The sequence below is a fragment of the Elephas maximus genome, chromosome 5 (genome assembly GCF_024166365.1).
Source record: "Elephas maximus indicus isolate mEleMax1 chromosome 5, mEleMax1 primary haplotype, whole genome shotgun sequence".
NCBI classification, from domain to species: Eukaryota; Metazoa; Chordata; class Mammalia; order Proboscidea; family Elephantidae; genus Elephas; species Elephas maximus.
The window spans coordinates 53864768-53936856 of NC_064823.1; the positions used below are offsets into that span (position 1 = coordinate 53864768).

At 38.0% G+C, this 72089-nt stretch overlaps 1 protein-coding gene across 1 annotated transcript; it reads left to right on the top strand.

The window, feature by feature from the left end:
* Positions 1–12660: 12660 nt before the first annotated feature.
* Positions 12661–35191, top strand: LOC126076950 (alcohol dehydrogenase E chain-like). Its single transcript, XM_049885674.1, has 9 exons — positions 12661–12687; positions 16227–16328; positions 17733–17871; positions 20262–20349; positions 20442–20661; positions 27668–27928; positions 31316–31451; positions 32548–32686; positions 35167–35191. The coding sequence occupies exons 1-9, from the start codon at positions 12670–12672 to the stop codon at positions 35189–35191; spliced, it is 1128 nt and encodes a 375-aa protein (XP_049741631.1). The 5' UTR covers positions 12661–12669.
* Positions 35192–72089: the final 36898 nt, after the last annotated feature.

The following is a 72089-nucleotide window of genomic DNA, read 5'->3' on the forward strand; positions in this document are numbered from 1 at the left end:
ATAATGTTAAGTCTCCCTATCCATGAGCAAGGTATGTTTTTCCACTTATGTAGGTCTCTTTTGGTTTCTTGCAGTAGTGACTTGTAGTTTTCTTTGTAGAGATCTTTTACATCTCTGGTAAGATTTATTCCTAAGTATTTTATCTTCTTGGGGGCTACTGTAAATGGTATTGATTTGGTGATTTCCTCTTTGATGTGCTTTTTGTTGGTGTAGAGGAATCCAACCGATTTTTGAATGTTTATCTTGTATTCTGATACTCTGATGAACTCTTCTATTAGTTTCAGTAGTTTTCTTGAGGATTCTTTTAGGTTTTCTATGTATAAGATCATGTTGTCTGCAAATAGAGATGCTTTTACTTCTTCCTTACCATCTGGATGCCCTTTATTTCTTTTTCTAGCCTAATTGCTCTGGCTAAGACATCCAGCACAATGTTGACTAAGAGTGGCGATAAAGGGCATCCTTATCTGGTTCTCGATCTTGAGGGGAATGCTTTCAGACTCTCTAGTAGTAGGAGGTTTTTAACATACCACTTTCCATGATGGACAGAACAACTAGAAATAAATGAAAAAAAAAAAAGAAGGTCTAAGTAACACAATCAACCATTGACCTCATTGACATAGAAAGAACACACAACTCAATGGCAGCACAGAACTTGTTCTTCTCCAACGTACATGGATCATTCTCCAGAATAGGCCATATTTTAGGCCACAAAGCAAGCCTCAGTAAATTCAAAAACATCAAAATAACAAGAAGCATCTTCTCTGATCGTAGTACTACAACAAAACAGATCAATAACAGAAAGAACAAAGAAAAAAATGAAATACATGGAAACTGAATTACACCTTACTTAAAAAGCATTGGGTAATAAAAGGAATTAAAAATAAAATTTAAATATTGTTAGAATCAAATTAGAATGAAAACACAACATATCAAAATTTTGCAACACAGTAAAAGCAGGGTTCAGAGGAGAATTTACAGCGAAAAATACACACATCAAAAAAAAAAAAAGAAAGAAAGAAAAGATCAAAGTTCATAGATTAACCCTGCAACTCAAACAAATAGAAAAGGTACAGCAAAAGAAGTCTGCACTGGCCAGAAAAAAGAAAATAATAAAGGTCAGAGGAGAAATAAATGAAATAGAAAACAAAAAATACAAAGAATAAGAGTAGACGTTGGTTCTGTGAAAGGATCAATAATATTGACAAATCAGTGGCCAAATAGACAAAGGAAAAAATTAGAAGATGCAAATAACCAAAATAAGAAATGAGACGTGACATCACAACAGAGCCAACTGGAATAAAAAGGATCATAACAAAATGTTATGAAGATATTCCAACAAAATTGAAAATCTAGAATAAATAGACAAATTTCTAGAAACACATTACTTCTTGTTGTTGTTGTTAGGTGCCCTTGAATCAGTTCTGACTCATAATGATCCTATGTACAACAGAGCGAAACACTGCCCAGTCCCGCGCCATCCTCACGATCATTGTTACTCTTGAGCCCCTTGCTGCAGCCACTGTGTCAATCCATCTCACCAAGAGTCTTCCTCTTTTTCGTTGACCCTCTTCTTTACCAAGCATGATGTCCTTCTCCAGGGGCTGATTCCTCCTGACAACATGTCCAAATTTATGTGAGATATACTCTCGCCGTCCTTGCCTCTAAGGAGCATTCTGGTTGTACTTCTTCCAAGACAGATTTGTTCGTTCTTTTAGCAGTTCATGATGTATTCAATATTCTTCTCCAACACCACAATTCAAAGGTGTCAATTCTTCTTCTGTCTTCCTTATTCAACTTCTAGATTTCACATGCATTTTAGGAGATTGAAAACACCATGGCTTTGGTTAGGCCTACCTAAGCTAACTCTGATAGAGTAGAAAATTTGAACAGGCCCATACAAAAGAAGAAATTGAAGAAGTCAGAAAAAAACTACCAACAAAAATAAAAAAGCCTCCACCCAGATGGCTTCACAGAAAAACTCTAACATTCAGAGGATAATTGACACCAATTCTATACAATCTATTTCTGAACATAGAAGAAAAAGAAACACTCCCTAATTCATTCTATGAAGCCAGCATAACCCTGATAAGAAAGACAGGGAAAAGCATCAATAAAAAAGAAAATTACAGACAAATATCCCTCATAAATATAGGTGCAAAAATTCTCAAGAAAATTCTAGTCAACAGAATTGAACAGAATATCAAAAAAAAAAAAAAAAAAAAAAAACCATCACGATCAAGTGGCATTCATACCAGGTATGCAAGGATGGGCCAACATTAGAAAATCAATCCATGTAGTTCACCACATTAATAAAACAAAGGAAAAAAAAACACATAATCATCTCAAGTGATGCAGAAAAGGCATTTGATAAAATCTACCACCCTTACTTGATAAAAAAAACTCTCAGCAAAATAAGATTAGAAGGAAAATTCCTCAACATAACTTAGGGCCCAGTGTATGCAAAACCAACAGACAACATTGTCCGCAATGGGGAAAGATTGAGAGCATTTCCCTTAAAAACTGGAATGAGACAATTATTCAACATTGTACTCGAAGTCCTAGCTAGAACAATAAAGCAAGAAAGGGAAATAAAGAGTATCCAAATTGGAAAGGAGGTAAAAGTACCCTTATCCACAAATCACATGATCCTATACAGAGAAATCCCAGAGACTCCACACAAAAGTTACTGCAATTAATAGAAGGATTCAGTGAAGTGGCAAGGTACAAGATCAACACACAAAAATCAGTCGGGTTCCTCTACACTAACAGGGAGGACTCTGAAAAGGAAATCAAGAAATCAATACCATTTACAATAGCCCCCAAAAGAATAGAATACCTAGGAATAATCCTCACCAGGAATGCAAAAGACTTATACAAGGAACACTGTAAAGCACTACTGCAAGAAACTTAAAGAAATGTACATAAATGGAAAAATATTCCATGCTCATAGATCAAAAGACTTAACACTGGAAAATGTCAATACAACCAAAAGTGATCTACAGATATAATGCAATCCAATTTCAAATCCCAACAACATTCTTTAATAAAATGGAAAAACTAATCTCCAACTTTATATAGAAAGGAAAGAGGCCCCAAACAGCCAAAGCAATATTGAAGAAGAACAAAGTAGGAGGTCTCACATGTCTGGATCTCAAAACTTTACAGCCACAGTAATCAAAACAACCTGGTACTAGTTCATTGACAGACACATAGACCAATGGAATACAATTGAGAACTCAGAAGTAAATCCATCCATCTACAAGCAGTTGATCATCAATAAATGGTCAAATTACATTCAATGGGGGAAGAAACAGTCTCTTTAACAAATTGTGCTGACAAAACTGGATATCCATAAACAGAAAAATTAATCAGAATCCATATCTCAAACCATGAATGAAAATAAACTTAAAATGGATCGTAGACCTAAATGTTAAAGCTAAAACTATAAAGTTCTGGGAAGATAACATAGCGTCAAACTATGGTGCCTAATTTTCTGCATAAATAGACTACCATACAAAAGTAAAAAGGCACAAGTGACAGATAACTGGGACCTCCTAAAAATCAATACTTATGCTCATCAAAAGACTTTACCAAGACAGTGAAAAGAGAACCTATAGACTGGGAAAAAATCTTTGGCAATGACTTATCTGATAAGGGTCTGTTCTCTAAAATATATAGAAAGTTGCAATAATTATACGTCAACAAGACAAACAATCCAATGAAAAAATGGGCAAAGTGCATGAACAGACACCTTACAAAAGTGGATATTCTGGCAGCCAACAAATACATGAAAATATGCTCAAAAACGTTAACCATTAAAAAAAAATCAAAACTATGATGAGATACTGTCTAACTGCTGCAAAAATGGCAATGAAAAAAAGAAAACAATAAATGCTGGTGAGGTTGTGGGGGAATTGGAACTCTTATATATTGCTGAGGTGTTGTAAAATTGTACGAGGACTATGGAAAACAGTATGGCACTTCTTCAAAAAACTAGAAATAAAAATAACTTATGATCCAGCAATCCTACTTCTAAGTATATATGTTAGAGTTATAAGACCAGTGACATGAATAGACATATGCACCTATGTTCATTGCAGCATTATTCACAACAGCAAATAGATGGAAACAACCTAAGTGCCCAACAATGGATGAATGGATAAACAAGTTGTGGCTCATACATACAATGGAATACAAGGCAACTATAAAGAATAATGACTCCGCAGTATATCTTATAACATGGATGCATCTGGAAGACATTATACTGAGTGAAATAAGTCAATCACAAAAAGACAACTATTGTATAGTCCCACTATCATAAAAAGTCAAGAATAGATATACACACAGAAAGCAAAGCTCTTTGAAAAAAAAGATAGATATACCAGGCATGGGAGGGCTAGGGAGGGGGAATCCCTTTCTAGATAGTAGACACTTGTTACTTTTGGCAATGAGAAAGGCGATCCTAAATATGGTTGAAGTCAGCACAATTTGACTAAGTTGTATAAAGACTCTAAGAAGTATATGAGAAAAAGGAACAATTTTGGTAAACACTATAACACATACAATTTTGCAACAACAATGAAAACAACCAAAAATATGTGTGTGGTTATGTAGGTCAATATGGATACATATATGTGCATAAAAAGGCATACGTGAGTAAATGCATGTGTATGTATATGTGTATCTGTAGGTATATGCTACACATATATCCACATATATAACAAACCAGAGGGGGAATAGTTAGTTATGGAGCTTCCTAGACATATCCAAACGGCTTGTGGGATTAGTTTACTGGGTTAAAAGGCTTGGGACCACACTCTTGAGAGAAAACTTAGTCAACTGGCATACCATAGTTCACAAAGAATGCTTCCTGCATCGTTTAATATTTTACCCATAGAGTCCTTCACTATTGAAACTTGAGGTTTGAATTTTTTCTTCAGTACTTTCAGCTTGAGAAACGCTGAGCATGTTCTTCCCTTTTGGTTTTCCATCTCCAGTTCTTTGCACATGTCATTATAATACTTTGTCTTCTTGAGACACCCTTTGAAATCTTCTGTTCAGTTCTTTTACTTCATCAATTCTTCCTTTTTCTTTAGCTGCTTGACGTTCAAGAGCAAGTTTCAGAGTCTCCTCCAACATCCATCTTGGTCTTTTCTTTCTTTCCTGTCTTTTCACTGACCTCTTGCTTTCTTCATGTATGATGTCCTTGATGTCATTCCACAACTTGTCTGGTCTTCGGTCACTAGTGTTCAATGCGTCAAATCTATTCTTCAGATGGTCTCTAGATTCAGGTGGGATATACTCAAGGTCATATTTTGGCTCTTATGGGCTTGCTCTGATTTTCTTCAGTTTCAGCTTGAACTTGTAGTTGAGCAATTGATGGTCTGTTCCACAGTCCGCCCCTGGCCTTGCTCTGACTGATGATATTGAGGTTTTCCATCATCTCTTTCCACAGATGTAGTCAATTTGATTTCCGTGTGTTCCATCTGGCAAGGTCCATGTGTATAGTCGCTGTTTATGTTGGTGAAAGAAGGTATTTGCAACGAAGAAGTCGTTAGTCTTGCAAAATCCTATCATTCGATCTCTGGCATTGTAAGGTCAGTAATTATGAATGCATCCTAATTTCATGTTTGATCAATTTCAGACTGCAGCAGCTGATAAGAATCTTCTATTTCTTCATCTTTGGCCCTAACAGTGGTGCAGAAATTTGAATAATAGTTGTATTAACTGGTCTTCCTCGTAGACGTATAGATGTTATCCTATCACTGACAGCGCCGTACTTCAGGATAGATCTTGAAACGTTCTTTTTGACGATGAATGCAGCACCGTTCCTCTTCGAGTTGTCATTCCCAGCACAGCAGACTATATATGATTGTTGAATTCAAAATGGCCAATACCAGTCCCTTTCAGCTTACTAATGCCTAGGATATCGATGTTTATGCATTCCATTTCATTTTTGACGATTTCCAATTTTCCTAGATTCATACTTCGTACATCCCAGGTTCCGATTATTAATGGATGTTTGCAGCTGTTTCTTCTGATTTTGAGTCATGCCACATCAGCAAATGAAGGTCCCGAAAGCTTAACTCCATCCACGTCATTAAGACCACTCTACTTTGAGGAGGCAGCTGTTCCCCAGTCAACTTCTGAGTGCCTTCCAACCTGGGGGGCTCATCTTTCAGCACCATATCACACAATGTTCCACTGCTATTCATAAGGTTCTCACTGGCTAAGGCCTTTCAGAAGTAGACTTCTCAGTTGTTCTTCCTAGTCTGTCTTAGTCTGAAAGCTCAGCTGAAACCTGTCCTCCGTGGGTGACCCTGCTGGTATCTGAATACCAGTGGCACAGCTTCCAGCATCACAGCAACATGCAAGCCCCCACAATACAACAAACTGACAGACAGACAAAAGAAAATTCAAGCCTCGGGTTGCAATAGTGAAGGATTCTATGGGGAAAATATTAAACGACACAGGAAGCATCGAAAGGAGATGGAAAGAATACAGAGTCATTATACAAAAAGAACTAGTTCAACCATTTCAAGAGGTGGCATATGATCAGGCACCGAGAGTACTGAAGAAGCCCAAGCCGCTCTGAAGGCATTGGCAAAACACAAGTCTCCAGGAATTGATGGAATATCAATTGAGATGTTTTAACAAACAGATGCAGCGCTGGAGGTGCTCACTCATCTATGCCAAGAAATATCAAAGACATCTTCCTGGCTAACTGACTGGAAGAGAACCATATTTATGCCTATCCGCAGGAAGGTGATCCAACCAAATGTGGAAGCTATAGAACAATATCATTAATATCAGGCCACTTTCAGAAGAGGAAGTGGAACCAGGGGTATCATTTCTGATGTCAGATGGATACTGGCTGAAAGCAGAGAATACCAGAGGGATGTTTGTCTGTGTTTTATTGACTATGCAAAGGCATTCGACTGTGTGGATCATAACAAACTATGGATAACATTGTGAAGAATGGGAATTCCAGGACACTTAATAGTGCTCATGAGGAGCCTTTACATAGGTCAAGAGGCAGTTGTTCGGACAGAACAAGGGGATACTGATTGGTTTAAAGTCAGGAAAGGTGTGCATCAGGGTTGTATTCTTTTACCAAACCTATTCAATCTGTATGCTGAGCAAATAATCTGAGAAGCTGGACTATATGAAGAAGAACAGAGCATCAGGATTAGAGAAAGACTCATTAACAACTTGCATTATGCAGATGACACCACCTTGCTTGCTGAAAATGAAAAGGACTTGAAACACTTATTAATGAAGATCAAAGACCACAGCCTTCAGTATGGATTACACCTCAACATTAAGAAAACAAAAACCCTCACAACTGGACCAGTGAGCAACATCATGAGAAATGGAGAAAAGATTGAAGTTGCCAAGCATTTCGTTTTAGTTGGATCCACAATCAACACCCATGGAAGCAGCAGTCAAGAAATCAAAAGACACATTGAATTGGGCAAATCGGATGAAAAGGCCTCTTTAAAGTGTTGAAAAGCAAAGATGTCACTTTGAAGACTAAGGTGTGTCTGATCCAAGCCATGGTATTTTCAATCACATCATATGCATGTGAAAGTTGGACAATGAATAAGGAAGACTGAAGAAGAATTGACGCTTTTGAATTGTGTTGGCGAAGAATATTGAATATACCATGGGTTGCCAAACAAACAAATCTGTCTCAGAAGAAGAACAATCAGAATGCTGCTTAGAAGCAAGGATGGCAAGAGTACATCTTACATACTTTGGACATGTTGTCAGGAGGGATCAGTCCCTGGAGAAGGACATCATGCTCGAAAAGGTAGAGAGGGTCAATGAAAAAGAGAAAGACCCTTGACAGATGGATTCACAGAGTAGCTGCAACGATGTGCTCACACATAGCCACAATTGTGAGGATGGTGCAAGACCTGTCAATGGTTCGTTCTATTGTACATAGTGTTGTTATTAGTCAGAATCAACTCAAAGGCAAAGTTTTTGTTTTGTTTATATATATGTATATATATGGGGCTGATTTGAGGAGTAAATCATATAGTAAATGAAAAGCACTTAGCACTGTGCTTGTTACCTACAAAATGGTACATAATTGTTAGCTGTTATTACTATCATTATTATTCCTTGGTTAAGAATTTGAACTCTGGGTAAAACCTCTAGTGACCCTGTAGGACAGAGGAGAACTGCTCTGTAGGGTTTCCAAGGAGCGGCTGGTGGATTTAAACTGCAGATCTTTTTGGTTAGCAGCTGAGCTCCTAACTACTGTGCCACCAGGGCTCCAGAATCTCGTAATCTCAGGCAATTTACCTAATCTCTCTTATCCTCAGTTTCCTTATCTATAAGGCGCAGCTAGTGGGTTCAAACCACTGAGTTTCTGAGCAGCAGCCAAACGCTTAACCTCTTTGCTCCCAGGGCTTCTGATATAAGTAAAGCATTTAATAAGCACTCAATAATTAAGTTAGCTATTATTAAATCATTAATGAAATTAACACTATGCTATGGATAATCACCATAGATTTTTTTTACCCTTAAACAACTGTTTTGAATTTTTAGATTGTACCTTTCCCTGGTACATAATTTTATACTGTCGAAATTGTGCAATTTAAGCCATTTTATATACTTTTAAAATTATTATACAGTATTTTTTGTGCTTCTCTATCAACTCAAAAATTATCACTGCCTGGCATTTCATCATAGTGATCAACAATTTCTCACTAAAACATTTGCTGAACATTCAGATTCTTTGAATTTGGCACTCACAGAGAAAACTGCCATAAACATCTCTAAAGCTGGCTTTGCCTGTATCTTCTCTGCAATTATTTCCCAGGACATTTTCATCCTGTGTCAGAGATGGGTTACCAAAATAGTTTCTAATCTGGAGAAAAAGAAGATAACTTTGACTCTCTGATCAGCTTGGGGTTCATTATCAACGTAAACTGTTAATACTTGATTTGTAGTGTTGGATTTGGGGAGATTAAACATAAAGCCTGAGCATGTTGAAGCCCTGGTGGTGTAGTGGTTGAGAGCTCCACTGCTAACCAAAAGGTCAGCACTTCAAACCATTAGCCACTCCTTGGAAATCCTATGGGGCATTTCTGCTCTGTTCTATAGGGTCACTATTAGTTGGAATCAACTCAGTGACAATGGGTTTGTTTGTTTTGAGCAAATGAAATTTTTCCCTATTATTAGCTCCCTCCTTATTCTGCCTCAACCCCACAATTTTTGAAAGATATTAGACTATTTGTGAATGCTTACATCTTTTTCCCTTCCAAATATCTGTTAGGTAAACACTAACCACACTGCTTTGCCAAGTCTTTTGGCCAGTAAAATGAGTGATTTGGACTGGGTGATTTCTGAGCCCTTGCCAGTTACAGCATTCTTTCTCAGGTTCTATAAAATGTGGGGGGCTGTCTTTGTGGAAAAAATAGCCAGCTGAATGTCTTACTCAAACTCTGTTCTGCCCCCGTCTTTTCTACAGTAATGGAAAGAGTATGAGCTTCCGAATCAGACAGATGTGGCTTGGAATGCTGCCATTACCACTTATTTAGCAGCTCCATGAGAGCATTGGAAATGGTGTGGCTCCCTACACCTGAATAACCTCAACCCTCTGGTTTTAACTCATTGCTTCATGGCTGGCCACATGACATAGTTCAATCCAATATTAACTTCTTCCTGTGAACTTTGAACTGAGTGACAGATAGATTCTAGTCAAAAGATAGAAGACTTGGGACCTAGGTTTAGTCAGAGAAAGAGAGAGTAAGAGAGTGAGCATGTACATGAACACTAGAGAAAGAGAAACAGAGAGACAGAGATGTGATAGCCAGTTAGTCCCTGATGTTTCAGTTGTTGTTCAAGGCATCTTTGGCCCTGTCACCATCCACTTCTTGCCCTTTGATAGCTTATACGGTCACCTGTTATATTCATACCATAAATCTCTTATTAACACTAGCCTGAGCACATTTTTGTTATTGAAACGAACATCCCTAAGAAAGAATATTAAGGGATCTATAATCTCTGATCTTCTCTTACCTCATCTATAAAATGGGCATAATAATGGTACCTTCCTTTCAGGGTTTCTGAGGATTACATGTGATAATATATGAGAAACTCCTAGTACAGTTCTGCAAACATGGTAGGTGATCAATAAATTGTGGCCATTTGATTCCTGCAAATGTATGCCTCATAAATAAGCCACCAGTTTATTAAGAATTCAAATTATTTCCAATACCCAATCATGCCCCATCACTCTATAAATATACCAGTCTAATGAGTTTTTCACATTGATTCAGACTAGAGAGCTTCCTTGATACCACCCAGGCCATCTGGCAAATAGTCAGATTCCCTCCCTTTGTGCCCCTCTCCAGAAGTAAGAGTGGGCAGGCAGAGAGAGTAGAGTGGTGCCATTCTCTAGAAGTGGTGCCCAGTCCATGCTGATAAGACCACAGTGAGAAAATGGAAGCCCTTCTTACCTCTGCTAGTGTGACTCTCTAAACAAACAAACAAAAAACGGTTACCATTGAGTCAACTCCAACTCATGGCGACTCCGCATGTGTCAGAGTAGAACTGTGTTCCAAAGGGTTTTCAATGGCTGATTTTTCAGAAGTAGATAACAAGGCCTTTCTCCCGAGGTACCTCTGGGTGGCCTCAAACCTTCAACATTTCATTTAGCAAACAAGAGCATTAACCGTTTGCACCATCCAGGGACTCCTCCAGCGCTATGTTAGACAACATTCTGTTGGGATTCAGGAAGTTTTCGTTGACTAATTTTCAGAAGAGCACCCAGTCTTTTTTCTGAAGTGTGGCTTTCTATACCTGCATAATTGAAGCTTGAGACAGACAACAGTGTTACCCCCTTGACAATTCCGGAGAAATACGCCCTTCATACTAACAGATCCATGTGGACATGTTGCACCTAATTATAAAATTGAATGCATTGTGGGTCAGAGGACCCTGAGTGTGAGCAGAAGACTTGAGATTTATTAAAATTCAAACTCCTGTTCTCTGTGACTTATCCACACGAATATTTTTCTCTATTTGCCAGAATGATCATTATTTAGTCTCTAACCAAAAGCCTGCTCTTTACAAAGCCTCCTCTGAGCCCTTTGATCAGAATGCCCTCCCTCTGATTAGGAACTACCCAGATAGGATGACTTGGGTGCCTGTGTGTCTTTATCCCCCACAGCTTGTGAACTTCCTTGTATGAACAATAATTGTAGCTAATATTATTGAGGGTTGTGTTATCCTAACTTGGTCCTATCCAGGCACCAAAATAAGTGGTTTACATGGACTATCTCCTTTATTCATCAAACTGCCCTTTGAGGTAGTACTGTTATTCATTTTACTTTGCAACTAAGGAAATAAGGCAAAGCATAGTTAAATAATGTGTTCAAGTCAACACAGCTAATAATCAATAGAGTCTGCCTGAGTCCAAAGGCCATGACATAACCACTGCCCCCTCCTGCCTGTTGGTACAAGTAGGGATCTTCTTTTATTCATTGTTGCCACCCCCACTGTACTGAGCACAGTGCCTGGTACAGGGAGGTGCTCAGTCGATGGTGATTGGTATTGAGTGGAGCAACAAGGCCAGGGACAGCAAGAGCCTTTGCTGTGACTGATTGGGTGTCTGACTTCTCTGCTATGAAGATAAGGAAAGTCTGGGTCCAACACCTTTCTCTGGCTCATAAGTCTCTCTACCCTACCTCCTTTATCCTGCTTCTTTCCTCCTCCTATCTACCTCTAACAAATAGATTGGAAAGTTGGAGCTTAGCAAAGACACTGGGAAAACAGAACTCTGTATGGTTTGTGTGGGATCGAGGGAAGAGAAACATGAAATCCAAGAGAAAGAGAGTGTCATGGATTGAATTGTGTCCCCCCAAAATCTGTGTCAACTTGGTTAGGCCATGATTCCCAGTATTATGTGGTTGTCCTCCATTTGGTGATTGTAATTTTATGTTGAGAGGATTAGGGTGGAATTGTAACGTCACCCTTACTCAGGCCACTTCCCTGATCCAAAGTAGAGGGAGTTTCCCTGAGGTGTGGCCTGTATCACCTTTCATCTCTCAAGTGATAAAAGGGAAGCAAGCAGAAAATTGGGGACCTCATACCCCCAAGAAAACAGCACTGGGAGCAGAGTGTGCCCTTTGGACCTGGGATCCCTGTGAATGAGAAGCTCCTCCACCAGGTGTCCTAGAGGAAGGACAAAGACCTTCCTCTAGAGCCGACAGAGAGAGAAAGCCTTCCCCTGGAGCTGATGCCCTGAATTTGGACTTCTAGACCATAAGAAAATAAATTTCTCTTTGTTAAACCCATCCACTTATGTTATAGCCGCACTAGATAACTAAGACAGAGAGGGATTAAAATTTACATACACGCAAATAACCTACTACCAAAATATATATACGGAAATATGAAACCTAATGAAATCAAGATGTTATCTGAAACTGGCATATTGCAAACAATGTCAGGTTTTGAACACTGGATCAGTACCCTTTACTTTCTGATTTGATTTGACCTAAGAACAAACTGATGGGTGTGGTTTAAAGATACAGATCACGTGTAGAATAGCGCATTACTTGGGCAAACACTGTATCTGCTTGTGCACTCCAGCAGGGGGCAAGTCAGCAAGAATTCATTGGTTTCCTGAGCTGCACAGAAGACAGAAACAAAATGAGCACAGCAGGAAAAGTAAGTAGTAAAAAATTTACTTTTGGAAATACAATCTTATAGTAAATAAAAAATACAGTATTTAATGAATAATTTAAAATTCATATCTAAATTAGAAATAAAATATACTGACATATAATATTCTATATGTGCTACATATGCAATGTATATTTAACTACAGTGGAAATAGGCAGTTCCTATATATCTGTAACACGAGGGCATGACATCTGTGTCTATTAAAGTCTTTCTTTCCTAAATAATTAAATAAATGCTCAGTAGGTACCAAAATCAAATCAAACTCATTGCTGTCAAGTTGATTCCCACTCATAGCCACCCTGTAAGATAGAGGAGAACTCCTCCACAGGGCTTTCAAGGAACAGCTGGTGTATGTGAACGCCAACCTTTTGGTTAGCAGCCCAGCTCTCAGCCACTGTACCACCAGGGCTCCTCAGTAGTTACAGTGATAGCTTATACTAAGCTAATCATAACTAGTTTGTAAATATAATGTTACAACTGTGCTTAACCAAGAAATTATATTTATATTAAAACCAAAAAAACCATAATTTAAATGTGTTATTCTTTGAAATCATATTCTTTTTATGAACATAGAAAAGTTTGGTCTGACAAAAGTTTTATGAGAGGAATTTGATTCTAAGGACTCTGAAAGATCCTTTGAACCTTACTATAAAATCTCTTACCAAAGGTATATTTATCTCAAAGCATAAGAACCATCAAGGTTAAGCAAACAATCATAAGTCAACATGCAAATTCTGACTATAAGGAGTCTATTATTGCATAATTCAAAAAATTCCCATAGCAATTCTACAGAACAGTATCTTCTCCATACAAAAGTCATCATAAACTTTATAGAAAGTTAATACTGATATTATTTTAATCACTTCTTAGCACTAGGCCTTCCATAGATTCATGCTTATTTGCTCAATGTGTTCACAGGTGCAGAGAAACGCATGCGGTCACTCAATATGATCAATTCATGTTTGTTATGTAATTGCAAAAGCCTGTGCACCTGATTCCATTGTATTTGTTGTGTTAGGAGTGCATCACATAGTATAATATCTTCATAGGAAAACTCGGTTTAAATATTCTGAGGTTTCTACAAAGACATTGTGACCCCACAGGCTTATATCAATAAGATTCTTTGGAAACCACATGAGTGGCCAGTGATCAGTTTTCTTATTACAATACTCTTTATTTTCCTTCATTATTGATTAGCACTTACAACAGAAGGTTACATTCCAAATATAAAATAGTGAGAAAAAGGAAAAATTGAATATACCAAAACTCAGCTTAAAAGATATAATAGAGTTCATAGAGCAACAGTAAACTAATCGTATTAATGAAAATAATAAATGCTGAAACAGACGATCAGTCCTCTTCCTGAGAAGCACTGTCAATAACTTTCAGCTTTGTGAAAACACTGTAGATATGTTTAGCCTTTCTGCACTTTATTTTCCTCAAATATTAAATGGGTATTAGTAATAATACCTGCCTCGTAAAGTGGTGAGAATTTAATTAATTTTGTAAATCACTTAGAATAGTGCCCGATATATAGGGAGAACTCAGTAAATACCAGTCACTGCTATTGTTATTGTCGTTGTTTTATTCACATTTTGTTAAGGTATTTGGATACCAAAGTGTAGTGAAAAAATAATCCTGGATTGATCTTAATTCTTTACACAGCCAACTTTGTGACTTGGGTAAAATTACTCAGTTAATGCGAGCCTCAATCTTTTCACCTGTAAAATAAGGTCAATAACCCAATAACACTAAGTTGGCAGCATACTTGTAAGGTGTAAAGATCACACACCACAGGCGACAATATGTCTGACACTTGATGCCAATTGCCATAGGGTCAATTTCAATTCATCGTGACCCCATGTGTGTTCAAGTAGAACTGTGCTCCTTAGGATTTTTAATGGCTGATTTTTTAAAAGTAGATTGCCACATTTTCCTTCCTAGGCACCTCTAGGTAGACTCAAACTACCAACCTTTCAGTTAGTGGCCAAGCATATTAACCATCTGTGCTACCCAGGAACTCCCTGCCACACGATAGTTGTGATGGTTAAGGTTGTATGTCAGCTTGGTTGGCTGGGTCATGATTCTCAGTAGTTTGGCAGTTATGTAATGATGTAGTTTGGCAATATGTAATGATGTACTTATCCTCCTTTTTGTGATATAATATAATCACCTCCATGATATGATCTGATGTGATCAGTCAATCAGTTGTAAGGGGGTGTGAACTACATCCAATATATGTGGATACCCTGGCAACGTTTACTGGCTTTTGCACTCTGGATCCTGCATCTGGCTCTTCATCACCTTACCTGTGGTTCTTAGGACTTGATTCACCAGCCTGCTGTATTGCCTGCCTATCTTGGGATTCATCAGCAGTCTGCTGTTTTACCTGCCAATCTTGGGTTTTTCAGCCCCTGTAGCCATGAGAGTCAGGAGAAACCTCCAGCCTGATGCCTGACCCATGGAATTTGCAGCAAGGAAGACAGGTTTTAAAGTACATTCTCAAACGCTGAAAATATGCACTTAACTTTTAATAACATCTCTAGATAAGCTGCCCCACCTAGAATTCCAAACTTTTGTTTATATATATATGTGTGTGTGTATAGACACATATACACACACATATATATATTCATGGATCCCTGGTGGCACAATGATTAAGAGCTTGGCTGCTAACCAAAAGGTCAGCAGTTCTAATTCATCAGCTGCTCTTTGGAAACCCTGTGGGGCAGCTCCACTCTGTCCTGTAGGGTCACTATGAATCGGAATTGACTAGACAGCAACGGGTTTGGTTTTAGTTTTTATATATATTCATATATGAGCATGTGTTTGTACATTTTACTCTTGAGCCTTAAACTCTGTACTTTTTGGCTCAAATCTAATCTGGAAGGAGTTCCTACACACAAATTGGACAACACAAAGCAAGGCTGCAAATGTATGGGGCAAACAGGACGCACACAAAAAGTGTGGGAAGAGAAACTCAAAGAAAGAGGAGAGCTGGCAAACAGAGAAAAGGAGAATCTGTCCTAGACAGAGAGGCAGGTGGGTACCTCTTATGGTAAAGTCAGATTGTTTTGGCTTAAACAAAGAATTGAGCAAGGGGGCAATAGATTTTATGTGAACAGACATAAGTTTTTTTCTGTCAACAAAATAATGATGACTTAGAAGTTCATGTACAAGCCAGAGTTTGTAGGTAAACAACAACCAATTTCAGGACAGCATTAGTAAATATCAGCCATAAACATCCTTAGAGAAAAACAGTAATGTAAGAATGGCCTAAAAGAAAATATTCAAATTTATCTCATCGTATTTTTATGGTTAATTCTGTCTCTCTTTCCTTATGTTACTAGTTCACATATTAAAAAAATTTTTTTTCTCTTTGCAGATCAGAGGTTTTCATTTCTATGGAGCAGTTGTTTGTACATACACGGGGCTGCATGTAGCACATACTGAGATGAAAAGACACAATCCCTGACTTCAAGAGTGGGGGGAAACTGTTATCATCTTTCTGTTCTATTTTCCAGATAATAAAATGCAAAGCAGCTGTGCTATGGGAGCTAAAAAAACCCTTTTCCATTGAGGAGGTGGAGGTTGCACCCCCCAAGGCCAGTGAAGTTCGAATTAAGGTGAAACATTTTTTTCACTTCCATTATATTTTGGTTTTAAGAATCTCAGAGAATAACAAACAATGGAAATAACCAAAGAGCCAGTAAGAGGAACTTTGTATATAAATACAGTCCTATATTGCTTAATGTCCACTATCCGTTCTGTGAAATAGGACATTTTGCCATCTGGACATTGTGGGGTTCCCAGGATCAGGAACAGCCCTGCCTGGCAGCTCTAGCTGCCGCCTGCCCACCTGACAAATCTGGAGAGCTGTATCCACTGGATACAGAAGGCCCTCCTTGTTGGGTGTGTGGCTTCAGGCTAGGAGGGGCTGCGCCTGAAGCCAGATAGGAACTTTACCCACGTCTAGATGCAAGGCAGGGGTTGCATGGGGGACGAGGATATGTGGCACGGAGAGGTGGCCACGGAGACTGAGCGGGGAGCAGGTGTGCGGCCGGGGAGCAGGTGTGCGGCCGCGAGGGCGCGGGTGGTGGTGGCAGCCCTGGCTGTCGCTGCCCTGTTGGTGTGGCTGCTTCCTGATCGTGTGCAGCCTTCACTGCTGACTACTAGATAGAGCAGGGAGCTCACAAGTGCCCCTGGCCCTGTTGGCACTGCCCCCCCACCCCCACCCCCAGGACCACTGGCAGGAGCACAGGAACTGAGGCAGGAACTGCCCTGCACCAGGAGTGAATGGCCTCAGGGCTGCTGTGTGGGTGACTGAAGGCAGGAGGATGAAGGTAGGAGGAGGAGGAGGCGAAAAACAAGGTGCTGCAGGGATTGGGGTGCACACTGTAGTCCCGCTGCTTGTTCACTATGGCGGTTTGGGGTCTTTAAAACAATCAAGGGGAAATAAACGAAAGGAGAGTTTCTTTCCCTCAAAAAAAAAAAAAAAACTTCCTGGGACCATGGACACACTTGTGTTCAGACGTTGCCAGGACCGTCGTTAACGGACCCATGACTACAATGTTAATCCAGACAATGAACTTACGTTTGTTGTCAAGGAAAGGTAAAAATGGCATATATTGTTAAATTTAAGAATTCACCAAATAGTAAATACCATATAATCCCAGTAAAATAAAAAAGAATGTGTGTTTGTACAGAAAAAAAAAAGTGAAAATATATATCGAGATTTTAAAATCAGTTAGAATTTAGGTGACTGTTTTCTTGCTTCTGAGGTTCTATTTCTACTTCTATAAAAAGCATGCATTCTTATATATTTCAAATTTACATGTTTCAAGAATGTGCTGGAACATTTAATGCAAGAAAGGAAATAATCCCAGGCATAAACTGAATCTTTTGTACTTGGGAAGAGCAGGGACTTAGCAAAACTCTTTAGAAACTCAATTTCTGAGAATTCTGAACGTTAAGTCCATCTGAGGGCCGTAATCTTTTACGAATTTAGTCATTCTCCCTTTACTCTGTAGATGGTGGCCACAGGAGTGTGTCGCACAGATGACCATATGATTAGTGGACAACTGGCCTCACCACTTCCTGTGATCTTAGGCCATGAGGCAGCCGGCATTGTGGAGAGCATTGGAGAAGAGGTGACTACAGTAAAACCAGGTACAGGATTCACACTCAGGGAATGTGTCTCACTTCAGGCCCTGCAAGAGCATCCAGCTTGAATGAGGAAACTAAGGCAATGAGAGATGAAGGACTTTGTGTAAGGTCACAGCAGCAGCAAAAAGCTAAGATGGGGCATGGACAGAGAACTTTCCTCTCTCCCTGCCTGGCTTCCTTCATGCATTCAGGCATATATGTCTTCAGGCACTTATGTATGCTCCCCTTCAACAATTATTTATTCGGTATGACTAGATGGCAGGCATCAGGTTAGATCCTGGAGATTCATGAGAATCGAAAGAGACGCATTGCCTAACATCATGGAGTTCATAAACTTACAACTTCCATTTTAGTATTCCTGAGCACTGCCTTCTGTCAGGACCCAAAACAAAACTACAAATGAGACTAGGAAAAAACATGTCTGTGTCCTGAGTCTCTAGATCAGTATATGGGAACTATTATTTGCTGAGTTTACAGGGTGGCGGCTGTGAGGGTAAGGCTGTATCAACATGGTCTCTCCTTTGGTGGCAAGTGGAGCCCATCCATTTCCTCTTCTAATATGGCCTCCCTTCTTGAACAAGGAACAAAGGAAACAGACCATATGAAAGGAACTGAAAGAGACCTATCCTGGGAGGAACAGTTAATGTGATTGACTGCTAACCAAAAGGTTGGAGGCCACTTAGAAATGCCTGGTGATCTACTTCCAAAAATCAGCCATTGAAAACTCTGCGTGGGGTTGCCATGAGTCAGAATCACCACCATGGCAACTGTTTCTTTCTTTCTTTTTCAATTTGGTTAATACCAGGCATCCTACACCAAACTGTTTTATTACCTTTAACCATAATAAACTATATCGGATTACAAACTGTTGCCTAATTTGTTTTATCCTAACTTTATTGTGTATTAATGTAGATAAATATTTTTAGAGATAAAGTGTGAATAAAAACCAAACGTACTGCCGTTGCATTGATTCCAATTCATAGCCACCCTATGGAACAGAGTAAAACTGCCCAATAAGATTTTCAAGGAGTGGCTGGTGAATTCAAACTGCTGACTTTTTGGTTAGCTGCTGAACTCTTAACCACTGAGCCACCAGGGCTCCACAAATTGAACACAATAGGAAATGTCCATGCTATCATTTTCACGTAAAGTTTATCAATTAAATGTGATGGTTAATCATTTTTTTCTTGATCTTGTGAAATAGGTTGCAAATGTGACTAAAAAAAAATTATGCTTAATTCTAAAAAATCACTTAGTAGATTCACCTGCCCCCCCACCCCCCTTACCAAACAGTTAACTGACCTGTGAACACAAAAAAGTAAATCCTGTGGTTTGAGTTTCAGCTCTTAGTATTTCCTTCAGTTAAGAAAAAAATAATGATGATAAAATGACGATCTTACTTTTCACCCTCGCTCCCTCCACTACAAGAGGAAAAATAGACAATTCATAAAGTAAGTAATTGGCTAGAAACATTTGAAAGTCAGTTCTTGTCTTACAAGAAAGTACCTGCCTCACTGCTGAGGAGTGAGGCTTTCCAAGGAATTCCTTGAATTCTCGTCTCATTCTTTTTAGTTTTTAGTTTTCCTTGAAAAAGAACAGAAAAGTAAATAAAATAAGAATTCACTTCAGAGTAAAGATAAGCATAGTGACTCTGAAAAGTCACGAAATTCTGTGGATAATGATTATCAAAATTATTATTTTTATTTTATTGTAGCTCAAACTATTGCAAAATGCCAGATCTCCGAAACATCTAGTGGAACTATGGCAGCCCACTTATGACTGAAATTTATATTTATACTTACTGTGAGACCATTTGAGATTTAATTAGTTAAGAATTAAATGACAGAGTGTGCTCATTTGGTTTGGTTTTTATTCACGCTTTATCTCTAAAAATATTTATTTACATTAATACACAATAAAGTTAGGATAAAACATTAGGCAATAGTTTGTAATCAATAAAATAAAACTATTAATACAGTGGAATTGATTAAAAGTCCATGGTGTTTCCCACATTTGCATTTCTTCTTTGGGAGTCTTCAGGCCCATATAAATCCAAAGGAAAGCAATGTTGACAGGCAATGACCACTGGCGTAGTGGTGATTGCACCCTATCTCTTGGGAGGCTTGGCGAAGAGAACCTGCTGCAGTCGAGTTGATTCCGACTCATAGCGACCCTATAGGGCAGAGTAGAACTGCCCCATAGAGTTTCCAAAGAGCGCCTGGTGGATTTGAACTGCTGACCTTTTGGTTAGCAGCCATACCACTTAACCACTATGCCACCAGGGTTTCCTTGGCAAAGATACATGCCTCTAATATATATGCCTAAGCTTGAAGTACTTGCTCCATTAATACTTGGGTAGAAATTTAAGAAGAATTTGTTTTATTCCCCTCCAGGTGATAAAGTCATCCTGCTCTTTCTTCCCCAGTGTGGAAAATGTGCCGTTTGTAATCACCCAGAAGGCAACATCTGCTTGAAAAATGAGTAGGTTTCTGGTACTGTTCTTGCACATCCAGTGAGTTTGCACATCCCTTATGCTCCTGGCTCATGCCTTATGTCTCTGTTACACTGTGCAGTGTGATTGTGCCTCGGGGGACCATGCAGGATGGCACCACTAGGTTCACCTGCAGAGGGAAGCCTGTCTACCACTTCTTCAATACCAGCAGCTTCTCTGAGTACTCCGTGGTAGATGAGACCTCAGTGGTCCAGATCGATCCAGCCTCACCTCTGGAGAAAGTCTGTCTCATCGGCTGTGCGTTTTCTACTGGTTATGGGTCAGCCGTCAATGTTGCCAAGGTAGGAATAACAATGGGTGATAAAACTAATTACGTTCAGACTGTCAGGAACCAGAAGGGAAACATTTTGTCACAGGAATCAGGGATCTTTCCTCACAGATTTTAGTAATCCTTTTCCGCTTGTTCCTATAATAACACTGATATACTTGGTAGAATTTGGGCTGTCAATTACGGGCAGAAAAATGGTCTCTGAAGAAATTGAGAGCATGTCCTAGAAAATTCACCTGCTTATCATAGATGAAAAAACTGTTAATAACTTTGTTAATAAAAAGTAAAATTTCCTTTTCCATAATTATTTTTCTCTATTTGATCATTTTGGAATTTTTTAATTTTAGAGCTGGGAGCTTATTTAATCTTTCATTCTACAAGTAAAGAGCACATACATGCATCAGACACAGTAGGTTCTACTAGGTTCTAAGGTGGCAAAGGTAATTGAAATGAAGGATTTGCCTTTGAGAACATCTAGTCCATGGATCCCGTACTCACAGAATTAGAATCGACAGTAAATTCCAAATTCTTAACTGATACACCTCCAAACCTACTGCCACAAACACATGCAGTCTGTGAACTCCCTGGAGGAAAGTAATGAAGCTTCAGTGGAGAATTTATTCTATCCTATTCAAGGATTTTACTGCTACATCTCCTTCCAGCCATGAAAACACACACAGCACACCACACCATACTACATGCCTCTTCCCTAAAGATTTGGAAACCAAAATCTAGTATACCTACTCCTCACTTATCAACTATCTCATTATCCAGTATTTCACATTTACAACAATATTTTTAAAAAAACTACTATTTTGAATATTAACAATGCACACCTGGAGGTAACGAACGCCAAGGTGGGAGGCGAGGGTAACGCTGGCTGTGATGGTTAAAGTTATGTATCAACTTGTCTGGGCCATGATTCTTACTGGTTTGACAGTTATGCAATTTGGCAGTTATGTAACGATGTGATCTGGAAGTTATGTAATGATATGATCTGGTAGTTATGTAATGAAATAATTTGGCAGTTCTTTAATGATGTAATCATCCTCCATTTGGTCATCTGATGTGGTTATCCTCCATTTTTGAATAATACCAAGTTTCACACAAGGACCTAGTCTTTGGAAACAATGTCATAAGTGAGGTGCATTATCTCTTTCCTTTAATAATTATATAAAAATGAGATTCATAGACATAAAGCTATTTGTTTTAAAACTCATTGTCTTAGTCATCTAGTCCTGCTATAACAGAAATACCTCAAGTGGATGGCTTCAACAAAGAAATTAATTTTCTCACAGTCTAGTAGGCTAAAAGTCCAAATTCAGGGTGTCACTCCAGGGGAAGGCTTTCTTTCTCTGTCAGCTCTTTATAGAAGGTCCTTGAGATGCATCATTCTTCCCTTGGCCTGGGAGCATCTCTCAACCTCAGGTCCAAAGGATGTGCTCTGCTCCCAGTACTGTTTTCTTGGTGATATGAAGTCCCCAACTCTTTGCTTTTTTCTGTTTCCTTTTATCTCTTGAGAGATAAAAGGTGGTACAGGCCACACCCCAGAGAAACTTCCTTTATATTAGATCAGGGATGTGATCTAGTAAGGATGTTACAATCCCACCTTAACCCTCTTTAACACAAAATTAAAATCACAGAATGGAGGACAACAACAGAATACTGGGAATCACGCCTAACCAAGTGAATACACACACTTTTGGGGGGACATAATTCAATCCATGACATTCATAGTTGGTTATCTTAGTACAGAGATTAGAATATCTTTCTGAAAACTTCTCCTGAACATTAAATCATTAATTCCAAGCATTTTTAAATAACAGTAGTATACCCTGTTCTAATTAGAGCAAGCCCACTACAGCCAAAGAACAACCCTGAGTATATTCCACCTGAATTTGGAGACCACGTGTCTTGGTTGTTCTAGTGCTGCTGTAACAGAAATACAACAAGTGGATGGCTTTAACAAAGACAAATTGATTTTCTCACAGCCTAGTCGGCTGGAAGTCCAAATTCAGGGTGTCAGCTCCAGGGGGAGCCTTTCTCTGTTGGCTCTAGAGGAAGGTCCTTCTTATCAATCTTCCCTTGGCCTAGGAGCTTCTTTATACAGGAACCTCAGGTCCAAAGCACACACCCTGCTCCTGGCACTGCTTTCTTGGTGGTATGATGTCCCCATGTCTCTCTGCTCACTTTCTTTTTTATATCTCAAAAGAGATTAGCTTAAGACACTATCTAACAGTGTAGACCTAATCAATATCCCAACCTAATCAATATAACTGCCACTAATCCATCTTATTACATCATAGTGATAGGATTTACAACACATAGGAAAGTCACATCAGATGACAAAATAGTATGTAATCATACAATACTGGGAATCATGACCTAGCCAAGTTGACAGATATTTTTTGGGGTCATGATTCAATCCATGACACCACCTAAAGAATAGATTTGACTCATCGAACACTAAAGACTGAAGACCAGACAAGTTATGGAATGACATCAAGGACATCATACATGGAGAAAGTAAAAGGTCATTAAAAAGATGGGAAAGAAAGAAGAGACCAAAATGGATGTCAGAAGAGACTCTGAAAGTTCTTTTGAATGTAGAGTAGCTAAAATGAAAGAAAATGATGAAGCAAAAGAGCTGAACAGAGTATTTCAAAGAGTAGCACAAGGAAACAAAGTGAAATATTATAAAGAAATGTGCAAAGACCTAGAGTTAGAAAACCAAAAGGGAAGAACACTCTCAGCATTTCTCTAGCTGAAAGAACTGAAGAAAAATTCAAACCTTGAGCTGCAATACTGAAGGGCTCTGTAGGGAAAATATTAAATGACAGAGGAAGCATCAAAAGAAGATGGAAGGAATACATGGAATCACTGTACCAATAAGAACTGGTTGATGTTCAACCGTTTCAGGAGGTATCATATGATCAAGAACCAATGATACTGAAGGAAGAAGTCAAACTGCACTGAAGGGAATGGTGAAAAACAAGGCTCCAGGAATTGATGAAATATCAATTGAGATGTTTCAAAAAAAAAGATGCAGCCCTGGAGGTGCTCACTCCTCTACGCCAAGTAATTTGGAAGAAAGCTCCCTGGCCAACTGATCAGAAGGGATTCATATTTGTGCTGATTCCAAAGAAAACTAATCCAACAGAATGTGGAATTATTGAACAATACCATTAATGTCACACTCAAGTAAAAATTTAGTGAAGATCATTCAAAAGCAGTTGCAGCAGCACATTGACAGGGAACTGCCAGAAATTCAATTCAAATGCAGAATGGGAAGTGGAATGATGTATATCATTGCTGATGTCAGACAGATCTTGGCTGAAAGCAGAGAATACCAGAAAGATGTTTACCTGTGTTTTATTGACTACGCAAAGGCATTTGACTGTGTGGATCATAACAAATTATGGGTAACGTGGTGAAGAATGAGAATTCTAGAACACTTAACTGTGCTTATGTGGAACCTATGCATAGACCAAGAGGCAGTCATTTGAATAGAACAAGGGGATACAGTGTGATTTAAAGTCAGGAAAGGAGTGTATCAGGGTTGTATCCTTTCACCATACTTATTCAAACCATGTGCTGAGAAAATAATCTGAGAAGCTGGACTATATAAAGAAAAAGGTGGCTTCAGGATTGGAGGAAGACTGATTAACAACCTACGATATACAGATGACATAATCTTGCTTGCTGAAAATGAAGAGTGCTTGAAGCACTTACTGATGAAGACCAAAGAATACAGCCTTCAGTATGGATTGCACCTCAATGTAAATAAAACAAAAATCCTCACAATTGGACCAATAAGCATCATGATAAACAGAGAAAAGATTGAAGTTGTCAAGGATTTCATTTTACTGGATCCACAATCAATATCCACAGAAGCAGCAGTCAAAAAATCAAAAGATGCATTGCATTGGGCAAATCTTCTGCAAAGACCTCTTTAAAGTCTTGAAAAGCAAATAAGTCACCTTGAAGACTAAGCTGCACCTGACCCAAGCCATGGTGTTTTCAATCACCTCATATATATTTGAAAGCTGGACAATAAATAAGGAAGAGCAAAGAAGAATTGATATCTTTGGTTTGTGGTGTTAGGGAAGAATATTGAATATACCTTGAACTGCCAAAAGAATGAACAAATCTCTCTTGGAAGAAGTATAACCAGAATGTGCCTTAGAAGCAACGATGGAGAGACTATGTCTTACATACTTTGAACACGTTATCAGGAGGGATCAGTCCCTGGAGAAGGACATCATCCTTGGTAAAGTAGAGTGTCAGTGAAAAAGAGGAAGACACTCAACAAGATGGATTGACACAGTGGCTGCAATGAGGGGCTCAAACACAGCAACAATTGTGAGGATGGTGCAGGACTGGGCAGTGTTTCATTCTGTTGTACGTAGGGTCACTATGAGTTGGAGCAGACTCAATGGCACCTAACGACAACAACAGGTTCCACCTGGCATGGTGTTTTCTTTCTTTTTTAAATTGTGCTTTAGATGAAGATTTACAGAGCAAAATTAGTTCCTTATTAAACAATTAATACACAAATTTTGTGACATTGGTTGCCAACCTTGTGTGAACACTCTCCCCTTTTCTTTCCCGGGTTCCCTGTTTCCATTCATCCAGTTTCCATGTCCCTTACTGCCTTCTCATATTTGCTTTTAGGCCGGTGTGCCCATTTAGGCTTGTATACATTATTGAACTACCAAGCACATTCCTCATGTGTTATTGATTGCCCTAATATTTATTTATTTATTGAACTTTAGATGAAGGTTTACAGAACAAACTAGTTTCTCATTAAACAGTTAGTGCACATATTGTTTTATAACATTGGTTAACAACCCCATGACCTGTCGATACTCTCCCCTCTTGACCTTGGGTTCTCTATTACCAGCTTTCCTGTCCCCTCCTGCCTCCTCATCCTTACCCCTGGGCTAGCGTGCCCCTTTAGTCTTGTTTTGTTTTATGGGCCTGTCTAATCTTTGGCTGAAGGGTGAACCTCGGAGTGACTTCACTACTGAGTTAAAAGGGTGTCTCGGAACCATACTCTCAGGGTTTCTCCAGTCTCTATCACCAGCAAGTCTGGTCTTCTATTTTTTGTGAATTTGAATTTTGTTCTATATATTTTTTTCTTTTTTTAATTTTTATTTTATTGTGCTTTAGATGAAGGTTTACAGAGCAAACTGGCTTCTCATTAAACCGTTAATACACACATTGTTTTGTGACATTGGTTGCCAATCCCATGATGTGTCAACACTCTTCCCTTCTCAACCCTGGATTCCCCATTAACTAGCTTTCCTGTCCCCTCCTGCCTTCTAGTCCTTGCCCCTGTGCTGGTGTGCCCATTTAGTCTTATTTTGTTTTATGCACCTGTCTAATCTTCGGCTGAAGGGTGAACCTCAGGAGCAACTTAAACACTGAATGAACAAAGCCCTACTGTTGGAATTTCTCCAGCCTCTGTCAGACCTGTAAGTCTGATCTTTTTTGTGATTAGAATTTTGTTCTACATTTTTCTTCCGCTCTGCCCGGGACCCTCTATTGTGATCCCTGTCAGAGCAGTCAGTGGTGGTAGCCAGGCACCGTCTAGTTGTCTGGGCTCAGTCTGGTGGAGGTTGCGGTAGTTGTGGTCCATTAGTCCTTTGAACTTATCTTTCCCTTGTATCTTTGGTTTTCTTCATTCTCCTTTGCTCCAGCTAGGATGCAACCAGTGGAGTATCTTAGATGGCCACTCAAAGACTTTTAAGATCGCAGAGGCCACTCACCACAGTCAGATGTAGAACATTTTCTTTATAAACTATGTTATGCCAAATGAGCTAGATGTCCTCCAACACCATGGTCTCCAGTACTCAGCCCAATAACGTGGTGCCTCAGGGATTTTGGATGTGTCTGTGAAGCTTCTATCACTTTGACTTAATCAAATTGTGCTGACTTCCCCAGAATTGTGTACGGTCTTACACGTCACCCAAGTTACCACTTATCTATTGTCTATTATCTATTGTCTTGTTAGTGTTTTTCCATCCTCATCCCTCCCCTCTCTTGTAAATACCAAAGACTGTTTCTTTCTGTGTGCAAACTTTTCATGAGTTTTTATGATAGTGGTCTCATACAGTATTGTCCTTTTGTGATTGACTTTATTCACTGAGCAAATGCTCTCCAGGTCCATCCATGTCGTGAGATGTTCCGCAGATTCATCGTTGTTCTTTATCATTGTGTAGCATCCCATTGTGTGTATGTACCACAGTTTGTTTATCCATTCATCTGTTGATGGCCACTTAGGTTGTTTCCATCTTTTTGCTATTGTGAGTTATGCTCCAATGAACATGGGTGTGCATATGTCTATTTGCGTGATGGCTCTTATTTCTCTAAGATGTATTCCTAGGAGTGGGTTTGCTGGATGGTATGGTATTTCTATTTCTAGCTTTTTAAAGAAGCACCATATTCTTTGTTGTACTATTGGTTTTACTATTTTGCAATCCCACCAGCAGTACATAAGAGTTCCAATCTCCCTGCAACCTCTCCAACATTTCTTATTTTCTGTTTTTTTGGTTCATGCCAGTAATGTGTGGGTGGATAGTATTTCACTGTAGTTTCAAATTGCATTTCTCTAATGGCTAGTGATCACAAGCATTTCCTCATGTGTCTGTTAGCTGCCTGAACATCTCCTTTGATGAAGCGTCTATTCATATCCTTCGCCCGTTTTTTAATTGAATTATTTGCCTTTTTGTTGTAAAGGTATTGGATTTTCCTATAGATTTTAGAGATTATTAGCACTGGGATTGTTTAAGGCTCCCCAGGTGAGCCAAATGTACAGCCAAGTTTGAAAACCACTGATCTAATTTACCGGTTCAATTTAAACATGAAGCGACTGAAGCAAAAAGAGGTTTGACAGCGGGTTGGACATGAGAGTCCAAGTAGGTCTTCATAATGGACAAAATCTGGCACTTTATACAGCTTAGAGTGTTCTGAACAATCATAATATTAATCCACGCTTCTGTTTTCTGAAAACACAGGTCACCAAGGGCTCTACCTGTGCTGTATTTGGTCTTGGAGGAGTTGGCCTGTGTGTAGTCATGGGCTGTAAAGCAGCTGGAGCAGCCAGGATCATTGCAGTGGATCCCAACAAATACAAATTTGCAAAGGCCCAAGAGGTGGGGGCTACTGAGTGCATCAGCCCACAGGACTTCAAGAAACCCATCCATGAAGTGGTGAAGGAAATGAGCGGTGGTGGTGTGGACTTTTCATTTGAAGTTGTTGGTCAGCATGACACCATAGTATGTACTATGACTTGTCTTGAGATATGTGCTTCTGCCATCTTGAGTCTCTTTTTAGGCAAAAGAACATAAACATTAATTACATATAATATTTTTTAAATTATGAATAACAGTTTTTCATCCCGTTTGTTACCTAACCCGGTTGCTGTTCAGTAGACTCAGCTGACTCATGGTAACCCCACATGTATCAAAGTAGAACTGTGCTCCATAGAGTTTTTGCTGTTCTCCAAGGGGTTTTCTCAGAAGTAGATCACTAAGCCTTTCTTCTGAGGTGCCTCTGTGTGGAATAGAATGTCAACCTATTTGTTAGCAGCTGAGTACTTAACCTTTTGCACCCACCCAGTGACTCTCTTTGATTGTTCTCTATGTTATTATGAGGAATTTTTCATTCCATCATCTAAATAAACCCGTCTCAAGTAATATTTTCCCTTTAGAAGATTTTAGTGAACCATTATAAATATATTTTATTTAAAAAGCCCCTTCAAACACAAGGAGATACAAATAATACAAATTCTGTTCTTAAATTGGGAAAATTTGATTTTTCACATATTCTTAACAAAAACAGTTTAACAATTTTTTATATGTTTTAATGAATCTGATTTTTTTCACATATCATACTTTGGTCAAAAGATACGATAAGCAATTTTAGGTCAAGCATCATTTTATTAATGAAAATAGGCCATAAAGAAAGTGATCGCTTTAATGTATCATTATGTTTCCTTACAGCAGAGATCATACTGCCTGGCACATAATAGATATGCAAATTCTATGTATTAAACTGAATCCTTTAAAAAATCAACAGATTTTACCACCAAAACGCTTGAAGGTATATATATCTCATAGCATTGTTTGTGGATTACATGAGATAATGCACGTAAAATACTCAGCAGAGAGCCACTGGCAAGCTGTAGTAACCTCTCAATAAATGTTAACTAGTGTTATGCCTGTTCCAAAGAAAGATGATCCAACTGAATGAGGCAATTATCAAACAATATCATTAATATCACACACAAGTAAAATTTTCCTGAAGATCATTCAAAAGTGGTTGCATCAGTACATCCACAGGGAACTGCCAGAAATGTAAGCCCAATTCAGAAGAGGATGTGGAACCGGGGATATTACTACAGATGTCAGATGGACCCTAGCTAAAAGCAGAAAATATCAGAAAGATGTTTACCTGTGTTTTATTGACTACAAAAAGGCATTCAGCTGTGTGGGTCATAACAAATTACGGATAACATTGCAAAGAATGGGAATTTCAGAAAACTTAATTGTGCTCATGAGGAACCTGTACATAGATCAAGAGGCAGTCATTCAAATGAAACAAGGGGATGCTGCATGGTTTAAAGTCATGAAAAGTGTGTATCAGGTTCTGTCCTTCACCATATTTATTCAATCTGTATGCTGAGTAAATAATCAGAGAAGCTGGACTATATGAAGGAGAACATGGCATCAAGATTGGAGGAAGACTCATTAACCATCTGTGATATGCAGATGACACAACCTTTCTTGTAGAAAGTAAAGAGGACTTGAAGAACTTACTGATGAAGATCAAAGACCACAGCCTTCCATATGGATTACTCCGCAACATAAAGAAAACAAAAATCCTAACAATAGGACCAATAAACAACATCATGATAAATGGAGAAAAAATTGAAGTTGTCGAGGATTTCGTTTTACTTGGATCCGCAATCAACACCCATGGAAGCAGCAGTCAAGAAATCAAAGAACACATTGCATTGGGCAAATCTGCTGTAAAAGATATCTTTAAAGTGCTAAAAAGCAAAGATGTCACTTTGAGGTCTAACGTACACCTGACCCAAGGTGTTTTCAGTCACCTCATATTCATGTTCAAGCTGGAAAATGAATAAAGAAGACTGAGGGAGAATTGACACCTTCAATGTGTTGTGTTGGCAAAGAATATTGAATATAACATGGACTGCCAAAAGAACAAACAAGTCTGTCCTGGAAGAAGTACAGACAGAATGTTTCTTAGACACGAGTATGATGAGACTTCGTCTCACATACTTTGGACATATTATCAGGATGGACCAGTCCCTGGAGAAGGATATCATGCTTGGTAAAGTGGAGAGTCATCAAAAAAGAGGAAGACTCTCAACAAGATGGATTGACACAGTGGCTGCAACAATGGTCTCAAGCATAACAATGATCATGAGGATAGGGCAGGACCAGGTAGTGTTTCTTTCTGTCGTACATAGGGTCACTATGATTCGAAACCAACTCAATGGCACTTAACAATAAAAACAGCATTATTGTTATAAAATATTATTTACAATCTTGAAGTGCTTCCATTGTCTTTGAAATGTGCATGATAATGCTTTTAAATAATTACAAACAACATCAACAGCAAAGAACCACATTTCCAGCTATATAGTACCTGACCGGAATTCTTTAGAACTCTGAAGAAGTTCTCAGACCAACAAGTCCCAATTGTTAAAATTCTCCAGTAAGTTCCAGCAGCATTAGTAATAGGGAACTGAGCCCTGACCATAATCCTCTTCGCACTCTTGACTTAGACAATATGACATAGACAACTGTGTCTTTTTTTAATTTTTTTCCCCCATTTTCTCATGTGGGACTGAATTGTTACTTTATCTGGTGATACCAAATGTCTGATAGTCTCGTGTTCTAAGGATGTCTTCACATTCCAGAAGCAAAGAACTAATTGTTATATATCCCTGGGGGATCCCAATACGTTTTCTTGCTACCAAGAAAAACCTGGTTAGAGGTGAAAAGCTTTAAGAGATGGTCTTCTGAGGTTCCAGAATAATAGGTGTAGTTTAAAGTAAAAACAATATACATTATAGGGAACTAAAAACAACATTTAAACATGTCTATTTCGATGGCACTAGAAATGTTAGAAATGAACAGTAGAATAAGGATCCATTAAAAAGGGAGAACATCAAGTGGATAAGAGACAACTTATGACAATGCAATCGACATTACATCATCTTCATCATCAAAATACCTAGTTCAAAGTACTGGGTTCAAAGTATCTGCTTAATAAATAAATGAAAAATTAGTTGTATAACTCATAGATTGCCTGGGAGTCATGAGATGATTTGAGGAACCAGAGTTTATATATGTCTGTAATGATGTTTGTCTCTTTATTATTTTTAAGGAAGAATTATGTACACACAAATTCATTCATCCATTCTCTCATTCAAAACATATTTTCTGGGCATTCCCTAAAGTCACAGCACTAACACAGACACAACAAGGAAGGAAGGAGCAAAGATATTGTCTCTTTCCTCCACACAGTCACAATCAAACTAAGCCAATATTATATGAACTCTTACTGTGGACCATGGGTGGAGATTATCAAACAATCCATTTTAACAATGTTAATTATTAATTGTATTCCAGGTGTCTGCCCTGTCATGCTGTCATAAGGCACATGGTGTAAGTGTCATTATAGGGGCACCTCCCAGTTCCGAAGACCTCAGAATAGACCCTATGTTGCTATTGACTGGACGCACCTGGAAAGGAGCAATTTTTGGTGGTATGTAGTTAGGCTTGAGTATCAAATTTTTATAATTTTGGGATTTGTTCCCTTTACACATGACAAGGCCAGATTTTGAAAAGCAATGTGGTTAAAAACAAATTAAAATCCCTGTTGTATTATACGCTCCAAATCAACTGTTGTTGTTGTTGTCAGGTGCCACTGAGTGCATTTCAACTCATAGCAGCCCCATGTGTGGAGTAGAATTGCTGCCATTGGTTTTCTAGGCTATGAGAGCAGATAACCAAGTCTTTCTTCCACAGAGCCACTGCACGGGTTCCAAAAACCAATCTTTCGATTAGCAGCTTAACAATTGTGCCATCAGGGCTCCTTTCCAAATCAACCAGATGTGGAAATAATGCAGTCAGAATACTCCCAGAAAGTCTTTCTGGTGCCCCCATAAACTTACAAGGACTTTTCAGCACCACCTCTTTTTATAACTGTGACTTCGTGACACTAAAATACCTACTACCAACCAAAGCACTTGGCCTTGAGTTGATTCCAACTCATGGTGACCCCATGTGTGTCAGAGCATAACTGTGCTCCACAAGGTTTTCAAAGTCTGACTTCAGACACAGATTACTTGGCCTTTCTTCCATGGCAACTCTGAGTGGACTCAAACTGCCGACCTTTGTTTAGCAGCCAGACATGTTAATTGTTTGCACCACATGCTAACTACTTGCACCAAGGTCTCCAAAATACCTAGTAAAACAAACCCATTGCTTTCGAGTAGATTCTGACTCATAGCAACGGACTCTATAGGACAGGGTAGAACTGTCCCATAGAGTTTCCAAGAAGAGGCTAAATTTGTTCCTTGACTTTGGGTATAATAACCAATCGTATAATTTTTCTGTGAAAGATCTAATAACCCATAGTTTATCTGGGGGGTGAGGAGAGTGGACAAAAAAAAAAAAATCAAACTACTACAAAAGCTATTGAAGCACATTATCTCTTATTAACCCAGTAATAGAAATAGCAGTCTGTGGAACGCAGCATGTTTTATACGCATTCATTTCAATTCTATTTAGAAAGTCTCCTTCATAATTCTCCTACCTCCTCCTGCCTGAATCTCACAGTGATGTTTTCTTCTTTCCAGGCTACAAAGGTAAAGATTCTGTCCCCAAACTTGTGGCTGATTTCATGGCTAAGAAGTTTCCATTGGATTCAATAATAACTCATGTTTTACCTTTTGAAAAAATAAATGAAGGGTTTGATCTTCTTCGCTCCGGAAAGAGGTAGAGTTTAAGGTTTTTTTGTCTTTTTTTTTTTTTTTTTTCATGGTAGGGGGTTGGCTACCAGACGGGGAAAAAAATTGCTCAAAGATTTGACGCATCTGTGAGAAGATGGAAGGATGAGAAAAACAATAAATGCCTTGGTTTTCCATTACCAGTTCAACCTTTGCAGGTAGAACATTTAAGATCTTACTGTGAAAAGCTATGAAACAGTTGCTTCACATTTCCTGTTCTGCTGAAATCACATTATGTTTGTTACAGTGAAGCTGAATGATTAGAGCCACTCAGGCTTCTTTACAGGAGAACACTCATCCTTGCAAGGAAAAAGAATCAGAGTCACCTGGTTATAATTTAGACAGGGAGCCACTGCAGCCTCTGCCTGGCGGACAATCAATGGCTGTGAATTTAAATTATATTCTGGACATCCCAAAGCTTTCATTATGGAATGAGGTGGAGATGAGTTGGTGTTGTTTTCTGTACAAAAACTGCTAGTTTTTCATTTCTTCTTGCAGTTTACAAAGAATTTTTCACAAACACAAATATTATTGTAAAGGGAAAGGGTACAAAATGCTATTATAAGTGTTTGACTCTTCCACTTCCTCCAAAGCTGAGGAAAAAAAGCCAATCCCATTTCCTCTTCCTCTAACATTTCACAACCACCTAATAAGAGCAGTTTTGTCATCTGCATGTATATGAGACACAACTAGTAATAGGAAGTTGTATTCAATTTCCACCTTCTAGTTCCAAAGTCCTTGCCTTTTCTGCTCCCTCACACTTCTTCTCATGAGGTTTCCAACTTTAAATAGTATCTCTTAGGCACCAACGCTTGCTTATCAAATAAACAAAATTAAAAATTGTAATGCTCAATATTGCCAAGGGTAAGGGAACATGGGCACTTTCATACATTGCTTATAGAAGTATTCATTGTTACATTCTTTATGGAAAATGGTAATTCATATAAGAAATATAAAAAACAAAATTTTGAAATCATTTGTCCCAGAATTTGTTTTTTTAATTTTATTGTACTTTAGGTGAAAGTTTACAGCTTAAGTAATTTGTACCAGTAATTTCATTCCTGGAAATTTAGTCTACAGAAATAATCAGATATGCAAACTCACATATATGTTTAAGTGTGTTTACCTATTATCTATAATATCACAAATTGGAAATAACCTGAAAGTCCAACATTAATGAAATAGTTAAATAAGTTCCAACCATATACTAGAAAACAATAAAGCCATTAAAGGAAACGCTTTCATTACATTGGGAATTCTCATGAAGTAATTTTAGGTTATAAAATAGAGAACACAAACTTGTATATACAATATGATCTCAAATTTTCAACAAGAACAGTAACAACTGTATGTATGTCTAGAAAAAAGTTGATGAAAATTCAGGAAAATATTAACAGGTTATAGAATTAAAGGTTGTTTTTATTTTTTACCCTGTCCTGCACTTTCTAGATTATCTGCGTATATTTATCTTACTATATATACATATACATTTAATTTTTAAAGTGGTATGTAGACCATCTTTTTCTAAAAGTATTTATCCATCAGAAGACGTTTTCTAGAAAGAGCATTAGTTCCAGTGTGAATGCTACATTTCTAATTTTCCCAAGAATGAATTCTCTTAGAATTCCACTTTATTATCTACTTCTAAGATTCCTTGGAAACTCTGGTGGCATAGTGGTTAAGTGCTATGGCTGCTAACCAAAAGGTCAGCAGTTAAAATCCACCACTCGCTCCTTGGAAACCCTATGGGGCAGTTCTACTCTGTCCTGTAGGGCTGCTGTGATTTGGAAACAACTCGATGACAATGGGTTTGGTTTGGTTTTAGTTCTAAGAATCTTTAAGCATCTCTGCATTAAATCTCTATTAAACTTTCAACATGGTCTTTATTAAATTATCAGTTCCTTCATGCAAGCCGTCTATCATCTTGTCATTTGTGCAACTTTGTGTTTGGGTTTGAATCCCAACACTCTATACTACATGTGTGACCTAGAGCAAGCTACATCTCTCTCTAAGTCTTGGCTTTTTTTTAATTTCTAAAAGGGAAATAATATTAGAACCTACCTCATAGTGTTATCTAGGTTGAGGTTTAAATGAGACGATGCATGGAAAGCAATTACAAAGTACATGGCAAATAAAAACATGGCAAATAGCAGGAACTTATTTTGTTACTACTCTTTGTTGTCTTATATTCATACTTATATCAGGTACTCAGACTCTCAAAAATTATTTCATGAGGATGCTAACTAATATCAAATGAAGTCTAAATAGAAACTATATTCAGACTCTGATGGTTGAGTTTAAGGTTTGAGGAAAACACGGGAACAAGGAAAAGATGAACTGCCCTTCCACTTGCCTTTACCTGAATGGATAGAGATGGGAATAGAGTGGTTGGGGGTTCCTTGGACTTTCAGGTGGAAGAGTGTGGAATAGCTAAATGTTAAAACAATATCTTTTGTTTTTCTATTTCAGTATTCGTACAATCCTGACATTTTGAAACAATACAGAATCCTTCGCTTGTAGATGCCTCGTGTTCCTCCCAGGCTTACATCATCTGCACCCGTTGCGGTAGAGTTGATTCTGACTCATAGCAACCATACAGAAAACATCTGAAGCACTGGCCAAAGGACACCATTAAATCTGGTTTTTGGTTGCTGCAGTCAATAAATTACACTTTCCATGTTTCCAAAAGAAACAAAAATTGATATGAAATCATTTTTCAAGCAAATCTTTAAATCCAAATATTACAGATTACATTATGTCCCCCCAAAAATGGCTAGGCCATGATTCCCAATATAGTGTCATTGTTCATGATTTTGTGATCTGATATGATTATGCTATGTGTTGTAAATTCGAGCCCTGGTGGCATAGTGGTTAAGAGCTCAGCTGCTAACCAAAAGGTCAGCAGTTCAAATCCACCAGCTGCTCCTTGGAAACCCTATGGGGCAGTTTTATTTTGTCCTGTAGGGTCACTGTGAGTTGGAACTGACTCAATAACACCTAACAATAACAATACGATGTTAATGAGGCAAGATTAAAAAAAAAAAAAAAATGTCGTCAAGTCAATTCTGACTCATAGCGACCCTATAGGACAGAGTAGAACTGCCCCATAGAGTTTCCAAGGAGGGCCTGGTGGTTTCGAACTGCTGACCTTTTGGTTAGCAGTTGTAGCACTTAACCATTACGCCACCAAGGTTTTTGAGGCAAGATTAGAGGCAGTTATATTAATGAGGTAGGACTGAATTTACAGGATTAGGTTGTATCTTGAGTCAACCTCTTTTGAGATATAAAAGAGAGAATCAAGCAGAGAGGATAGTGGCCTCATACCACAAAGAATGAAGGGCCAGGAGCAGAACATGTCCTTTGGAACCAGGGTCCCTGTGCTGAGAAGCACCTAGACCAGGGGAAGATTGATGACAAGGACCTTCCACCAGAGGCAGCAGAGAGAGAAAGCCTTTTCCTGGAGCTGGCACCCTGAATTCAGACTTCTAACTTCCTAAACTGTGAGAGAACAAATTTCTGTTTGTTAAAGCCATCCACTTGTGGTCTTTCTGTTATAGCAGCACTAGATATCTGTAAGACACCAAGTGAGAGCTAGATGCCATGTTGAGCAATCGCTGAGTAGTTGAGGCCAGTACACTTTCTCTCTTCATCAGTATACTGATGTGATCTTTCTCACTGATGAAAGGCATTTCCTGTAACTTCTTGCACTTTTTGTATCTTTGCTACCCTTAGTCGTTGAAGCCCACTGGAAGGAACCCTCGTTGTCGCCAACCCACACATGATGGGCTATTGTCCTTAAAGTTTTCTGCTTCTACTCTATTTCAACTTCGCATGTTTTCCTTTTTATGAAATGTACCAAAATCTTAGGATAAAAACTGCAGCAGAAGAAGAGATAGACTAGGATTTATAAGTGAAGAGGGTCCTGAAATTTTAAATCCAGGAATTTGTTAGTCACTCAAGGGAAATGCCATATATTTTCATAAAGCAAAAAGAATTGCTTTTTTAATTCCTTTTATTTTCTTTGTTTGCAGTGAATGAATAATTTTCCTTTTAAATAAAAGTAGATTTCATGATACACCTGAGGTAACTGTGTGGTTCAGGCACTAAATATGAAAACTGAACTATTCCTGGAATTTTTATTCATTAAAATGTTTTATTGGTTAAACTGTCTTAATGATAACAATGACTGAGAAATCAGGTGTTAAGTAATTAAGAAGTAATATAGTGACTGGAAGTATAGGATGAGAATGAAACAGTTGCCAACTCAGCATGGAAATGAGTTACTAAGAAAAGGCACACACATCCAAAGCACTATGTCGTCTAGATAGATATATACATATATACAGATGTACATACTTACAAGAATTATTTTCAATATGGAACTTTTCTAGTAACTAAAAACAAAAAACAAACCCCTTGCCATTGAGTTGATTCTGACTCATGACAACCCTGTGTGTTGCAGGGTAGAATTACTCCATCAGATTTTCTTGACTATAATCTTTACCCAAGGAGACAGCCAGGCTTTTCTTCAGAACTCTTTTAAATAGAATAAATTTGTTTTTTCGTTATACATTTGGACTTAAACACCTTCCCCTGAAAATGGAAACCCATTAACAAATGAATGACAAATCAACTCGCCTTAAATCAAGCCTGTAGCCCTGAAATTAGATTAATATTTTCAATATGTAAAAGCCTATTTTTTACTCATTTGCATTTTGAGCTTTATCTCCAAATTAATAATGAAAAATTTTACCCTATTTAAGTTGTAGCTATCCCCAAATGTGTTATTTGTTGCCATGTCTACTATCAATTTGATATTGTGGAAAGGACTCTGGACTTAGAGGAAAATGATCTACCACCTCCTAGGTGCCCTTCGGTAACTCACTCAAACTCTCCGAACCTGTTTCATCCTATGTTAAATTAAAAAAAAAAAAAAATTTAGTTTACCAATCCTTTACAACTTTATGAAGATTAAATAAGATGATGCTAGGGAATGACGAATACCAAGGACGCAAGGTAATTACGAGCCCAAGAGACAGAAGGGGCCACATAAACCAGAAACTACATTAGCATGAGGCCAGAAGAGCTAGATGGTGCCTGGGTACAACCCATGACTGCCCTGACAGGGAACCCCTGAGGGAGCAGGAGAGCAGTGGGATGCAGACCCCAAGTTTTCTTAAAAACACCAGACTTAATGGTCTAACTGAGACTAGAAGGACCCCAGTGGTCATGGCCCCCACACCTTCTGTTAGCCTAGGACAGGAACCATTCCCAAAGCCAGCTCTTCAGACAGGGATTGGACTGGACAATGGGATAGAAAAAGATACTGGTGAAGAATGAGCTTCTGGGATCAAGTAGACACTTGAGACTATGTTGGTATCTCCTATCTGGAGGGGAGATGAGAGGACAGAGGGAGTTAGAAACTGGCAAAATTGACATGAAAAGAGAGAGTGGAGGGAAGGAGCTGGCTATCTCATTAAAAAAAAAAAAATTAGGGGGAGAGAAATTAGGAGTATATAGCGAGGTGTATATAAATTTTTGTATGAGAGATTGACTTGATTTGTAAACTTTCACTTAAAGCACAATAAAAATTAAAAAAAAAAAACATGATGCTAGGGAAAGTAAGTTGTAAACTATGAAGTGCCATGTAAATATAGGACATTGTTTTGTTAAAATTGCTGAAGGAGATATTTAGGGTCATGGCAACCTTCAGAATGTCATTGAGATAATATCGTGGGGCACTGCCTATTGCTAGGTTCTTCATGACTTCTATATTGGAACTGACCATGTCAAATTCAGACAAAAGGGAAATTTTTGTAAATCCCACATCAGAATAATGGACACAAAATCCTGTGGTTGCAAGAGTCCTATATCCAGCTTCAGCCTTCCTTCTTCCCAGATCATGGGGCGTAGACAGAGTTCAGGACACAGGTGGGCACTGTCAGTATCCTTACAGAGTGGCATAGTCCTCCTGGCGGAGGGAGGGCAGAGAGGCCTTATGCACCCAGCACTGACTTTTTATTTACACTGATGTCGGTGGGGAAGGAGGCAGGCTGAAATCACTCAGTATGATGTTTTCAAAGTCCACCACATATGAAGGTGAGACTCCAGAGTGGCTGCTATCCAAATAGGCCTGTAATGGTGTACACAGTCAGGGTGTTCTGGTGGCTCTCAGCCATGAAAAGTTTGATTCTAGAATCAACAACTTCCATATCTGTTGGTATCCTGCCCCCTGCCCCAAAGAGTGTAACTCTGTGAATGTACATAGCATGCACTCACTTATAACTGGCAACAAAAAACTTAGTCAGAAGGAAGGAAATGTCCAGTTTGAACAGAAACAATTTCATCCTGATGCTTAACAAATAGTTCTTATGACAGTGATTAGTTCCTCAAAAGTAGTGCACAAAAATAAAAATACAGGTAAACTCAGGATTTATCCTTTTTACTTTACAATTGCATGTGGTTCTCTAGCATTAGAAAGTCAGCTGGTAGAATTATTAGAAAATTACTCAGAAGTTGAAGTAGGAATGAGGACACATTGTGTTTGATAATTACATATGAAAACACCTGACTATTCATTAGCAAATTATCATTGCACACATAACTTCTATCAGGTATTCTCTGAAAATGTTAAAACAACAGTTTTATTTAAGTCCATTAAATTTTATTTGTCTATCAATTGCCTCACAATATTAAGGAAGTGGGTCATTGCATAAAAATAGAAACCAGAATCGGTGGGACAAGGATAAACTAGAAGTAGACTGGGGGCTGTAACTGGGCCAAACATTATTTCAATGAGATTAGCAGTCACTTGGTTCACTGATTTCATTCACTTGAGACTCAGAGTCCAAAGGACCATCTGGATGGTGCTATGACAAACAGCAAGTCCAGAGGCTCCTTATTAACTCACAAAGCTAACTAGAGGGACAAAACTACCTAGTGTCCTTGTCCAGGCTTGCTTTTTCAGGTATTTGGCATATCAACAAATAGCTCTAAAGATTTATTATGAATGAAAGCAGGTAACAGATCACCAGAACATTTTTATATAAGTATTATATTTAAAGGCTATCACATACTCAGAAACCAATAATTTAACAATATTTTCAGAGGCATCCAATTGCCTTTAACCCGTTGAAAAACTCCTTGCCATGGAGTTGATTCTGACTCATAGCCACACTATAGGACAGAGTAGAACTCTCCCGAGGGCTTCCAAGGAGCACTTGGTAGATTCAAACTGCCAGCCTTTTGGTTAGCAGCTGTAGCTCTTAACCACTATGCCACCAGGGTTTCCAGTTGCTTTTAGGAAATGTAACTATAACTTCAAAACAAAAAGGATTTAAGTTCATCCAAAATTAAAATAATAGAGTTGTAAGTGACTCTATGGCAATGTTACCGCGTCACAGGATGGGTGGCAGGGAAAAGTTGGGAAATAACTTCAGGACTAAGTATTTCTTCTGAGCCTGAATTCAAGCCTCAGGGAATTGGAAGCCAAAGAAAAGCTGAAGTGAAGCAAATTCCTCCACTAGTGTAAGGAAATACTGAGCCATTTGGTTTTTTTATCTTTCCAACATTATGGAATTTGCTTTCGTCTTTACAACTATAATGAATAGCAGAAAGAGTTTCAAGCAGTCCTTAACGTTTTTTTTTTTTACATTTGTTACAGTCCTCTCCTTCAGGAACATTCCAAAACAGAGGCCATTCAAATCCTGGTTAACTTCTGAGTTTGAGAGAGGCTGAAGGCTCTCCGAGCTATCTGTATCTCCATCTCTCCAATAGTTCTGAGAAAAAAAGAAGGCAATGAAGAAGGAAGGGAAGGAGATAACAATTACATCCAAAATTAATATCTAAAGGAGAAGTCAGAAATAATTTACCTTAAATATGTATTTTGTGATTAAGTTGTTACCTACAATCAGATACTTATGCCTAAGGTAAATAATAAGTGAAACACTCAAAGAAAATGGGGGAGGGGCATACCACACAGAGGGCTCAGCATGAAAGAGCAGATTGTGTTTAGAGAATTACAAGTATTTAGTATTGTTGACCCATAAACATCACAATGGAGATGTCTGGGGTCTGGAAATAATGATCCCAGTATTCCATGGAAGAGTTTTAGATTTTATCTTCTGGGCGGTAGGCGTTCTATTACATTTTTTTGTGAGAAGATTGGAGGTATGATCAGATTGATACATTAGAAAACTGATTTCTTGCAGCACGAGGGAAGAGGGGATATTAGAGGTGAGAGAGAGAATGCAGAGACTTTAGCTAAGTCCAGGCTAGAGATCAGATAAAGAACCGATGATATTAAAGAAAGAAGTCCAAACTTCACTGAAGGCATTGGCTAAAAACAAGGTTCCAGGACTTGAAGGAATGCCAATTGTGATGTTTCCAAGAATGGATGCAACACTGGAAGTGTCTGTGGCAAGAAATTTGGAAGACAGATGCCTGGCCAACCGACTAGAAGAGATCCTTGTTTGTGTCCATTCCAAAGAAAGGTGATCCAACAGAAAGTGGAAATTATCAAACAACATCATTATTACTACACACAAGTAAAATTTTGCTGAAGATCACTCAGGAGTGGTTGTAGCAGTTCACCAATAGACAACTGCCAAAAATTCACACCAGATTCAGAAGAGGACATGGAACTAGGGATATCATTGCTGACATCAGATGAGTCTTGGCTGACAGCAAAAAATACCAGAAAGATGTTTGCTTGTGTTTTATTGACTATGAAAGGCATTTGACTGTGTGGATCATAACAAATTATGGGTAACACTGCAAAGAATGGGAATTGTAGAACACTTAATTGTAGTCATGAGGAACCTGTACATACATCAAGAGGTAGTCGTTCAAACAGATCAAGGGAATACTGCATGGTTTAAAATCAAGAAAGGTGTATGTTAGGCATGCATTCTTTCACCACACTTATTCAGCCTGTATACTGAGCAAATAATTCAAGAAGTTGGACTATATGAAGAATATTGGGCATCAGGATTAGAGGAAAACTCACTAACAACCTGAGTTATGTAGATCATACAACTTTTCTTGCTGAAAGTGAAGAGGACTTGAAGCTCTTACTGATGAAGATCAAAGACCACAGCCTTCAGTATGGATTACACCTTAACATAGAGAAAACAAAAATCCTTACAACTGGGCCAGTAAACAACATCATGATAAATGGAAAAAAGATTGAAGTTGTCAAGTGTTTCATTTCACTTGTATCCACAATCAATGCCCTTAGAAGCAACAGTCAAGAAATCAAACTAATTTCATTGGGCAAATTTGCTGCAAAAGACCTCTTTAAAGTGTTAAAAAGCAAAGATGTTACTTTGAGGACTAAGGTGTGCCTGATCTAAGCCAAGGTATTTTCAATAGCATCATATGCATGGGAAAATGAATAAGGAAGACCGAAGAACTGATGTCTTTGAATTATGGTGATGGTGAACAATATTGAAAATACCATGGACTGTCAAAAGAATGAACAAATCTATCTTGGAAGGAATACAGCCAGAATGATCCTTAGAAGTGAGGATGGTAAGGCTTTGTCTCACATAATTTGGACATGTTATCAGGAGGGGCCAATCCCTGGAGAAAGACATCATGCTTGGGAAAGTAAAGGGTCAGGCAACAAGAGGAGGACCCTTAATGAAATGGATTGACACAGTGGCTGCAATAATGGGCTCAGACATAGGAACAATTGTGAGGATGGCACAGGACCAGCCAGTGTTTTGTTGCACATGGGGTTGCTAAGAGTCGGGACCTGCTTGATGGCACCTATCAACAATAGCAGGCCAGAAAAAAATGGAGCCTGCTACAGGAAAAGGAGAGCATCAGATAAATGAGACATTCGTCTGATTTTGTAGGTGAATTGGCATCAAGACTGAGTGAGTGCAGGGCACAAGGAGAGGGAAGAGCAATGGAGACTGATTCCAGAGTGTCTGGCCTGACAGCTGGGTGTGAACAAACAGTATCAAGTTTTTGTGGTGAAGATGGTTGTAAGTTTGACATCAAACTTGACATGTTTGAAAGGCCTCTAGGATATTCAAATGAAGTTGTCTATACAAAGTCTGACACTAAGAAGTAAGCTCTGAGCTAAATACATAGATTTAAGAGTCAATTCCCATTTTGATAGCTCCCTACAGTGAAAATCCTTCTCTCCTAGTATTGTCTGGAGAAAAAAAAAAGAACTATAAGTGCGGAAGTGTGATTTAAGTTTTGCCAATCAAAACGCTCATGAGAGACCATGATCTAGAATTACATTTTGCCAGGAAGATGCAGGATCTGAAGCACTCATTCTGCCAGTGCAGATCACAGTGAGAACAGCAAGGTTCTGGAGGGAGTAGATATCTTTGTAGCTCCTTGATTTAGCAGCTCCCTGATCAATACAAAGGCACAGCTCCCTTGCCATGCCAGGTCCTAACATTCATTCCTGGAAGCTCAGCTTAGAGCATGTTTTCTCAACCCTGTCATTAATTCTGTGAGCTACGTATCCCTCAATAAAACCCTTATGTATAAACTAGCTTGAGTGGCTGCTGTTGTCAATATTGATGAACTTTGATCAGTACAAGGTGGTTGCTGAATCCATGGGCATAGATAATATTGCCCTAGAAGAGCATATAGGATGTTAGGATAAGAAATCAGGACGTAGATCCCTGAGGGACAATAATAGTTATGTTGTTGTTGTTACTGGTTGTGACTCATGGTGACCCCATGTGTTACACAGTAGAACTGCTCCATAGGGTTTTCTTGGCTGGAGACCCTTAGTGTCAGGCTTTGTTTCCTTTCCTGAAAACAAAAGCCACGAAGATTTAGCAAATGTGTCCATCTGGAAAATTAATACAGCAGTAATGGGTAGAATAGACTGAGACTGGATAAGTAAGCTGCTAGGAGAAAATTAGAATGGGACATTCGTGAAATAGAAGAGAGAGATGAGATCGCAAGAGACGAATACAAGAAACACCATCACAGAAAGATCAACAGGGTTGGAATCTTCAGTGAGAGAAGATTCGAAGATGACCACAGATCTTGAGGTAAAGGGAGAAGGGAAGACCAATAACCCCATTGACACATATACGACATCGAAATAATATGGTTTTTAAAAAGAAAATAAATAGCTATGTCTTAGAAACATGGATTTTTGAGATGACCAGAGGCATTCAAAAAATGCCCAGCAGACAGACACGAGACTTGAGGTCCGACGTGGCAGGGGAGATGGAGTGGTCATTCCAGAGAGAGGCAATAGTAGAAAATATGAAAATAAAAATGAATTGTGAGAACAGAGGACTGGTATATGTCCACTTCTTTAGACTGAAAGAAAAAAGGAAAGTTTTCTGTTCTATTACCTTGGATGCATTTCTAAATAATACATGCCCTAACTTTCATCTTCCTAATAAAACCAAGGAGTCCCTGAGTGACACAAAAGTTAATTGTTTGACCAAGAGCCAAAAGGTTGGTGGTTTGAACCCACTTAGAGAAGAGATGCCTCAGGAGTCAGGCCTGATGATCTGCTTCTGAAAGGTCACAGCCTTGAAAACCCTATGGCGCAGCTCTACTCTGTACATGAGGGGTCTCCAGGAGTTGGAATCGACTTAATGGCAACTAACAACAACCAAAACCAAAAACCAAACCCATTGCCACCTAGTCGATTCCAACTCTTAGTGACTCTATAGGACAGACAGAGCAGAACTGTCCCAAAGGGTTTCCGAGGCTGTAAATCTTTACAGAAGTAGACTGCCACATCTTTCTCCCAAGGAACGGCTGGTGAGTTTGAACCGCCAACCTATAAGTTAGCAGCTGAATGCTTAATCACTGAGCCATCAGGGTTCCTGCAACACGAACAACAGTAAAAAAAAAAAAATAGTTGTCCCCAAGTCAGTTCCAACTCATGGGGAACTATGTGTTGCAGAGTAGAACTGTACCCCATAGGGTTTTCAAGTCTGTGATCTTTTAAATGCAGATAGACTTGTCTTCCAAGGTACTTCTGGGCAGGTTAGAATCAGCAAGCTTTCAGTTAGTAGTTAACTGCTTAACTACTTGTGCCACCAAGACACTAGTCTGCCTAGTACATACTCTGAAATTTGAACACGAGCACCACTACCTAGCGTAATTCTCCCTGTTATGAGAAATAATTTGATTTCCTCAATACCTATCAAACAGACACAAGTTAAAATAAAAATGAGGCTCCATTTATGTTATTAAATCTGCAAAAATTAAGTATGTAAATATAATATCAAAGAGTGGTGATCTTGTAGTGAAATTGTTGCAGAGCCTTGGCAGTAGCAGATTTAGTTCTCCAGGTTCGATAATCAAAGAAAGGTGCCAAGACCATGACGTGTGGGATTTGGAATGCTGCTGAGCCATGAACCTGAATTACAAGCCACAAGAGCCTACATGCAGAAACAAGTTATTTAACCCATGAACAAGCCTTGTTGCCTCCCCAGGTCTACATTTCCATTCAGCCCTGCTGTTCTATACACAACATTAAAAATACAATCATTCTTGTGTAGTAACCAAAAACCTGTATTCACTACTAAACAGTTCCCCAATGGATAATTACTTTTCTTTCTCATTTGGTAAGTGAAGAAAAAGTAAAAATTATTATTATTATTATTTCTACTTTTAAAAGAATTAATAATTCACACATGAAAATCAGTTTTACATAAAGAATGGAAGGATAACATTGAAAGTGATTTGATTCCATATTATGAACTAGTCTACCATATGAGCAATTGGGAGGGAAGAAAAATGTTCCATGAAATAATGTCCCAGCCAGGGCCCAAATTAAATATTAAATGAGAAGTAAATCATTAAGAGTCTGAAAGAAGTCACTTAATATTTTCAGTTATTTTCTTGTATTTCCTGTATTAATACTTTGGTGCCTAGCTCTTATGAGTACACAATGTTTGCTTACAGAGTATAAAATTGTGTGACTTTCTGGGAGGAAGGACGTCTTGGTGATCCCTCAACTCTGGGAAAGAAAGAGGAGAGGTGGGAAGAGCCCCAACACTCCCCATTGGGACAAAAGCTCATGAGTCTAAAAATTTCCCCTTTTCCCTACTCAAGTATCCAGATTGGGGAAATGAAAAGAGCAGTTGTTATAGTGCCAATTCTTATTAACCTTTTGCATGGGAACCTCTGGCCCTAATTTATAGAGGACTTTTTAGAATTTCTTTGTTACTTTTTCAGAATTGTATAAATTGTCGGTTAAATCATCTACCTACAACTTCTTATTATAAATATTACATGTAGAAATAAATAAGGTTAGCAGTTATCCAGTATACAGGATTTTCTCATTGTTCAACCTTATTTCAGTTATTTTCCTTGTCTCATAATATTTTCTACTTAAACTAAATTTTTTATTTTGAACAGTTTTAACAATAATGCTCTGTTTTCAGTTTCCTTTATACCTCTTGTAGGTTTTACTCAAAGTGATATTTACATCTCTACTTCATTTTTTTTTTTACTTCACATTCTACATTCTCCTTCACATGATTCAGGAAGTTCCAAAAATTCTCTCTCCTCCCTCAAGCCTTTTCTTATTAATTGAAAGTGTTCCCTTTCTAAACAATATCTCCTTTGATTATACATAAAAGTTTCCTTGAAATTTGTAAAAACGTAGTTAAAAAATAAACACGGTTGCTGGCAACTAATAATTACATGAAAAATTTCTTCCCATGTACATCTGTTTGCTCTTGCTGTGTAACAAGCTACCACGAAATTAGCAGCTTAGAACAACATTCATTTATTATCTCACAGTTTCTGTAGGCCCAAAGTCTGAGCGTGGCTGAACTGTTTCTCTGCTCAGTGTCTCATAAGGCTGAAATCAGCGTTAGCTGGGCTATGATCCTTAGTGGAGCATGGGGTTCTCTTGCAGGCGCACATGGTGGTTGGCCAAATTCAGTTCCCTGTGATTGTAGGACTGATGCCCCTGTTCTTCTGCTGACTGTCATCCAGGGGCCAGTCTCAGCTCCTAGAAACTGACCGAAATTCTTTGCCATGTGGCCCCCTCCACATAACCTCTCATGATTTGAATCTCCTGACTTCCTATCTGCCTCCAGTTGACTAAGACAGAAGCTTATATAACGTAACAGAATCACGGGAGTGACGACCCATCACCATTTGCCATATAATGTAATCTAACCAAGGAAGTCGCTATCTCATATTCACAGGTTCTAACTACATTTAAGGAGTCCCTCGGTGGTGCAAACAGTCAAGTGCTCAGCTACTAACCAAAATGCTGGCAGTTCAAACCCAGCTAGAGGCCCCTCGGAAGGCAGGGCTGGTGATCTGCTTGCACTGCCAGTAGAAATAGGAATTGTTATAGATTTTTGACAAACTATTAACAACATTTATTAAGATTTTAAAATATACATGTCCTTTTCTCCAGCAATTCTACACTTGGAAATCAAGTCTATAGAAGTAAAAACACTTGTGTGTAAGACAGGGCTATTTACTCAGCCTTGTTAGTAGAAAAAAAACAAAAGCTTTAACTAGTCTGGTTGATAGAGATAGGAACTACACATCCCTATATTGGAATGTTCAGTGGATATTTCAAAGAAGGAATTACATCTTTAAAATCTGAAGGGATGAATATGATGCATATCTAAGTGTTAAAAACCAGGTACAGAGTAACTTGTATTGTGTGGTCCAATTTTTATAAAACACAAAGCAAAGTAAATAAAAATTCCCGTTTGTTAATACATAGATTTGTTTGAGAATGATAACAGGAAAAAAAAAAAAAAAAACAAGCCCATTACCTTTGATTCAGACTCATGGCGACACCAATTGTTACAGAGTAGAACTGAGCTTCATAGGATTTTCTTGGCTGTGATCTTTAAGAAAGCAGATCAAGACTCTGTTGGGTAGGTTTAAACCCCGAACCTTTAGGTTAATAATTGAGCACAAATCATTTGTGCCACCCAGGGACCTTTTATGAGCCTAAGAAAAGTGTAGAAATATACAAACAGGCTGCTTACCTCAGGTACCTGGGACTGAAGGAAACTGGCGAATTCAAGTTAACTTTTTAACTGTAACGGCTTTGTTCCACTTGTTAGAATGAGCTTTATTACTTCATTACCTAGTAAAGAAACCATAAAGAAAAGAAATACATAAGCTGCCAATCTTTATGTAATACGTGAGGTAACTTAAAGGTACTTTGATTCTTGTTTTCATTATTTAAAACATAAATAAACAACCCTCTCACCAAATAATTATCAAAATAAGGTAAACTATTCTAAGCTGTCTCTAAGATTTTGAGAAGATTTCCAAAAACTTTGTCCACGTTGTGGATTACTCATAGAAATGTTCCTTTTCTTTCTGGGTCACTTAAGAATGTGGGACTATTTAAGACAGATTATGAGGCTAGAAAGATGAAAGTTCTCAGTCCTTAAAACAAAATTTTTAGCGCTATTAAGCATGAGATTATTTTAATGGCTAATAGATTTTTGGTTTGTGTCTTAAGAGATTAATGTGAACAGGCTTTCTGGATTTACCTGGATAGCCTGGATTCTGCCTCTTTCTTCCAAGTGGCTTATGTTTGGCTCCTTCTTTCACTGGTTGGGCCCCGGAATGTTAGCAGTGGGGCATGTATCCTGCACACAGGAAACCAGAAATTCCTGCTCTGAAAAATCTGGCTATACCAAGAGAAAAGACTTAAACGTACTGGCATTGCAAATTCCCCAACAGTAAAGCCCACCAGATCTCTCTATGGTACATCAGCAAATCCCACTCCTGTGTCCAGACCTTTCATGCAGCTTGTTCCATTCTTTAACAGGAACAGACAACCAAGAATTCCTAGACAGTTGGGGTGATTCTATCATTCTAACATGAAAAACAGGACAAAGCAAATAAAAGGAAAAAGGAATAGAAAAAATCCATAAAAGGAAAAATTGTTAAATCTTAAAATAATCTGTTATTACCAACTTCAAAGAGACAAGCAGATAATGTACTCATAAATTAAGAACAAGTTGTTATAAAAAAATAAATATAGAACAAAAGAAAAAGCTCTTAGGAACTAAAAATTCTCATAACAGGAATGAAAATCCAATAGAAACATAAAGACCTCAGTAAATTTACCTCCCAGTGCATATTTTATTGGGAAGCTACCTGAGGAACAGACCCCAAATTGATAAATTAAATCAAGAAAGAGGAAGATATGGGATTTGGGAAGCTGAAGCTCTCACCCTGGAAAGAGTGAAGGGATTCACCAGGATGAGGTTGAGGATGCTCCCAGGATGGCAGGTATGTCCCAAATGAGCAAGTCAAAGACTCTAGGAGGATACGTGGCTGGTAATTCCAGAGACCGCATCAACTCTTGATTGAAAACATGCCGTGTCTCAAGCAACTTAAAGGAAAATAAAGTTGACTTGTTCTGGAAAACTGTGCTACAAAAGTCAAAAAGTAGCTTTAATGATGCCAAAGACAGTGATGAAATACCAGTATGTATAAAATGGAGATAGGGTACCTATACCTACCTCATAGAGTTATTGTGAGGTTTAAACGAGTTGATAAACATAAAGCACTTAGAAAAGTACCTGGTACATCATCACAGTGACAAAATATTATGTGTTTTTTATTACTACCACTACCCATTACCCATCTGTCAGCTTGTCCTATTGTGGTGGCTTCCATGTTGCTTTGATTCTGGGAGATATGCCGGTGGTATTTCAAATACTAGCAGGGTCACACATGGTAGACATGTTTCAGCAGATTTTCTAGACTAAGGCAGACTCGGAAAAAAAAGCCTGGTGATTTACTTCAAAAATTTAACCACTGAAAACCCTAAGGATCACAACGGAGTATATTGCCCTAGGTTGGAAGGCACTCAAAATACACAGTGACCACAACAATGGACACTTGTGAAGATGACACAGACCCAGGTAACATTTCATGCTGTTGTATGTGGGGTCACCAGGAATCAGAGTCAGCTTGACAGCAACTACCAACCACAAAAACTACCATTATTAATATTACTAGTAGTAGTAGTAGGAACTGAACTCCAGAGTCAGGCCTCCCGAAATCCTGACTCCATCCCTAGCTATGTTACCTCGGTAAATTTATGTAGACTCTCTAAGTTTTAGTGTCTTCATCTGTAAAATGTGCTGTGATGATACTTAACCACAGAAGTTAGTTCTTAGAATTGAATTAGAAGAGCCAATGCATGCAAAATAGCAAAGTAAGCACTGCATGAATGTTAGCTATCAATAGTAATAAGTTATGTTTCTCACAGAAAATAAAAATACTTTTTTAAATAAGACTCTTAAAAAAAATTGAAAATGAAAAACTCTTTAGCTCTTTTTTCTTTTTAGTTTCACTTTTTATATTGTTGCAGCCATGGAATCTGTCTTAGGCAGAGGTCCCTAGAGAATCAAAACCAATGAACCATCCACAGAAAGAGAGATTTATATCAAGGATATTGCTAATGCAGTTGTAGAGATTGGAAAGTCCCAAGTCCATTGGTCAGGCTGGAGGCTTCTCCTGACTCATGTAACTGTGGGGCTGGAGAAACCAAGATTGGCAGGCCAGGCAACAGGCCTCTGGCTCACAGGCTGTGGAGGCCAATGAATCCCAAGGTTGCCAGTTAAGCTGGAAAGCCCCTGGCTCACAGACTTCTGAGGGTGACAAATCCCAAAATCAGCAGATAAACTGCTAGATCAGGTCCCAAGAACCAGAGGTCAGATGAACAGGAGCCAACTTCAGGATCAAGAGACAGCAAAAGTCTGTGATCCTTGCCAGAAAGTCCACCTATATTGGATTCAGGCCACACCCTCAAGGAAACTACTTTTCAAACGATTGGCTACTCACAGCAGATCCCATCATGGAGGTGACCACATTATATCAGATGTCATCATGGAAGTGATTACATCATTATACGACTGCCAAACTACATCAGAACTGCCAGACCACTGAAAATCATGGCCCAGTCACATTGACATGCAACCTTGATTATCACATCCTCTCACCAGAAATTTCTAGTAGAGTTTGAGAGATTGAATACAAAGAACAACAGAAGGGAACAGGTTCCAAATGCCAGAGGAGGGGTGTTAGTGCTGCAGGGATGCCAAAAAGGGAAGAATAACTGTGAGATGGAGTTAAACCTCAGTCTCAAAGTTTGGTTGGATTATAATGTGCAGGAAAAAGAGAAGAAACATGGTGAGCCAGAGTTTGAGGAGTGGGCTTGTTTGGAGGATGATGGAGACAGAAGCTTTTAAAGAACATAGCATCTGTGTTGGAGAATAAGGAGGGGTAGGGAGATGAGAAGGCTAGAGTAAGATTATGAAGGGCTTTGAATGTCAAGCACATGATTCTGGACTTTCTTCCTTCCTTCATTCTTTTCCAGACTGGAAGCAACTTGCAAGCTTGAAATACCTTCCCTTTCCCTTCCCTCTCTGCTGGGTGAATGGTTCTCAGCTCTGATGCGACTCTCAAAGATCATATGATTAAAGCTTACCCACACAGCCCTTAACTAGTCATGAAATTGTTCCCTTGGCAATTCTAGAGAAATTTGTCGTTTATGTTTATTTATCTATGTTAACAAATTACATCTGATTAAATAGCTGAATTGCATCTGATTAAATAGCTGAGTTTTAAGACCTCCAAGTGTGGATAAAAAAAAAAAGAAAGAAAGGAAGGAAGAAAACTAAACTCTTATTCTCTAGAAACCATACATAAACTATTTACACTGAACAAAAGATAAAAGAAATACCCAAGTGAGGATTTTTTTTCTATTTTCCAAGATTGTTAAATGCCTGCTCCTCTACAAAGTCTCCTCTGAGTCCTTCACTCAGAATGTCTGCTCCCTGCCCCCTCTGCTTCCAAAGCACTATCTTTTACCTGGGGTGCAGTACTTCCCAGACAGGCTGATATATAAAAGACTTGGTTGCCTGTGTGTCTATTCCCCCTAAATATTGTGAAGAGAAAAGTGCTGGGTCAAACACCTTCCACTGGCTTGTAGCTCTCTCTACCCTACCTCATTTGTCCTGTCATCATTTTAGATCCTGGGGACACAGGACAAAAAGAGAGAGAGAGATAAAACCTTGCCACCTTGGAATGCGTAATCTAGTAATTCTCATTTTAGTATTCCTGAGCACTGCCTTCTGTCACGACCCAAAACAGAACTACAAATTGGACATGGAGTGGAGCACAAGTCTGTGTCCTGAGTCTCCTTACCAAAGAACTGGAGACTCTTTGCATAGTGGGAAATCTCTGGATCAGGGTTCAATGACCACAGATGAAGCAAAATTATCACTTCTTGGATGGACCATGGAGCCAGGAACAAATAGTTTCTTATTCTAGAGCATAGAGCAAGTCAAACAGATGAGAACCAAGGAAATGACAGCAAACATAGCAAAAGGCGTTTTGGGAGAACAATGTTGTTTCTATTTGCCTGTTTACCTTAGACAGGTGTGTCTGACCGTGTGAGAATGATTGATTATTGGATCCAGTAATGGAGATAAACAGTGAATATAATAGAAAATTTAATAAAAAATAATAGAAAATTTCTGTAGTGTCATTTCCACATAAAGTATATTTATTTATAAAATCGAAGGCCCAATCTATATTATTATCTTAGGGGAGAAGGAGCATAATAAATTAAAACTAAAACCCAAATGTAATAATGAAAATCACTTAAACCAGTAGCTTCAAACTCCCCTTTTAGCCTCTCAAATTTTTAACCGAACTGAAAAGAGAGGTGCTAATTTACACTTTACATCTTTTATTTCCTTTAGTTAGTGTTAGATGAATAATAAAGTTAGTACTTTGCTTTCCATCATATACCTTCTACCACACTTACAACAAAAGGAAAAAAACAAAAGAACTAGCTAACAAAATGCTTTGTTTCCTTTAAATTTTTTTTATTTATTTTTATTCTGAAATAATTTTAAAGTAATAGGAAATTGCAAAACTAGAAAAAAAGAGTCCCGTTTACCCTTCATTCTGCTCCTTCCAATGACTTCATTTTACATAGTTGTAGTATAGTATCAAAATCAGGAAATAGGCATTTGTACATTGGTACATTACTGTTAACTAGATCACAGGCTTTATTCAATTTTTACCATTTTTTTGAACCTATGTTTGTGCATGTTAAGTTCTGGCAATTTTATTCCATGTATTGATTCGTGTAACCACCACCACATTCAAGATACAGAGCTATTCCCTCACCACAAAAGAACTCCCTTATGTTACCTATCTTAGTTTTAGGTAGTGCTGCCCTAACAAAAATACCACAAATGAGGAGATTCTAAAGAAGAGAAATTTATAGTCTCACAGTTTTGGAGGCTAGAAGTCCAAATCAGGGTATCTGCTCTAGCGGAGAGTCCCTCCTTGTCAGTAGCTCTGGGTGTACTTCGCATTCCTTGGCTTGTAGATGGCTCTTTACCTGGCTTTTTCCTGCTGTGTGTGTCTGTTTTCCATTTTTATAAGAGACCATTCAGAAGGGATTAGATTGAGGACCCACCCTACTCTGGTATGATCTTATTAACATAACAAAAAAACACCCTATTTCCAAATGTGGTCATGTTTACAGATACGGGCATTAGGACTTCGACATAACTTTCTGAGGGACATATTCAATTCATAACACTACTGCTTTATATTTACACCCACCCATCACCTTTCCTGTCACCTGGCAACCACCGATCTCTTCTCCATCTCTCTAGTCTTCTCATTTTGAGAATGTTATGTAAATTGAATCATGTAGCGTTTAAACTTCTGGGATTGACATTTTTCACTAACCACAGTGCCCTTCAGGTCTATCCAGGAGGTTGTGTGTGTCAATAGTTCATGCCTTTTTATTGCTGAATAGTATTCCATGGCATGCAGGTGCCACAGTTTGTTCAACCATTCAGGGACCCATGAGGGACATTTGGGTTGTTTCCAGTATTTTGTTAACATTGAGAACACTGGTATGAACATTAATGTACAGGTTTCTGCATTAACATAGGTTTTCATTTCTCTGGGATAAATGTCTAAGAGTGTGTTTGCTGGATCATTTGGTAAGTGCATGATTAGTTTTATGAGAAATGGCCAAACTATTTTTCAGGGGGTGGGGGAATGATGGGCATGCACCATCAACAATGCCTGAGAGATTCAGTTTTTTCATATCCTGCAAACATTTAGTATTATCACTAGTTTTAGTTTTAGCTGTTCTAATGTGTATAGTGATACCTCATTGTGATTTTAATTGCGTTTCTCTAGTGGTTCATGCTGTTGAAATCCTCTTTGGTGAAATACCTGTTCATATCTTTTGTTTATTTCGTACTTGGATTATTCGTTTATTTACATTTCAGATTTAAGGGTTCTTTACATACTGTGCATATAAAGCCTTTGTTGGGTATGTGGTTTCCAGATATTTTCTCCCAATCTGTACTTTGTCTTTTCATCCTCTTAAAAAGTTCTATTGAAGACCAAAAGTTTTTAATGCTGATTAAGTCCAATTTAATAATTTTTTTCCTTTATGAGTCATGATTTGGTGCCATGCCTAATGTCTTAATCATCTAGTGCTGTCATAACAGAAATACCACAAGTGGTTGGCTTTAACAAAGAGAAATTTATTTTCTCACTGTCTAGTAGGTTACAAGCCCAAATTCAGGGTGTCAGATCCAGGGGAAGGCTTTCTCCTCTCTCTGTTAGCTCTGGAGCAAGGTCCTTGTCCTCAATTTTCCCCTGGTTGAGGAACTTCTTAGGCACAGGGACCCTATGTCCAAAGGGCATGCTTTGCTCCCACAGCTGCTTTCTTGGTGGAATGAGGTCACCAATTCTCAGCTTACTTCCTTTTCCTTTTATCTCTTGAGACATAAAAGGTGGTACAGGCTGCACCCCAGGGAAACATCCTTTACCTTGGATCAGGGAAGTGACCTGAGTAAGGGTGGTGTTACAATCCCACCCTAATCCTCTCAACATAAAATTACAATCACAAAATGGAGGACAGCCACACAATACTGGGAATCATGGCCTAACAAAGTTGATACACACATCTTTGGGAGACATAATTCAATCCATGACACCTAATAACACTTTGTTTTTCCCAAGGTCCTGGAAATTTTCTCTTATGTTTCCTTCTAAAAATTCCATAGTTTTACACTTTGCATTTAAACTCATGATCCGTGCTGAATTAATTTTTTATACATTTTGAGGTTTAAGTCAAGGTTTTGTTTTTTGTTTTTGTTTTTGTTTTTTTGCTTTTCTTTTTTTCTTATCAGTGTCCGATTGTTCCAGCAAGATTTGTTGAAAAAACTATCCTTTGTACATTGAATTGCTTTTTCACCTTTGTCATAAAAATCAATTGGGCATATTTGTGTGGGTCTATTTCTGGTTTCTCTATTCTGTTCTGCTGATCTGTAAATGCATTTTTAACATCATATAGAGCGATTCCTCCCACATTATTCTTCTTTTTCAAAATTGTTTTACCTATTCCAGCTGTTTTCCTTTCCATATACATTTTAGAATCAGCTTCTCTATTAAAAAAAAAATTCCTGATGTTTTGATAGGAATTCTGATAAACATAAATAAATTTGGGGAGAATTATTACCTTTACTATATTGTCTCAAAATTTTTGAAAGTCAGTTTTCATCCCTCAAGAAATGTATGCCCTAAACTCACTGATAACAATGAAGGCTTTCAGAGGAATTTCTTGCATTCCTTTCCTTGGCCCACTTTTTAATTTCTATGCATATAATAAAGTTTAGGGAGAAAAACAGTTTGCACATCAGTAAAACTAAGCATATTCTTTCCAAAAAGCCAGTAAATTCTGTTTATAGTAATAACCGAAATTCTCATTTCTATATAATCCAAATCAATACAAAATACCAGATTACCATAATACCTGTTAGATCTTTGGCATCCCACCTGCAGTTTAGAGTAGCTTAAAACTGATCCTGAAACATCTTGAGAATATTTAAAATTTATTTAATTAAAGATTAGATGAGATGACATTCGTTAAACCTTCAGTACAGATCATAAATAAGCACTCAGATTACAACTATTAATACAGATCAACAGTATACATTCATGTCTTTTTCTACATTAGCATTTCTTCTTTGGAAATGTTCAGGCCACAGATAAAACAGAACTGAAAATGGTGCTGGCAGACAATGACAATTGACTTGGTGGTAACTGAACACAAAGAAACATGTAACCAATTCATACATCATCAGCCTTAGTTCTAGACACAGTTTCAAATATTCTTTTCTACAGCAAAACCTGTTCCTGGATTTTTTTCTTTTAAAAAATCAGAGCTATTATCTGTTACTTAGGCTTCTTATTTAGGGTTATTGTATTTACTACTATAAGAAATCTGTTATTTCATCAACTAAGCAATAATTAATTGTCACAAATGAATTTTCTATTTCAATAGTTGTTTTCTTTATAAGAGCGTGAATTCATGTATTTAATTTTGTTCATTTAAAGTCAAAATAAGAATACATTCAGTACTAAATTGAACAAGTATGATTTTTCCCACATTTCTGCCCCCCTGCAAAGTAAAGTTTCAAGGATATTTATATATTTTAACTAATTCATATTTATTTTTGATATCACACTGTTATCCAAAAACAATAAGACGCAACTCATTAACAGAAAATGTTCTCTTCTGGACTGTAAGCTCCTTAATTCATTGTTACACATCCTCACAGTACTTGGCATGAAGAATTTAGTGGCACAAAATTTCCCTGATATCATGAAAGACAAGAAGAAATCTATCCAAGAAGCTCAATGAACCCCATATAGTATCAATCCCAAAAGAAAATCTCCAAGACATATTGTAATCAAACTTGCCAAAACCAAAGACAAAAATAGAATCTTGAGAGTGGCTAGAGACAACCGAAATGTCATCTACAAAGAATAATAAATAAGACTAAACTATGACTATTCAACAGGAACTGTGAAGACAAGAGGGCAATAGGATGACATGTATAAAGCCTTGAAGGAAAAAAACTGCCAGCAAAGAATTATAAACCCAGCAAAGCTGTCTCTCAAATACAATGGTGAAATTAGGTCATTTTCAGATAAACAGAAGATAAGGGAATTTGTAAAAAAAAAAAAAAAAAACCAAAATTACAAGAAATATTAAAGGGGGTCCTCCAACAATATCAAACAACAGTCCAAGACTATAACACAGGACAGATCAACCATTTGTCAACCCAGATGGGAAAGTCACAAAAAGAAATCAAAGTTAAAAGACTGAAAATAGGGAGAGAAGTCAATATGTAAACAACGACAGTGTCAAAACAAAAAAATAGGAAATAAACAGTGTAGTCATAGAACTTCTATTTGGAGAGGAAGTTGGGAGATATCAAGAAACAAAAGATCAGTTTAAACTTAGAAAAATAAAGGTAAACTCTAAGGTAACTACAAAGGAAGCTAACAACCCTATCCATCAAAATGAAAAAGAAGAAAAACATAAAGAATCAGCAAACACAACATCAATAATGAAAGAGATGAAAAGATAATATATAAAGAAAAATGACTCAGCACTGAAAATTAAATGGAACAAAAAACTTTCAATACCAAAACAAACATATATATATACACACACATGCATACATCACAATGACAGCAGGAAACTCATACATATCAATAATTACACTGAGTGAAAATGGGCTAAATGCACCAATAAAGAGACAGATAGTGGCAGAATGGACTAAAAACACTATCCATTTACATGCTGCCTATAAGAGACACACCTTAGACTCAAAACTGAACAACACTAAAACCCAAAGAATGGAAAAAAAATATGTATCAAGCAAACAACAACCAAAAAAGAGCAGGAGTGGCCATATTAATCTCTGACAAAATAGATTTTAAAACAAAATCCCCCTTGAGGGATAAAGAAGGACACTATATAATGTTTAAAGAGTCAATATACCAGGAGGATATAGCCATGATAAATATATATGCGCCCAATGACAGGGCTCCAAAATACATGAAACAAATTCTAACAGTATTGAAAACAGAAAAAGACAGCTCCGCAATAAGAGTAGGAGACTTCAACACTCCACTTTCAGTGAGGAACAGAGCATTAGAGAGAAACTCATAAAAGGTATGGAAGATCTAAATGCCATAATCAATCAACTTGATGTCGTAGACATATACAGAACATTCCACCCAATAGCAGCCAATTCTTTTCCAATGCAGGTGGAACATTTTTCAGAATAGGCCACATTTTAGGCCAAAAAGGAAGCATTCACAAAATTTAAAACATCAAAATATTACAAAGCATCTTCTTTGACCATAATGCCATAAAAGCAGAAATCAAAAACAAAACAGAAAGGAAAAAAAAAATCAAAGAAATGAAAGCTGAACAACACCTTGCTTAAAAGCTACCGAGTTAAGAAGAAATCAAGAACAGAATAAAGAAATTCATAGACTCAAATTAGAATGAAAACACATCTTAGCAGAACCTTTGCGGCACAGAAAAAGCAATGCTAAGAGGACAATTTATAGAAATAAATGCCCACGTCCAAAAAGAAGAAAGGGTTAAAATGAATACATTAACTCTACAATGCAAACGAATAGAATGAGAACAGCAAAAGAAGCCCTCAGTCATCAGAAGAAAAGAAATAATAAAGATCAGAGCAGAAATAAATGAAATAGAGAATAGAAAAGCAAGTGAAAGAATCAAAAAGACCAAAAGTTGGCTCTTTGAAAAGATGAACAAAATGGAAAAACCATTGGCCAAACTAAAAAGAAGGAAATAACTAGAATAAGAGACAAGATGGGTGATATCACAGCACACCCAATTAAATAAAAAGGATCATAATATCATACCATGAAATATCCTACTCCAACAAATCTGAAGACCTAGATGAAAAGGGCAAATTTCTGGAAACATACTATCTACCTAAACTAACAAACTGAGATAGGAAAACTAAACAAACCCATAAGAAAAGAAGAAACTGAAGAGGTAATAGAAAAAAAAAAAATTCCCAGCAAAAAAATGCCCTGCCTTGATGGCTTCACTGCAGAATTCTACCAAAGGTTCAGGCAAGAGTTCACACCAGTACTACTAAAGGTATTTCACAGCACGGAAAAAGAAGGAATACTCCCAAGCTCATTCTTTGAAGCTATCATAACCCTGATACCAAAACCAGGTAAAGACACCACAAAAAAAGAAAATTACAGGCCAATATCCCTCATGAATATAGAGGCAAATATCCTCAACAAAATCCTAGTCAATAGAATTCAACAGCATATCAAAAAAAAAAAAATTCATCATGACCAAGTGGGATTTATATCAGGTATGCAGGGATGGTTCAACATTAAAAAGGTATTCAATATAATCCACCTCATAAGAAAAAAGATAAGAATCACATGATCTTATCAACTGATGCAGCAAAGGCATTTGGAAAAGGCCAATACCCATGCATGATAAAACCTCTCAACAAAATAGGAATGGAAGGGAAATTCCTCAATATAATAAAAGGCATTTATACAAAGCCAACAGCCAAAATCATTCTAAATGGAAGGAGACTGAAAGCATTCCCCTCAAAAATGTGAACCAGACAAGGATGTCCTTTATCACCCCTCTTATTCAACATTGTGCTGGAGGATCCTAGCCAGAGCAGTAAGACAAAAAGTAAATAAAATAAAGGGCATCCAAATTGGTAAGGAAGAAGTAAAAATATCCCTATTTGCAGATGATATGACCTTTTACACAGAAAACCCCAAAGAATACCACTAGAAATAATAGAAGACTTCAGTAAAATATAAGAGTACAAGATAAACATACAAAAATCAGTTGGATTCCTCTACACCAATAAAAAGCGGTTCAAAAACAAATCACCAAATCAATACCAACGACAATAGCCCCTAAGAAAATAAAGTACTTAGGAATAAATCTAACCAGAAATGTAAAAAACCTATACAAAAAAAAACTACAAAACAGTACTGCAAGAAACCAAAGAGACATACCTAAGTGGAAAAACATACTGTAATCATGGATGGAAAGACTCAACAATGTGAAAATGCCAATTCTAGCCAAAGCGATCTACGCATATAATGCAGCCCCGATCCAAATTTCAACATCATTTTTTAATGAGATGGAGAAACAAACCACCAACTTCACATGGAAAGAGAAGAGGCCCCGGATAAGTAAACCATTACTGAAGAAGCAGGACAAAGTGGGAGGCCTCACACTACCTGATTTTAGAACCTATCATACTTCCACAGTAGTCAAAACAGCCTGGTACTGGTACAACAACAGATACATAGACCAACGGAACAGAATTGAGAACTGACACATATGAGCACCTGATATTTGACAAAGGCCTAAAGTCCAATAAATGGGGAAAGGGCAGTCTCTTTAACAAGTGGTGCTGGTATAACTGGGTATCAGCCTGTAAAAAAAAAAAATGAAACAGAGCTCATATTTTACACCATACACAAAACTAACTCAAAATGCATCAAAGACCTATATATAAAATCAAAATAGATAAAGATCATGGAAGAAAAAATATGGACAATGCTAACAGCCCAAATACATGGCACAAATAGTATACAAACCATAACTGACAATAACAAAGAGCAGAGAAGAAACTGGATAACTGCAAGCTCCTAAAAATCAAACACTTAATGCTCACTAAAAGACTTCACCAAAAGAAAAACAGGAGAGGACACAAATAAACAAAATAAGACATGAAATGAGGGACCTTACAATAGACCCAACCAAAATAAAAAGCATCATGAAAGAATATTATGAAAAACTATACTCCAACAAATCTGAAAACCTAGAGGAAGTGGACAAATTTCTAGAAACACACTACCTACCCAAACTAACACAGAATGATTTTCAAAATCTGAACAGTTCAGACCATAACAAGAGAAGAGATTGAAAAGGTAAAAAAAAAAAAAAGCCCTGGCCCAGAAGGCTTCACTGCACAATTCTACCAAACATTCAGAGAAGAGCTTATGCCAGCAGGACTCAAACTATTTCAGAACATAGAAAAAGGAAGTGATAGCTCTGAATTCATTCTATGAAGCCAGCATAACCCTGATACCAAAACCAGGCAAAAACACTACAAAAAAAGAAAATTACAGACCAATATTTATCAGGAATATAGATGCAAAAATTCTCAACAAAATTCTAGCCAATAGAATTCAGCATCATTTCAGAAAAACAATACATCATGACCAACCAGCATTCATACCAGGTATGCAAGTGTGGTTCAACATTAGGAAATCAATCAATGTAATCCACCACATAAATAAAAGGAAAGAAAAGAATCACATGATCATCTCAGTCAATGCAGAAAAGGCATTTCACAAACTCCAACACCCATTTCTGATTTAAAAAAAAAAAAAAACTCAATAAAATAGGTAGAGAAGGGAAATTTCTGTCAACATACTAAAGGGCATCTATGCAAAACCAACGGCCATCATCATTCTTAATGGAAAGAGGCTGAAAACATTCCCCTTGAGAACAGGAACAAGACAAGGATTCCCTTTATCATCACTCCTATTTAACATTCCGCTGGAAGCCATAGCTATAGCAATAAGGCAAGAAAAAGAAATAAAGGGCATCCAAATTGGTAAAGAAGTTAAACTGTTCCTATTTGTGGATAATATGATATTATACATAGAAAACTCAAAAGACTCCATGAGAAAACTACTGGAACATAAAGGAAAATTAAGCAGAGTTGCATGATACAAGATAAACTTTCAAAAATCTGTTTGATTCCTATACACCAATAAAGAGAACAATGAAAAGAAAATCATGAAAACAACACCATTTATAATAGCTCCTAAAAAAAAAAAAAAAAAAAAAAAACTTAGGAATAAATCTAACCAGGGATGTAAAATTCCTATACAAAGAAAACTACAAAGTACTACTTCAAGAAACCAAAAGAGACTTACATAAATGGAAAAACATAACATGCTCATGGATAGATAGACTTAACATGGTGAAAACAACAATTCCACCCAAAGCGATTTACAAATACAACGCAATCTCGATCCAAATACCAACAACATTCTTTAAAGATATGGAAAAACCTATCATTAACTTTATATGGAAAGGGAAGAAGCCCCGCATAAGTAAAGCACTACTGAAAAAGAATAAAATAGGAGGACTTATACTACCTGACCTCAGAACCTACTATACAGCTATGGTAGTCAAAACAGCCCTGTACTGGTACCACAACAGATACATTGACCAGTGGAACTGAATTGAGAACCTAGATGTAAATCCATCCACCTATAGTCACCTGATCTTCAACAAGAGCCCAAAGACCATCAAGTGGGGAAAAGAGTTTTTTTAACAAATGGTGCTGGCAAAACTTGATGTCCATCACAAAAAAAAAATGAAATAGGATCCACACCTCACACCATATACAAAAACTAATTCAAAATGGATCAAATACCTAAATATAAAGCCAAAAACTATGAAGTTCATAGAAGAAAAGATAGAATCAACGCTGGAAGCCCTAATATACGGCATTAACAGGATACAAACCACAACCAACAACACACAAGCTCCAGAAGATAACCTAGATAACTGGGATCTTCTAAAAATTAAACACTTATGCTCATCAAAAGACTTCACCAAAACAGTAAAAAGAGAACCTACAGACATAGGTCTAATCTCTAAAATCTACAAGAAAATCCAACACCTCTACAACAAAAACACAAATTCAATTAAAAAATGGGCAAAGGAAATAAGAGACACTTCACCAAAGAAGACATTCAAGAGGCTGTAAACACATGAGGAAATGCTTGCCATCATCAGCCATTAGAGAAATGCAAATCAAACCACAATGAGATACCATCTCACCCCAGCATTACTGATAAGAATAAAAAAACAGGAAATAAATATTGGAGAGGCTGTGGGGATATCGGAACTCTTATGCACTGTTGGTGGGAATGCAAAATGATACAACCGTTTTGGATAACAATATGGTGCTTCCTTAGAAAGCTAGAAATAGACATACCATATGATCCAGCAATCTCGCTTCTAGGAATATACCCTAGAGAAATAAGAGACATCACACGAATATACATATGTACACCCATGTTCATTGCAGCATTGTTCACAATAGCAAAAAGATGGAAACAACCTAGATGCCCATAAACAGATGAATGGATAAACAGTGGTGCACACACACAATGGAGTATTATGCAATGATAAAGAACAACAGTCAATCTGTGAAGCATCTCATAACATGGATGAACCTGGAGAGCATTATGCTGAGTGAAATAAGTCAATCACAAAAGGACAAATATTGTATGCAACCACTACTGTAAAAATCATGAAAAAGTTCACATACAAAAAGAAACAATTTTTGATGGTTACGAGGGAGGGAAGGGGTAGGGATGGAAAAACACTAAATAGACAGTAGATAAGTGGTAACTTTGGTGAAGGGTAAGACAGTACACAATACTGGGGAAGTCAGCACAGCTTGTACAAAGCAAGGTCATGGACGCTCCATAGACACATCTAAACTCCCTGAAGAACCAAATTGCTGGGCTTAGGACTGTGGGGACCATGGTCTCCGGGAACATCTAGCTCAATAAGCATAACTTAGTTTATAAAGAAAATGTTCTACTTTCTACTTTAATGAGTAGCATCTGGGACTTCAAAGCCTGTGAGTGGCCATCTAGGATACTCCACTGGTCTCACCCCTTCAGGAGCAAGGAAGAATGAAAAAAATTAAGACACAAGGTAAAGATTAGTCAAAAGGACTAATGAACCACATCTACCACAGCCTCCACCAGGCTGCGTCAAGTACAACTAGATGGTACCCAGCTACCACCACTGACTGCTCTGACAGGGACCACAACAGAGGATCCCGGACAGAGCTAGAGAAAAACGTAGAACAAAATTTCAACTCAAAAAGGAAGACCAGACTTGCGGCCTGAGAGAGACTGGAGAAAACCTGAGGGTATGGCCCCCGGATATCCTTTCAGTTCAGTACTGAAATCACTTCTGAGTTTCACCCTTCAGCCAAAGATTGGACAGGCCGATAAAACAAAATGAGATTGAAGGGGGACACCAGCTCAGGGGAAAGGACTAGAAGGCAGGAGGGAACAGGAAGTTGGTAATAGGGAACCCAAGGTTGAGAAGGGAGAGTGTTGTCCTGGGGTTGTCAACCAATGTCATAAAACAATATGAGTACTCCCTGTTTAATGAGAAACTAGTTTGTTCCGTAAACCTTCATCTAAAGTACAAAGAAAGAAAGAAAACTTCACCAAAAGGGTAAAAAGAGAATCTACAGAAGGGGAAAAAAAATGTTGGCTACTACACATCCAATCAGGGTCTAATCTCTAAGATCTTCAAGATACTGCGACACCTCAACAACAGAAAGACAAACCAATTAAAAATGGGCAAAGGATATGAACACTTTTACAAAAGAAAACATTCAAGGAGCTAACAGACATGTGAGGAAATGCTCTATATCACTACCATTAAAAAAAACCCACTCAGAGAAATACAAACCAAAACTACGTTGAGATACCATCTCATCCCAACAAGGCTGGCACTAATCCAAAAAACACAAAATAACAATGTTGGAGGGGTTGTAGAGAGATGGGAGCTCTTTTTTTTTTCTTTTAATATATTGAGCTTTAAGTGAAAATTTACAAACCAAGTCAGTCTCTCACACAAAAAATTTATACACACCTTGCTATGTAACCGTAGCTGCTCTCCCCCTAATGCGACAGTACACTCCTCCTCTCCACCCTGTATTCCCTGTGTCCATTCAACCAGATCCCATCACCTTCAGCCTTCTCATCTTGCCTCCAGACAGGAGCTACCCACATAGTCTCATTTGTCTACTTCAGCCAGGAAGCTCACTCCTTACCAGTATCATTTTCTGTCTTATAGACCAGTCCAATCCCTGTCTGAAGAGTTGGCTTCAGGAATGGTTTCAGTCCTTGGGCTGACAGAGGGCTTAGGGACAATGACCTCTGGGGTCCCTCCAGCCTCAGCAAGACCGTTAAGTCCAGACTTTTTAGAAGAATTTGAACTCTGCATCCCACTATTCTCCTGCTCCATCAGGGATTCTCTGTTGTATTCCCTGTCAGGGCAGTCTTCGGTGGTAGCTGGGCACCATAAGTTCTTCCAGTCTTGGGCTGATGTAGTCTCTGGTTTATGTGGCCCTTTCTGTCTCTTGGGCTCACATTTACCTTGCGTCTTTGGTGTTCTTCATTCTCCTTTGTTCCAGGTGGGTTGACACCAATTGATGCATCTTAGATGGCCGCTTGCTAGCATTGAAGACCCCAGACACCACTCACCAAAGTGGGATGCAGAACACTTTCTTAATACATTTTGTTATGCCAGTTGACCTAGATGTCCCCTGAAACCATGGTTCCCCTGCTACTCTGGTCTTTGAAGCATTTGTCTGTATTCAGAAAACTGCTTTTGGTTTAGTCCTGTTGTGCTGACCTCCCCTGTATTGTGTGTTGCCTTTCCCTTCACCTAAAATAGTTCTTCTCTACTATGTAATGAGTGAACACCCCTCTCCCACCCTCCCCAACTTCATAATAATCAAAGAATATTTTCTTCTGTGTTTGAACTTTTTCTTGAGTTCTTATTATAGTGGTCTCAGACAATATTTGCCCTTTTGCAACTGACTTATTTCACTCAGCATAATGCCTTCCAGATTCCTCCATGTAATGAGATGTTACATGGATTCATCGTTATTCTTTATCATTGCTTAGTATTCCATTGTGTGAATATACCATAATCTGTTTATCCATTCATCTGTTCATGGGCACACTGGTAGTTTTCATCTTTTTGCTATTGTAAACAGTGCTGCAATGAACATGGGTATGCACATATCTATTAGTGTGAAGGCTCTTACTTCTCTAGGATATATTCCAAGGAGCAGGAATTCTGGATCTTACGGTAGTTCTATTTCAAGTTTTTGAAGTAAGTGCCAAATCGATTTCCAAAGTGGTTGCACCATTTTACATTCCCCCCCAGCAGAGTGTAAGTGTTCTAGTCTTCCCACAACCTCTCCAACATTTATTATTTTGTGTTTTTTGAATAATGCCACCCTTGTTGGAATGAGATGGTATCTCATTGCAGTTTTGATTTGCATTTCCCTAATGGCTAATGATTGTGAGCATTTCCTTATGTATGTGTTATGTTAGCTACCTGAATGACTTCTTTGGTGAAGTGCTTTCATATCCTTTACCCATTTTTTAATTGGGTTATTTGTCTTTTTGTTTTTTGTAGTATCTTGTAGATTTTAGAGGTTAGACACCAATCGGATTTGTCATAGCCAAAAACTTTTTCCCAGTCCTTAGGTATTCTTTTCACTCTTTTGGTGAAGTCTTTGGATGTTTGATTTTTTGGAGCTCCCAGGTATCCAGTTTCTCTTCTGGTGTTTGTGCATTGTTAGTAATGTTTTCTATACTGTTTATGCCATGTATTAGGGCTCCTAGTATTGTCCCTAATTTTTCTTCCATGACGTTTATCGTTTTAGAGTTTATATCTAGGTCCTTGATCCATTTTGAGTTAGTTTTTTGCATGGTGTTAGGTATGGGTCATGTTTCATTTTTTTGCAGATGGATATCTAGTTCCGCCAGCATCATTGTTAAAGAGACTGTCTTTTCCCCTTTTAACAGACTTTGGGCCTTTGTCAAACATCAGCTGCTCATATGTGGATGGATTTATGTCTGGATTCTCAATTTTGTTCCATTGGTTTACGTATCTGTTGTTGTACCAGTACCAGGCTCTTTTGACTACTGTGGCGGTATAATAGGTTCTAAAATCAGGTACTGTGAGGCCTCCCACTTTGTTCTTCTTCAGTAATGCTTTACTTATCCAGGGCCTCTTCCCTTTCCATATGAAGTTGGTTATTTGTTTCTTCATCTTATTAATGAATGTCATTGCAATTTGGATCAGGATTGCATTATATCTATAGATGGCTTTGGGTAGAATAAACATTTTCACAATGTTGAGTCTTCCTATCCATTGGCAGGGTATGTTTTTCTACTTACATAAGTGTGTTTTGGTTTCTTGCAGTAGTGTCTTGTAGATTTCTTTGTATAGGTCTTTTGTCTCTGGTTGGATTTATTCATAAATATTTTATCTTCTTGGAGGCTGTTGTAAATGGTATTGATTTGGCGATTTCCTCTTCAATGTTCTCTTTGTTGGTGTAGAGGATTTCAACGGATTTTTATATGTTTATCTTGTATCTTGATACTCTGCTGAACTCTCCTATTAGTTTCAGTCGTTTCCTTGTGGATTCTTTAGGGTTTTCTGTATAAGAGATAATGTTTTTTGCCAATAGAGACACTTTTACTTCTTCCTTGCCTGTTAGGAAGCCCTTTGTCTAGCCTAATTGCTCTAGCTAGGACCTCCTGCACAACGTTGAATAAGAGAGGTAATAAAGGGCATCCTTTTCTGGTTCCTGTTCTCAAGGGGAGTGCTTTCAGATTCTCTCCATTTAGAATGATGTTGGCTGTTGGTTTTGTATAAACGCCCTTTATTATGTTGAGGTATTTCTCTTCTATCCCTCTTTTGCTGAGAGTTTCCTCATGAATGGGAATTGGATTTTGTCAAATGCCTTTTCAGCATCAATTTATAAGATCATGTGGTCCTTGTCTTTTGTTTTATTTATATGATGGATTACATTGATTGTTTTTCTAATGTTGAACCATCCCCTGCATACCTGGTATGAATCCCACTTGGTCATGGTGAATTATTTTTTTGATATGTTGTTGAATTCTATTGGCTAGAATTTTGTTGAGGATTTTTGCATCTACATTCATGAGGGATATAGGTCTGTAATTTTCTTTTTTTGTGGTGTCTTTACCTGGTTTTCATATCAGGGATATGGTGGCTTCATAGAATGAGTTTAGGTGTATTCTTTCCTTTTCTATGCTCTGAAATACCTTTAGTAGTAGTGGTGTTAACTATTCTCTGGAAGTTTGGTAGAATTCTCCAGTGAAGCAGTCAGGGCCATGGCTTTTTGGGGGAGGGGAGTTTTTTAATTACCTTTTCAATCTTTTCTTTTGTTGTGGAAGTATTTAGTTGTTTTACTTCTGTTTGTGTTAATTTAGGTAGGTAGTGTGTTTCTAGGAATCTGCCCTTTTTTTTCTAGGTTATCAAATGTGTTAGAGCGCAATTTTTCATAGTAATCTGATATGATTCTTCTCATTTCAGTTGGGTCTGTTGTGATTTCACCCATCTCTTGTCTTATTCAGGTTATTTGCTTCCTCTCCCTCTCCCGTTTTTCTTTTTTCAGTTTGACCAGTGGTTTTTCGATTTTGTTGATCTCTTCAGAGAACCAGCTTTTGGCCTTGTTAACTCTTTCAATTGTTTTTCTGTTCGCTATTTCATTTAATTCTCTGTTAATTTTTATTATTTGCTTTCTTCTTGTATCTGAGGGTTTCATTTGTTGCCCAATTTCTCTTTGTTCAAGCTGAAGGTATAATTCTCTGATTTTGGCCCTTTCTCCTTTTTGGATGTGTGCTTTTATTGTTATAAATTGACCTCTGAGCACTGTTTTAGCTGTGCCCCCAAAGTTCTGATAGGAAGTGTTTTCATTCTCATTGGATTCTATGAATTTCTTTGTTGTGTCCTTAATTTCTTCTCTAATCCAGTGGTTTTTGAGCAAGCTGAGGTTCAGTTTCCATGTTTTAATTTCTTTTTCCTGCTCTTTCTGATATTGATTTCTACTTTTATGATTTTATGCTCAGGGAAGATGCTTTGTAATATTTCAATGTTTTGGATTCTGTTAAGGCTTACTTTATGACCTAATATGTGGTCTCTTCTGTAGAATGTTCTATGCGCACTGGAAAAGAAAGTAGACCTGGCTGCTGTTGTGTGGTGTGTTCTGTATATGTTTATGAGGTCAAGATGGTTGATTATGGCATTTAGATCTTTTGTGTCCTTAGAAGCTTCTTTCTGGATGTTCTGTCTTTCATTGAAAGTGGGGTGTTAAAGCCTCCTACTATTACTGCAGAGCTGTCTATCTCACTTTTGAATGCTGTTAGAGTTTGTTTTATGTATCTTGAAGCCCCATCACTGGGTGTGTAAGTATTTATTATGGTTATATCCTCCTGGTATAAAAAAAAAATTTTTTTTTTTGGTATATTGACCCTTTAATCATTATATAGTGTCCTTCCTTATTCTTTGTGGTAGATTTAACTTTAAAGTCTATTCAGTCAGAAATTAATATTACCACTCCTGCTCTTCTCTGATTGTTGTTTGCTTGATATATTTTTTTCCATACTTTTGTGTCTTTAAGTCTAAGATGTGTCTCTTGTAGGCAGCATATAGATGGATCATGGTTTTTATCCATTCTGCCACTCTCTTTCTCTTTATTTGTGCATTTAGTTCATTTGCATTCGGTGTAATTACGGATAGATACGAGTTCAGTGCAGTCATTATGATGCCTTTTTTGTGTATTGTTGATGTTTCTTTTTTCCACTTAATTTTTTTGTGCTGAGTAGTTTTTCTTTATATATTGTCTTTTCCTCTTTTTCATTGTTGTTAATTTTGTTTCTGCTGAGTCTTTATGTTTTTCTTATATTTTATTTTGATGTTTAGGATTGTTAGTCTCCTTTGTGGTTATCTTAATATTTACCCCTGTTTTTCTAAGTTTAAACCAAACTTTTATCTCTTTTTATCTCCTTGACTTCCTCTCTATATGAAAGACATATGACTACATTTTTTAGTCCCTCTTTGTTGATTTCATGTTGTCATCTTCTACATATTGACATCTTTGTTTCCCTGTTGTGATCTTTTTTTTCTTGATTTATTTTTGTGATTTCCCTATTTGGGTTGATATCTGGTTGCTTTGTCCTGTGTTCTCATCTCGGTTATTATCTGATGTTATTGATTTTCCAACCAGAGGACTCACTTTAGTACCTCTTGTAGTTTTGGTTTGTTTTTTACAAATTCCCTAAAGCTTAGGGGAGCCAGCAGATTATTTTTTCACCATTTGTTAATTTGTTCATTCTTAAAAGCTGGGAAAATTGCTCAGGGCACACAGTAGGACCTATCTCAGGCCCAGGGAAAGTGACCACCACTGAAGCTGGCTCAGGGGCTGGAGTAGAGGGAGGAGAGATCAGATAAATGATGTGCAGTTCTTTTGAAAGCATTGCCTTTTGGTCCATGTGCTAAGTTAGATGCAAGTATTTATCTTTTGCCAAGAGTGCTGTTCTTCACTGATTCCTGATTCTGGAGGCATGAGTAGACTCTGTGGCGCTCGTTCTCTCTTGCTGAGGAAACGACATCCTGAATCCTACCACCAGCCCCACTGCAGTCATGCCAGGGAAACAGGCCTACAGGGTGGTGTTTCCCTGCGAGTCAGGTCCTGCAACTCCTCACTGTTTCTGAACGGTCTCTTCCTCCCCCTGCTGCTCAATCCAATTCCTTAACTTTGCCTTTAACATACAGGGCTCCTAGCTTCATATATATAATCGATACACTTGTTTTTTCAGGTCTTTCTTGTAAGAGGGACCACAGAAGTTGTCTGAGTACTCCGCCATCTTGGCCCTGCCTCTTGATTGGAACTCTTTTGCACTGATGGTGGGAAGGTAAAATGGTACAACCACTTTCAAAAATGATTTGGCACTTCCTTAAAAAGCTAGAAATAGAAATACCTTAAGATCCAGCAATCCCACTCCTAGGAATGTATCCAAGAGAAATAAGGGCTGTCACAGGAATAGACATATGCACACCCATGTTTACTGCAGCACTATTCACAATAGCAAAAAGATGGAAACAACTTAAATGCCCATCAACAGACAAATTGGTAAACACATCATGGTACATACACACAATGGAATACTATGCAATGATAAAGGACAATGATGAATCTGTGAAACATCTTACAAATGGTTGAATCTGGAGGGCATTATGCTGAGTGAAATAAGTCACAAAAGTACAAATAGTGTATGAGACCACTGTTATAAAAACTAGGGAAAAGGTTTAAACACAGAAAAAAAGCATTCTTTGGTGGTTTTGAGTGTGGGGAGGGAAAAAGAGGGGTAATCACTAACTAGATAGTAGACAAGGATCAACTTTGATGAAGGGAAGGACAACACACATTACAGGGGAAGTCAGCACAACTGGACCAAAGTAAAAATGCAAAGTTTCCTGGGCACATCTAAACACATTGAGGCACAGAGTGGTTGGGGTTGGGACCTGGGGACCATAGTTTCAGGGGACATTAAGGTTAATTGGCATAATAAAGTTTATTAAGAAAATGTTCTACATCTCACTTTGGTGAATGGTCTCTGGGGTCTTAAAAGCTTGCAAGTGGCCATCTAAGATACATCCATTGGTCCCATCCCACTTGGAGCAAAGGATAATGAAGAAAACCAAAGACACAAGGAAAATATTAGCCCAAAGAAATAAAGGACCATGTGAACCAGACTCCACCACCCTGAGACAAGAACTAGATGGTGTCTGTTTACCACCAATTATCATCCTGACAGGAAATACAACAGAGAGTACCGGACAGAGCAGGGGAAAATTGTAGAACAGATCTGAAATTCACATAAAAAGACCAGGCTTAATGGTCTGACAGAGACTGGAGGAACCCCCAAAACTATGGCCCCCAGATGCACTGTTAACCTAGACCTGAAACCAATCCTGAAGCCCACTCTTCAGACAAAGATTAGACAGGAGTATAAAACAAAAAATAACACACATGAGAAATGTGCTTCTTATTTCAATCAGATATATGAGGCCAAATGGGCAGCTCCTGCACAAAAGCAGGATGAGAAGGCAAGAAGGGACAGGAATTGGTCAAAGGGACCTCGGCGGGGGTGGGGGGGGAGGTGGGAGAGGAATGTGCTGTCACATTGTGGGGATTGCCACTATTGTCACAAAACAATATGTATATAAATTTTTGATTGAGAAATTAACTTGAGCTGTAAACGTTCACCTAAAGTACAATAAAAAAAAAAAGAGCGGAACAGAAATTATGAGAGGGTGGCTCTAGAAGACAAAGCGAAGTATTATAATGAAATGTGGAAAGATTTGGAGTTACGAAACCAAAAAAGAAAAACTAGCTTGGTATTTCTTAATCTGAATGATCTGAAGGAAAACTTCAAGCCTCCAGTTGTAATATAGAAGGATTCCAGGGGCAAAATATGAGCAATGCAGAAAACAACAAAAGAAAATGGAAAAGTATAGAGTCACTGTACCATAATGAATTGGGTGACTTTCTACCATTTCAGGAGGTAGTACAGGATCAAAAACCAATGGCATGGAAGGAAGAACTCCAAGCTGCGAAAAACAAGGCACCATTGTTTGACAGAATACCAACTGATATGCTTCAACAAACTGAAGCAAGACTGGAAGTGCTTATTCATCAATGCCAAGAAATTCGAAAGACAACTTCCTGACCAACCAGCTGGAAAGGATCCCTAACTTGCCCATTACAAACAAAGGTGAGGCAACAGAATGTGGAAATTATTGAACAATATCATTCATTAAT

Bases quoted from the DNA above. Each gene is read 5' to 3' on its own strand.
- LOC126076950 (XM_049885674.1), top strand. The intron at 17,872-20,261 runs GTACAGGATTCA...ATTCCCCTCCAG, and splicing joins GGTGACTACAGTAAAACCAG to GTGATAAAGTCATCCTGCTC. The intron at 32,687-35,166 runs GTAGAGTTTAAG...TTTCTATTTCAG, and splicing joins CTTCTTCGCTCCGGAAAGAG to TATTCGTACAATCCTGACAT.